General features: G+C 38.8%; 4 protein-coding genes across 4 annotated transcripts in view; 2 read left to right on the top strand and 2 right to left on the bottom strand.

Moving 5' to 3' along the window:
* Nucleotides 1-16,957: 16,957 nt before the first annotated feature.
* On the top strand, nucleotides 16,958-30,258 carry LOC135470552 (vasculin-like protein 1). Its single transcript, XM_064749566.1, has 12 exons — nucleotides 16,958-18,335; nucleotides 19,841-19,938; nucleotides 20,912-21,059; nucleotides 21,330-21,523; nucleotides 22,063-22,272; nucleotides 22,879-22,945; nucleotides 23,862-23,995; nucleotides 24,708-24,821; nucleotides 25,487-25,657; nucleotides 26,661-26,779; nucleotides 27,570-27,663; nucleotides 28,287-30,258. Exons 2-12 carry the CDS (start codon nucleotides 19,867-19,869, stop codon nucleotides 28,431-28,433), a joined length of 1,470 nt encoding a protein of 489 aa, XP_064605636.1. The 5' UTR covers nucleotides 16,958-18,335; nucleotides 19,841-19,866; the 3' UTR covers nucleotides 28,434-30,258.
* A 1,772-nt stretch (nucleotides 30,259-32,030) lies between these two features.
* On the bottom strand, nucleotides 32,031-47,037 carry LOC135470008 (zinc transporter 7-like). Its single transcript, XM_064748689.1, has 11 exons — nucleotides 46,881-47,037; nucleotides 44,232-44,333; nucleotides 42,500-42,613; nucleotides 41,963-42,050; nucleotides 41,407-41,533; nucleotides 40,557-40,604; nucleotides 39,972-40,124; nucleotides 39,348-39,483; nucleotides 38,583-38,673; nucleotides 38,081-38,230; nucleotides 32,031-34,496 (listed from the first exon to the last, which is right to left on the bottom strand). The coding sequence occupies exons 1-11, from the start codon at nucleotides 46,955-46,957 to the stop codon at nucleotides 34,449-34,451; spliced, it is 1,134 nt and encodes a 377-aa protein (XP_064604759.1). The 5' UTR covers nucleotides 46,958-47,037; the 3' UTR covers nucleotides 32,031-34,448.
* A 2,068-nt stretch (nucleotides 47,038-49,105) lies between these two features.
* On the top strand, nucleotides 49,106-58,751 carry LOC135470597 (NAD kinase 2, mitochondrial-like). The gene is made up of 8 exons (XM_064749632.1): nucleotides 49,106-49,448; nucleotides 49,940-50,028; nucleotides 51,835-52,005; nucleotides 54,155-54,244; nucleotides 54,517-54,747; nucleotides 55,481-55,632; nucleotides 56,289-56,469; nucleotides 58,310-58,751. Exons 1-8 carry the CDS (start codon nucleotides 49,203-49,205, stop codon nucleotides 58,443-58,445), a joined length of 1,296 nt encoding a protein of 431 aa, XP_064605702.1. The 5' UTR covers nucleotides 49,106-49,202; the 3' UTR covers nucleotides 58,446-58,751.
* Nucleotides 58,752-66,640: 7,889 nt separating this feature from the next.
* LOC135470464 (diphthine methyl ester synthase-like) overlaps nucleotides 66,641-72,089 on the bottom strand; it is an 8,629-nt gene continuing 3,180 nt past the window's right edge. The window contains exons 4-8 of the mRNA XM_064749428.1: nucleotides 71,960-72,068; nucleotides 68,664-68,784; nucleotides 68,198-68,237; nucleotides 67,497-67,603; nucleotides 66,641-67,100 (exon numbers count right to left, since the gene is read on the bottom strand). Coding sequence (XP_064605498.1) covers nucleotides 66,880-67,100; nucleotides 67,497-67,603; nucleotides 68,198-68,237; nucleotides 68,664-68,784; nucleotides 71,960-72,068 — 598 coding nt within the window. The 3' untranslated portion in view covers nucleotides 66,641-66,879. The remainder of the gene's footprint in view (nucleotides 67,101-67,496; nucleotides 67,604-68,197; nucleotides 68,238-68,663; nucleotides 68,785-71,959; nucleotides 72,069-72,089) is intronic.

Below are 72,089 nucleotides of genomic sequence, written 5' to 3'. Positions count from 1 at the left end.
AGTGAAACACAAGGTTTTTACACTCACATGTACCCGTCGTTTTTTATTTATTTATTTGATTGGTGTTTTACGCCGTACTCAAGAATATTTCACTTTTACGACGGCAGCCAGCATACGGTGGAAGGAACCGGGCACAGCTCGGGGGAAACCCACGACCATCCGCAGGTTGCTGCCAGACCTTCCCACGTACGGCCGGAGAGGAAGCCAGCATGAGCTGGACTTGAACTCACAGCGATTGCATTGGTGAGAGACTCCTGGGTCATTACGCCTGCGCTAGCGCGCTAACCAACTGAGCCACGGAGGCTCCGAAATCGAGATATGCATGCATAAATCCAAGATGAGAGTTTATTGTATTCGACATTTCGGTCGGCTATATATTATACATATGATAACCACCTGCAACAAATAGACTGGGGTACACCTGCGGCGGTAAAAGCTGACCATGAAGCATTAGCCAATTAAGCTCTCGTGGCTATATATTTATATACCGCTGTCGCTGCATGACACTGTGCCTTGGGCTACCATACGCTTGATATGAATTTGTGCCTATATGGACTTGGAGCATTCACGCTACCAAAGACATTCACAAATATTTTTACTCCCTCCCCTTCCCCTCTCCGGCGTCTAATGCGGGAGGAGTGGGGTCGGTCCGTTTGTCTTTCTGCTTTATCTTGTCAGCGCATCTCGTATATAATAGTTTTTCAATTGATTTTCATGAAACTCTACTAGTGGGTGATTTTTGTACCCATTCCGTGAATTATTTTGCAATTATTTTACCTTTACCTACGTATATATGCAACCGCTATAAAGCTCTCAACTGTCTTTGGTGTGACCAGCACCGATGGCTCAGTGGGTATATAGCGTCCGCTTCGGTGGCGGTAGATCCAGGGTTAATCCTGTGTCGGGTCATATCTAAGGCCTTAAAGAGGAAGTTGCACTTTCTTCGCCTGACGTTCAGCATTAAGGGGATAGTGCAACGACTGGTTGCCCCCTACCATGGCTCGGCTTAATTGCTTCGGTAAGTCGTCTCAGTGAAGCAGCACTAACAGAGCGGTGAAAATCCGCCCTGCAATAAAGAGGCACATTACACGTACATACATTCTACAGGACAAAACCACTATATGTAGAGTACATTATGACCATTTAATAGCGTCAATAGCTGGAGAATTTGTCATAAGGCCCTGAACCAATTTAAACATTATTTCAACGCAGGCTTGTCTCTTCGTCGTACGTGGGAAGGTCTACCAGCAATGAAGCTGCGGATAGTTGTGGGTTTCACTTGGGCGGCAGACAGAATCTTCATTAAAATGCATGTACATTACATACCAACAGGTAAATACTACTTATAAATATATAGTAGAATAAATCAAGTACCGATCATGCGCATTCTTATGTAGGTTTTCACGCAGAGCTTCGTGCTTTTTAGAAACGTCAAAGTTGCTTAATAAAAAGATAAATAATAACATTTGACAAGAACACGTAGAGGAGAAACCTTACTCTTGTATATAATTGTTTGAGAGTAAATTATAGAAATAATAGTAAATTTAAAAAGCGTAAGGTAAGAGTGGTTAAATGTGTAGGGGGTATACATAGCTTATATACAGAGCCAATCATATAGGGGTCATCAGACTAAAATGCACGCGTACAGCCCTCCATAACAGTATAACTTTTGCATGTGTGCGACAGCGGAATCATATATATGCAGTTTACGGCGGAAAAAAACTGCATGTCGCTCTTTGTACATTTAAAGTAGCCTTAATTTGCCATGTACCTAGTATTTAACATATGTGGGCAGATTTGACTCTGTGCAGGTTAATTCTAATAAATGACAAGTAAACATTTCTGATAATTGGATATTCGCCTCTGGGTATAATACTTGGATATACACATGATGGTGGCGCCATTATATCCGTTGGCGTGTTTATATTTGGAATAGACCCAAGCCTGCTAAATGTCCGTTACTTGGAAGCCCATCCCGTATAATGCGGATATAGGCCAAATGCCACCATTTTCGTACAGACTGTCAACATTTTTTTTCACGAATTAATCATTGATGTGAGTTTACATTTTGAACTGGTTCGTTTGTTGTTAAACAGCCTAGTATACTATATATGGGCGGTATTATCAGAGGTGGTCTGCTTACGTTATGAAAACACGCCGAAGCAATCGCACCATCTGATAAATATGGTATAAAGTAAGCGTATACTAGTATACAGTATGCTTCACTTTTTTGACATGGCAATATATATATATGTACAAGGTGTTGTTATAGGCAAATTACTGCCACATTGTATATTTCAAGCAAATATACTATTGCTTCCAATGTTATACAGGTCCCTTAAGATAAATCCAATGCAATTTAACATCAGCCGACTCGACATAGTCAATTAACGCATATATAGCTCTCCTTGTGAGAGCGTGTTCTCAAATATTTATTGGAAATTTTTGTAGACTTTCGAAAATTAAGCAGTGATTTTTTGTTTATCCATAACTGAGGTAATCACTATAAATAATAACAAAAATCCGACACACTGCCGTTCAATAGTTTGATCATCAATTTCCTGCAGTTTAGCTCGCTAATGCCTGTGGGCTAAAGTATGCCCTGACCAGTTTGAATATAAATGTTATCCGGACGACGTAAGAAGAGAGAAACCAGAAGCAATTCTTACTGTAGATAACTGTAGCTTTTTCAGTTATTCAGATTGTTCCTTCGTGCAGCTATATTCGATACAGTATATTAAAAGCAGGTTGTTAATAAGATATATATGTGTACCTTGTATATTAAAATCCGCAAGATATACATGCATCTACATAAAACAGTTTTACTAAACCTGAGGAAAATATTATCTATATATGGCCAGGCCATGCATGCATTTAAAACTGTTTTAAACATGTTTAAAAGGTGTTTGTGAGCCTCAAAGAATATAATTACTGAGACTCTTCCATAATCAAGTCGGGATGGCTTACTTGGTTTCTACTTTCAAGATGAAGAATTGAGTTATTTTGAGAACATTGAATCTCAGAAGCCATTGTTTAGAACAGCCAGACAGCGTTTAGAGACCATGGTTCATGACTTCTTCTGTTTCCTTGACATATAGGAGAAGAATATTGCAAAGAATTAAGAGTCATCCACAAAGAGTCTGGTATAACGTCTATAATATTTTCAGGAAGGTGATTAAAAACACATTCAAAAGAAGCGGCCCCAGGACAGAGCCCTGGGGAATACCTGTTTACCAGTACTTTCGACAGAAGAAGCAGGCTGGCCAACAATGAGACGTTGTTGAATGCCTTCATCAAGAGTTTTACCAAGGTTATGGTAGATATCAGTCAGCTATTTAGTCGTTGTATGGCTATGACAAAACATCCAGATTGGTACGTGTTCTTGTAAATAAGGTCACATGATCTGAGATGACTGAATATACATTTGAAAACTATATACGCTCAAATATTTTTTCTGTAAGGCTGATGAGGGCTATATTGATCTGTACCTATAGACAAATGATGTCTATTATACATTTTAAAGACGAAGAGTATATATTCGAAGTGCATTTGTTAGTGAACTGTCACTGAGAAGGAGGTTAAAAATCAGCTGGAGAAGTTCACATTTTGTAGCTGACTGGGACAATTAAAACGCTGGCTCATTGAAGCTGTCACTCTTGACCAATAACGTCCAGTGTTCGAATCCAACTCTCACTGATTCGGCTGCGGCTTTAAATCAAGCGTTTTTTCAGATAACTGGCGAAGGGCACTCCGGTTTCCTCCACCAATAAATCTCACAAGCGCCATATATAGCTGTGAAATCAAAACTCTTGAGGATGCGACGTTGAACACTATGTTCCACTCAATCAAGGCATGGTCAATCGTCAAAAGGTGTTCAGAATCGATAATAACGACGTCAATTACCAAACCAACTATAAACACAAATCTACATACATCTAAAAACAAAATACCGGTGGTTAATGTGTTAAATTGTCTTTTAATCGCCATGTAAGGCCACCCATGACGTCATTTTGCTCACAGAAAGGTTGACCCTCTGCTATAGATTCGAGTGTGGTATTGGACAGCGTGAATATTAAATTAAAATGGCAGGCTTTTATTGTTCTCAAAACCTTGGTTCCAAAAATCAGTGGATAACGCTCCCTGATGTAGCCTTACGTGAAGTTCGATGCATGTGGGTCACAATCTTTGGAATCTTTGTTAGTGGCTTGCCAAAGGTCAGTAGTTTACTCCGTGGGTTCTGTTGCAGGTAACTATTGCAAGCAGTTTTGGCATATATTCTCCAGTTATGTATACATATGTGCAAAAGAATTGTGTATTGAACAGGCATGTATATGTTCGATGCCTTTCAAATATATGTTCACAGGTATATGTCTAAAATTTCCGGCTTACCTGTATAGGCCTATACGTGTATGTGTAAACCTTTATACATACACTTTTGTATGTCAGATAAAAGTTTATTGTTGATGCAATTATTTTTAGTACATAGGATATATAAGCAAATAGGAAAACATTTCACTTATTTATTTGATTGGTGTTTTACGCCATACTCAAGACTATTTCACTTCTACGATGGCGCCCAGCATTATAGTGGAAGGAAACTGGGCAAAGCCTGGGGGAAACCCGCGATCTTCCGCAGGTTGATGGCAGATCTTCTCACATACGGCCGGAGGGGAAGCCAGCAAAATTACAGAAAATCTAAAGTAGTGCCTGTCAGGAATATACAGTGGCAGAGGAAGATCTGAAATTCGAAGTTCTTAAATTTTACTATATTCAAGTATGTTAACAATAAATGTAGACCTACCTCAGCCCTCATGTATATCTTCGGATAAACCGGCAGGGATGGTTTTGGTTGGATATGTTTTCCAGGGTTGATTCTCACAGCTGTTTAAAAAATCCGCAGCTTAATGTCTGTGTAATCTTCAGTACATTGCCCGACATGAACAGAAGTGGATTCAGTGTACTCCTCCATCCTACACTGTCCATATATAACATGTATATTCGTGAGTGGGTGTACGGCACGATCACGACCGTCTATGACAAGGAATTTGTGGACTCCCTTCGCTTTTCTGGCCGTTTACGCAATCTAACTTTCTTTGAAGACCAGTTTTCTCCCACCATTATATATGTATGCCATATGTTTATCAATATAACTTGCCAGAGGTCGGTGGTTTTACATTGGGCATTGAGGTGCCCTTCACTTATAAATCTGACCTTCCTCGTATAAATGAAAAATTCTTGAGTACATGGTAACAATGAGAAAAATAAATGTGATCAAGCCAGAGTGTTCATTCATTGCACACATTGCCTACATTATGCTCCTTATGACATATCTCTTACGGGACACTGGCGTTAAGCACTGATGGATTCTAAAGTTCTGTCCTTATCCACACTTCTGTTTGTCTGTCAGTATGTCATGCTTTGGTCAGTGCGTAACAACTGCTTTAAATATTGGACTATATCGATGAAATTGTCATTTTCGAAAATCTGCTTATTCATGCATGTAGAAGTTGCATAGTTAAATACACATATGAAAATTCCCAATCTGTAAATTAGCCGTTTTCTACATTGCTGGGAATGATTTACTGTTTGTGAATCAATAAAATGTCTATCATTTAAGACAACTGCTAAAATTGACATGTCCACCAGTCGTGCATTATCTATGAACGTCATCTGAACATGCAATATAAGACCCTATACGTCACAAGAATGTAAATTTTTCTGTATGTATGTCATTTATAATATTATTTTCCCCTACCCCCGGACCTGTGTCTTCTAGCAACAGGCTGTTCACAAAGACGACATCTTTAAATAGGACCGGCCCGGATAGCACAGTTGGTAGAGCGTCCGCTTCGGGACCGGTAGATCCAGGATCAATCCTTGGTCGAGTCACACCTAAGACTTTAAAAGAGGAAGTTGTAACTTCCTCGCTTGGCGTTCAGCATGAAGGGGATAGTGCAACGACTGGTTGACCCGTATCAGTATAATGGCTCGGGAGGGGCGGCTTACTTGCCTTCGGTAAGTCGTCTCAGTGATGCAGCACTAAATAAAAGAGCGGTGGAAATCCGTTCTGCAACAAAGAGGCACATTACACGTGCATGCACCCTAATGATTCCTTCGTCGTCATATGACTGAAAAATTGTTGAGTACGACGTTAAACCCCAAGCACTCACTCACTCACTCTTTAAATAGTGCTGTCAATGGGGTGCAATGCTTAGGACACCAGGGGCCAGTTCTATGAATCAGTCGCAAACTGCGCCCGGCGCAATTTCCCTGACAACAGACAGTGAAGAGATACGTCATCATGCAGTGTAAATGCGCTTGTAGCAACGCTGCGACAGCTTTGTAGAACGAGCCCCAGATGCAATTGTGTATAGCACCGCATGTGAACATCTTGTAAACAATTAAGAAAGAGACGTGTACAAAAGTACACACCTTGCTAAGTCCTCCACAAAAAATACACAGAAACATTATACAAATGGCGAAGGAGCCCTATAGCTATTCCATACGCGATCAGAATTTCTTCCCTTTGGCAGTTGTTTATTTTGTCAGGTTGGTCATCTGAGGATACTTTCCAATACGTCCCGTGGCTTATTCTAGTGAATAATGCATCGTATCCTTTATCACTTGTCCTATATCTTTCAAATCTCGATTTTACTTTTGCGAAAAGTATTCAATTATTGACAGCTGTATTATCCGCAGTGTTTACCTGCTGCAGCCTTTGCGGGTCGAAACATTGCATGGAGTCTTGATAATATCTGGTCTGCCCGGACAGTCTGGATTAAAGGAGAAGAAAACTTAAAAAATGACACTATAGGCTGAAAAGAGCACACTTTTTTCTAGCTGGTGGTGGTTGTGCATCATTTTGCGATTCCTCGCCACACATGTAAAACGTGAAAACGGCAAAATGGAGTCCATCGCGTCCTCCATCTTTAACACCCTGTAATTTATGCTGGGGGGGGGGGGGGGGGGGGCGTGTTGTCTCTTAGCCAGTAAGAGTCGTTAAAACTGTAGGCTTGTTCCTGTAAACTCGAAACTTACGTCCAACATTCCGGTTTCCCCATCGTCAGGCGCAAAACGAACTGTAATGTATGCTACCTTCGGGGAAGACGAGTTCTACGAGAAATGTACGAACTGCACTTGGGCGGTTTCCGACGACAATTCTCCTCCTAACGCAGAAGACTTCAGGACTAGTTCTTAGGCAAAATGGAGTCGCCCACGGCGGGTTTTGGCGCTGGCTTTGTTGATAAGTTATCAACCTGAGGTACACATTAGAATTTTATATATATATATATATATATATATATATATATATATATATATATATATATATATATATATATATATATATATATATATATATATACATATATCAGGGCGATCAGTACTTTCTCTTCACCAAACGAGGTAGTATCAAGATTGTATAGATGTTAAAGTTTAACCTAAGACTCGATTCGGGACTGAATCTCGCATGAAACGTTTAGGAGACAGACGCTCTATCCCTATATACGCCATGAAGATGTGTAGAGAAATGGCAATCAGTGACATATCCGTACGATAACCAGATATATCTAACATGGTTAACAGGCATTCACTGTATTTAGCATGGTAACGAGGGTTATGACCTGGTGACCAGAGACCCACCAGAGATATAACATGGTAACCGGAAATGCATCGTAGATATACCATATTAACTAGAGATGCATCAGGGATAAACATGGTAACTAGAGATGCATCAGAGATATAACACGGTAACCAGAGATGCATATGACATCAAACATGAAAACAAGAGACGCGCATGAGAGATATAACATGGTAATCAGAAATGCACCAGGGATACACACTACCGCTGAAGAGAACGCATGTGTATTATTAGAAACAAAGGCTGAGGCAGACTTTTTGTATTTTCTGTCATCAATTCCTGCATTATCAACGTGCTCCGAGTGACCTCGGCGTTGTTAGAGATTTCTGTACAAAGTTTACTAGTGATGGCAGTGATGTAAAGCAGATATAAAGAGCGCCGCATGCGCTGTAAGTAGTAAGCACCGTATAGCGGACGTCTTCATAAAGCGATCTTTGAAAGCAATGAGTACATATAGATCCCTGGCCCCCGGATAAGATATACACCTACTACAATATCTCTAAGATGTCTCGCCGCATTGATATGAATGCATGAAATAATAATAAGTGAAAAGCAAAATATTTTCCCAACAAGGAAAGAAATCGATTTATTATTTATATGACAGAGATTTATATGCATTCGATGATAACCATCAGTTGGTTAAAATATTCCAAGGTGACCTTGAGTTACTCTAACGAGGCCGGAGAAAAAACGTATGGGACAAACTGTACTTCAGGTTTTGATGACGGATTTACACCGTATACCAGCTCCGTTAGCTCCCTACCACTCCCACATCCCAGAGTCCTCAACACCCCAATTTCGCCCAAGAAATGCACAAAAATTTGAAATGTAGAAAACCAAGCCCCAGTAATCAAACAACTGCATCATTAAACGTGCAAGCAACTGCGAGAGCAATCAGCTGAAATATTCACTAATTAAAACATTTCCAGTTTGAATGTACATATATGTGATTTTATCAAGTGTAATTGGCCAGCAATTTGCAATTGGTCACAACTGTATACATATAGATATAAGACAAACAATAAGGTCGATACAAAGACGACGGCTATATTAACATGTATAGTTAGGCTGAAGTGCACAAAGGAAACTCCAGAGACCTTATGTAGATACCGAATAACATTTGAACTAATATATTGTGTGTGTCACAGATGGCACAAGACATATGTCTAGTAATCATTTTAAAATCAACATGCACGTATATATAATACTGGCACCAGTAACAGAACCACTATAAATCACTCTGAACACACGAATATAAAGTTACTCTCTACACATGTATTTACATATCTCCAGTCAGTTCAAAGCAATTAATAACTGCGTATATGCAGGACCTGTTTTTGAACTGCATCAAAGCACCGTTTCTAAGAAGGACAGGGGAATAACTTTTTATAGTTCCAGGTCAACAGAGAATTTGTAGACCCCATCATCCCCCTTCCGTTCACCCATCCTCCCCGTTCATGTTTAGTATTCCTGACCAGGTCGATAACGCTTACGTGGCCATTTTCAATGAATACATGCAGTATTTAAAATTTGTAACCGAGTGACACATTTGATTGACTTAATTGTTTATTTGATTGGTGTTTAATGCCGTGTGAAAAACTGTTCACTTATACAAGGGAGGAAGCTCCAGTGTCCGGAGTAAATATTCGACAACTGCAATGTATACTAAACTATAAGTTTTAGACTTGGGGTCGCAGCAACACGCACTTTCAATATAAATAAAGGGATTAAAGTTATAAGTAGACCTACAAGCAGCAAAACAATTAAAAGTTGTACATCTCCATTTAAATCACCGATACAAGACGAAGCGTTGGGGATCGCAATATAACGATTTATTTGAAGAAAGATGCTCATTTAGAAAGGATTGTGCATTAGGAGAAGCAAGAGTGCATTAGCAAAAACAAGAGTGCGTTAGGAAAAGCAGGTGTGCATTAGGAAAAACAAGAGTGCATTAGGAAAAACAAGAGTGCACTAGGAAAAGAAAGAATCCATTAGGAAATGCAAACGTGCATTAGGAAAAACAAGTGTGCATTAGGAAAAGAAAGAATCCATTAGGAAATGCAAGTGTGCATTAGGAAAAGCGAGAGTGTATTAGGAAAAGCAAGAACGTATCAGGGAAAGCTAAGGGTGCATAAGGAAAAGCAAAAGTGCATAAGGAAAAACAAGAGTGGATTAGGAAAAGCAAGTGTGCATTTAGAACAGCAAATGTGCATTAGGAAAATCAAGATTGCATCAGGAAAAGCAAGAGTTCATTAGGAAAAGCAAGTGTGCATTATGAAAAATAAGTGTGCATTAGGAAAGGCAAGAGTGCCTTAGGAGCAAGGGTGCGTTGGGAAAAGCAAGAGTGCATAAGGAAAACAAAGATTGCATTTTGAAAAGAAAGAGCGCGTTAGGGAAAGAAAGAGTGCACAAGGAAAAGCAAAAGTGCATTAGGAAAAGCAAGAGTACATTAGTCAAAGCGAGTGTTGTGAGTTTCTTAATTAATCGTATTATTAAATTTAACGCGGTAGAATGTCACTGTACGAAGCATGATTTTCCTTTAGCTCTATCATGACTACTATGATATTGTCCTATATAGTCCTAATGGTACAGGCCAGAAAATCTGTTGTCTGAGTGATGCTAGAATGTATTCTGTTATTATAACACAATATTCTGTCATATTCATACAATGCCCTGTATAATCGTTATGCTGAATTAATAGAATATGTATGTTATATTTAACACAATAATATGTTGCAATAGCAAAATACATTCTAGCATCACTCAGATAACAGATTTTCTGTTAACGTAACAAATTATGTTTTTAAGAGTGACTGAGGCAAAGGTAAACTTACAGGGGTGGGGGTTGATAAATGATAAATCACTAGCATAGACTAGACTCGTCAATACATCAATTGGTAATCTGGAACAATGGTGGATATAACAAAGCACTGGCAGACTTAAAGACATGTGATTCTTAACAGTACTGACTGGTGCACTGACCTCGTGAACAGAACGATAGTGTATGATAAATTGTGGCACATTGGTAACCTTTGAAACAATGGTGGATCCATCACGTTGTCCTGGTGGTAAGATACTATAGAGGTCGTCTAAGACGTCTAAACCGGTTGTGACTGGGTTTTTGGTTGAATTTTGGCGTAGGTCGTCCGTAGACACTGAATTTCTAAATTATTTCTTGGTTTGATGTACGGTTGTTCGGCTATAGACGTTATAGTGATTTATTTATTTGATTTGTATTTTACGCCCTCCTCAATCATAGTTCACTTATACGACGGCGGCCCGCATTACGGTGAGAGGAAACCGAGCAAAGCACAGGGGAAACAAACGACCATCCCCAGGTTGTTGGCAGACCTTTCCACGTACGGCCGGAGAGGAATTTAGCAGCATGAGCTGGACTTGAACTCACAGCACCCACATTGGTAGTAGGCTCCTGTGCTGGCGTTAACCCCTCGGCCACGGACTCACAACATAAAAAAAAATTAAAATATTCTGTGACTCGACTACTGACTGACATTTGCCTTCTGAAAAATTGTATGGCAACAATATCCTGATATTATTTAAAACTGATAAATGACTCTGCTTTTCGTGTTAACAGCTTTATACATTTTGGTGATTTTCAACACGAGTAAGGTCGTGAGATCGCACACAAATTTACCTCGCTATATTGTGTCAGTTAGCAAATGAAGATGAACGGCGGAGACAGATCACCAAGACTGATGGGATTGTGTGTCATTTGAACGGCTTTTGAACTCCAGTCATTTGGAATCTCTTGTGGCTTATTTTACCATAGGTAGTACCGTTTGTTTACTCCAACCTGACGTGATATATCCTTTAACCCTGGCTTTGCCTCCAGACAACTCTGAATTCTGTGGTACACCCGTCAGCACCTCCCACACATTTTGACTTAATAATGCAACGTCTCCCTTCCCACGCTATAAATCGGGGAGCTTTATGCACGAAGTAGGCCCATATTTGGTAGGTGTTTATGGAAAAACTTAATTTACTTGGTCCTTTCCAAACTATACCGTGAAACTAACAGTAAGCATACAATAAAACATATAGATAGTAGGTCTACAAGACACAAACCACGCAGACCTACTAGACTTTAGGCGTTAATTGTATCTAAATTGAACTTGCATATAAAAACTAAAAAGTGTGATAATTTTGATGGCCTGTTAGGCTGTATTGTTTGTGAGGATAACAACCTCTGTCGATAAACTGTATGACGCGTTTTTACAGTGTACAGCCATATTTTGGTTGGAGAGAAATCGACATCTGTCGTTAACTGATATTATCTGAAACCTCTCGGGCAAACCATGCATCAGTGTACAGCCAGGCATTGAACTCAGGCGTACAGTGCCAAGCCAGGGAATAATTTTTAATAATAGCAATAATAATGGCAAATATCCCAGCTATTGAAATTAATAAAATGGTTTGTGTTACTTACATAGCAGTTTTGTCCTGCTGCTTTTTTTTGTAGACTTGTTAGCATACACGAGGTCTTTCAGAGCAGGCTTTGTACAAACGTATGCCTGCACGTGTAAATTCAGGAATCAGTGCGATATCTTTTTATTATTCTGTTGTAGCGGTCTACGAGTGTGTTATCTCAATGTTTTTAGCCAAAGGACATTTGGAAATCTGAAAGGAAAGGAAATAGTGGAGCAAAATGTCAGGGTCGTTGGTAAATTTCAGTAACGCTGCGCCGTGTGGGTGGAATGTGTAGGCCCTGTCATAATTCCAATTATGTTCACATGTTGCACATTGTATCCTATATATTTTCTTTTTCGCGTTTCGCGTCAAATGCAGTATTTCACTTATGTCACGATTAATATGGCAAAGTATTAAAATTATGTGTAGAGTGACGACTGCACCACACCATATCCCTTCACGTCAAGCCGCTAGAGTGCCACCGGTTTGCAGGGTTTGACCACGCGGCCTCGAACCTTTGCCAAGAGCACCGTAATTACCTTTTATTAGCTAGGTTTAATGGTAAACATGTTACTCATCTAAACATTCCACAAATACATCGTACTAAGTATAGCTTTTGAGTTTCATTATTACGGTGTAAAGCCTGTAAAACCCACGTTCACCGTCTGCGAAACGGTGGCATGTGTAATGAAGGAGTAGACAACTCTGTGAAGTTTTGACGACGTTATTCCCATAACTTGCATTATCGTCCTTTATTTACACCCTTTATGGCAACAAAAGCTTCTGGACATGGAATTGGAAAGCTGTTTCAGATAAGAAGATAGTAAGTTGTACTGTCCTCAGTAGCGATTGGCTGAGAAAGAATAAGGGTTAAGCATGTCAGGAGAAGCCCTTCACTTCGTGGTTGTGCAGTTGTAATATGTTTGGCTGAATGTCACTCACATCAATGTGACAACCAGATCAACTACAATTCATTTTAAGGGCTTTGTTGTACTTCGAACAACTACATATACGTAAGCATATACTAGGGCCACCTAGTAACAATATCTCAAGTTTTTTTTTATGTATTGTACCGGTAACATTTTGTCACAAGCATACTAATCCTCACTTTGTCTTGTTATTATGATTTCTGGCTAATGTAGATGGTAATAAAGCTAAAACATACAGCTGTGGGCTGGGTACTGGTGTTAGAACTATGTTAATGCGAACGTGAAGATTATCATGAGCTACATTTACATCAATACACATGTGATTACATACATTTATGTAACATCTACAAAACATGTTTTTCTCAACAAGAGTGAGTGAGTGAGTGCTTGGCGTTTAACGTCGAACTTAACCATTTTTCAGTCACATGACGACGAAGCGATCCTTGGAGTGCATGTAATGTGCCTCCTTGTTGCAGGATGGATTTCTACAGTTCTTCTATCTAGTGCTGCTTCACTGAGACTCCTTACCAAAGGCAAGTAAGATGCCCCGCCAGAGCCATTATATTGATACGGGTCAACAAGTCATTGCACCATTCCATTCATGCTAAACACCAAGCCAGGAAGTTACAACCAGAATTCACCCTGGATCTACCACTCCCGAAGCGGACGCTCTACCCACTGTGCTATCCAGGCTGGTATCTCAACAAGAAACTCTCCTGATATGACATTTGTCAGAAAATGTGCATATCTTTATTTGACTGTGTCTGTTTTAAACGGCACAACAACCAGCCCATGAAAACAATCCTTAAAGCACAGCGTATACAGACAATATTAAGTTTATGCACAAATTAAATCTTTTCTAATTATATGGCATTATCTTGTAAGACAACGACATATGAATCACAACATGCAGAAGTATTTAAATTCTCAACTTAATGACCCAGACTATGAGACAAAACAATCCTTGTGTATCCCTCAATGGCGCTCTACCCACAATTTCGGACAAAAGCAGTGTCAAATTTATCATTCACAATTTACTGTTTACCTTAATTACATTTCTTTCCTGTTTAATGATATTTTCAAAGAAAATAGGTGGGGTAGCCCACATTAAAATATCAGGATTGGTTTGCATTATATTTTGTACCTCTATATGAGAAACAGAAAGAGAAATGCACATTTTACTCCATGCCATTGTCTTAGAAGATAATAACATTAATCTTAATTACTGATGGTTTTACATATGTTGTATGTAGTCACTCTTTGATAAGGATTATTTTGAGCTCCTTATTGGTGTTCCATCTTTAGCAAGATATAATCGAAAATAAATTTGCAGATATCTGATATCAAGAGACCCTTAAACACAAAACTACTATCACAGTCTATACATATCAATCAAATGTAATACTTATGGACAAAGCAATGTATTTCATTAGCCAAGTCATTTAATCTATGTGGTCTGGAGGACTGTTGTACAACATTCCTGATGTTTTTGCTTCTATTTTCCATTAATCCACAGGCTTCTTGCTGTCCAATAAAAACCTGCAGACAAAGGAGGTCCATAGAGAAAGCACGGCAAAAAGGGAAAGCAGAAATCGAAGGGCCTTGAACCAAGGGGGGTAACCATACATCATGGTATCGAAATATGCCAAGCCTGCTAGTCCTGTCATCACAGTGAGGGTGGCTACAGGCTCTGAACAGAGCAGCCCCGACCAGGCTATCAGTGAGGGTACAACACTGCTGGTCAGGTTCCGCCAGTCAGGCTTATTAAGGCTTTCCTCAGGGAGGGTGATACCCCAGCGTACTCCTCCAAGAAATGATAGGATCGTGGCGCCATAAACGGTTTGGGCAAAGGCCATAGCAGGTAGATAAGTCTGTGTTAAAATCATGTACGCTGGGGCACTGACGAATGGCACGAGACCTGAGATGCCCAAAACCAGCGCTGGCAGGGGAGATGACTTGATCTGGGCAAGATCGGTCCACACCGTTAACGCTCTTGTCTTCCGGTCTTCTGTGATTGGTCGTCTTGAAACATAATTTCCATAAACTGATGTTATAGTGGGAGACGTGACCACCTTTCCAGAATGAGCTTTAAAAGGTGTATTCTCATACTGGATTATCTCCCGTGAAAATGTTGAAAACATGCTGGATAAACAGGGTTTATGGACTATGCTGCTTTGTAAAAGATGTGTGTTTGAGTAATGGGAGCAGGCAGGTTTTACGGGGAATCGACCTGAGCACATGTATCTGCATGTCACATGTGTAGGACAGTTCTGGGATACCAGCATGTCTAGCACAAAGCTTTGCCATCTCCTACCGAACCTACCTAGTTGCTTCCCACAGACAAAACTGGCTGTCTGCCCAATCATACCTACAGAATCTGTTAATCCTGAAATCAGAATAAAAATAGATCACACAGTGTTCTGAGCAAACTATTTAAACATGTTTTGAGAGTATAAATGTTCAAGGATGTACTGGAAGAATGATGAAGCTGAATCATCACTACTCATCACCGATTATGATCACTGAGTCATCAATGTATTGGAAAAAATTCCTGCATCCGAAAATATCCATGACAATACCGTGCCCTTTTTGGTGCAGAGAGTTTGTTAGAGGCAAGAGAAAGCTTAATATGCATGTGAAGCAACAATGAATAGGCGCATCAGAGCCATTTCCAAAGTGATGGGGGATGCCTGTGAAAAGTGGCTGTTCTCTAGAAAAAAAACTGAAGCCCCCCGGACCACCCTCTCTTCATCACCAAGGTTCACATCCAAATTCTGATACATCTGTAATGGTTTCTCTCCTTCAGTTTGGCAGATAGGTTTAATTCAGTTAAAATTAAATGACAGCCTAGATAGTTTAAACAAATTAAAAGTTGATTGATGTGATACTTGATGATCTGATAGCTGACAAACACAATTTGGTAGAAGTTGCGAAAGTTGAAGAATAGGTGAAAACAAAATGTGATTATCGCCACCCCGCATTGAAGCATAGGGGAAAAGGCCCATGTTTGCCACTCTCGTAAACAATCAGTAAGACCTGTTTGTACAAGAAAACATCACATAAGCTCGGCACAAATACTCAAGACTATGTGGAGAGCTGAAAATTATGCAATTCCAAGGAATACGTTATTGCTGGCAGCCATTCAAAAACAGACACTTTCCTAAACTACTACATTACGAGGACATTTTCTTTCACCCACGTAGTCTGTTATTAAAAAGATCACATGGTCTCTGGCTTCCAGGCCAGCTTACACAATCAATGTACCCTAATTTAGTAGGTCTATGACCCAGTGAAATAAATTTAACAACAATGTCGTTAGGATTCATTTGCACATTTTATCTCTTCAAAATCACTGATTACATCCTTCTGCTTTGTCTCCAAGTCACCTTTCTATTAACATTAGCAAACCACAACTTTCATCACTGTACTAAATTCCATATATATATAGAGCACATGCACTACCTTGTACCATGCAAGAAACTGCAATGTTCTTCCCAGCGTCGACTTCCTCAGAGCTGATCTCGGAAGTTCGAACCCGAAGAACTGATTAAAGCTAGTGCATTTTTCTTACACCATTACACTCATTCTTCAATTTTCATTTTTGTAGCTATTAATTGTCCCACTGTACACAACCAGTAGAATCTGCGACGACGTGCTTACGTATCCGTCCTTACACTGTCTAACCGCAAACTAATGTCTTGTTTACCTCCACTGACGACAAAGTGAGCCTCTAACCTTGACCTAGTTTTATATACTCTCTAACAAACCAATCTGTACGTATCTGCTAAAATGACCATAATGTAAATTATACAATTCAGCGATTTCTCATTTTGAAGAAACTAATAGATACGAGCAACAGCCAAATGCTTGAATATGACATTAATTCCAAAAATATTTTATAACTTTTCCCACTGAGGTTGGAGGCTATTGGGATAATTATGGGATAGCAAGCCGCCATAACGGAGTGAAAAGTCAGGAAAGAGGAACAGCTTTTGATGGGAATAGAAGTGACAAACCTCGTTGGTTATGAGTAGTCTTCGAAAGATTTATATTGTGGCGTATGCAAGTCAGTTTGTATAAGGTTCTGAAGAAACAACCTGATACTTGTGCCCTTTGAAAACAACTTTCAGACCAGCGTGCATGCTGCACGCGCTGTTGTGAAATTGTCGAATTACGTGAACTTGTTGATCGTTTGAAGCTTCCTACAGAAGATTGTGACCGATGGATTCCGAATAAAACCACAGTTTCTTTAAAGTCAAGACGTGTATAACATTGCTCAAGACAACCAGCGATCCACTACGACCTCAAATTGTTATATTTTATGGTATCGAAGAAGTGTCAACAAGGGTAGCAAGCTACAGGGATCCAACCACTACTCTTCTCTCTCACATGCAGTTGTCACATGTGGACATTGCGGATTGATCATTCTTTCTTTGATATAGTTCTGCTGGCTTAGAATAGGCCATATTCATTGGATCGGTCTCCAGAGCTTGATATGACACGCAAAGGTGTTCATCAAGAAAGGATCATCAGCGAAAATAAGTGACAATTGTGCATCAGTTAAATTGTTACAGAGATGACGAGAGTATCATTTAAATGCTTTTCATGAATAAGCCTAAAAGTATTAAGTTTCTGCATCGTTTGTTTGATAAGCTTGGTTTGGACAGCAACATTGTTCAGCAGTGTGATCTGCTGTTCATAAACAAGTCTACCTTTGATCATGTTATGACCGTATCTCTTCAGACATACTTTCCCAGCCTGTAATATATTTGTATATAAATCGAAGGATTAAACCACAAGAAAGAATGAGCTCATAGTTCGATCACCGGTGTGCAGATTGTTCCAGAGACAGATATATTTTTTTATACTTACCATTTATCATCTGCAGGAATTCATGCAGTTGTTTAGAAAACCGTGATATGTGCCTTTGTGTATGCGATACCAGGATTACATTGACTCTCGTATGTTATTTCTTAGTGCAAAGTAGAAAATGGAATAGTATTTGTTGAGCTGTGGAAATGACCTGTGCGATACGGCCCTAGATACAGCTATATCTAGCGCTGTTCATAAAACAACATTGTCATGTACAGGTAGCAAAACATCCCCGAAATATTATCTAACATTTGTAGTCAGTCACCTAGGTGTGACTTTTGTACCAAAGAATACTGTGTTGGAAAGAGAGCGAGGAGGTTGGCATGTGAATTGACTGGACAACGCAGTACTATACAGCTGCAGGAGACTGTGGCGCTTGCCTTGAAACCAAATCACTGGAGTCTTGCCAGGAGGAACAGTTCCTCATCATAACTCACAGTCCTCTGATTCAGATTCTTCTGGTTCAGGTAAACAGATTCTGAAAGATTTAGTGTATTTTGTGGAATAGCAAGACATCTGCATATTTACAGGAGTTGTTGTAAAAAAATGAGTCTTGAAATTTCGTTGTACACATATATGAGTAAAGCTCGGATATCGGACAGGTGCATCTGCTCCTGTATATCTTCTGATGTATGTATCTAACTGTCGTCGCTAAAGTCACTCAGTACTGAGATGGAAGTTGACCGGACAGCTGTTAGTAAGGAGTAGATGGCGCTTGCTTGACTTCCTTTTGTTCGCTGAGACCATTTGTTTTCCAAGTACATATATCTGTACATTCACACCTGGGAATGTAAGTAACTTGTTAGGGGTTTCTGGCACCCACAAAGCTGATGATTCTTTTGAGTTTGGCAAAAGACATCAATCAAATATTTACAAAAATCAACTCAAGCTTTAGCATATTAAGCCAGAATTAAGCACTTTCACTATTCTTTAATGTATTGACATGGGATGCCGCTAACTAGCAAGGCTATCCTTCTGCTTACATAACATGCTTAGGGTACTGGCCTGACTGTACCATACTGCTCCATGAATAAATACCGATGCAATCTTTATTGTTATCCTGGTCATGAAGCGGACGCTGTTCTAAGTTTATGTGACGGGAATTAACTCTGAATCCAGAACATTGTAATGTGGCTGTGTACTTTTTACAACCATCTGTTTATACTGTTTGCGAACTTTGTTTACAGCATGGCCAACCTGTGTTTTGTGATATATAGTTGTGGTCTCCCATCTGCAGATATTGTCTAAATAACGCTGAAGTTAATACAAAACTCTGCTTCATAACAACAGTTCCAAAACTAAACTCTGTTGACATTCACAGTTTACAGATGTGCAGATTGTTCGGTACTCTTTATAAATACTCTAATTCAACCTTTTCAACCACCACTGCTGTGAATATTTTGAAATATTCTGAGCGAGCTATGGGCTGTAGAGAAATAATCTGCACAGTTTAATGAAGCTTGGATCTTTAGCGACATTGTCATAATAATTGTATGCATAAACTTTACTGAAAAAAAGGTAAGAGAAAAAAGTAAAAGATCACAAAGGTTGAAGATTTACAGTACTGTTATGTACCTTTTATGATCAGCAGTAGTGCTCGTCTGCATGCCAATGCTGCAGGAGGGTGAAGTGCCCTTAAATTTTTAGATACATAAGGGGAGGTCTTAACAACCAATTCACAGCAGAAAATACATGTGGGCACATTTTGTGATAAGGTGCATTAATATGTGAAACCTATGAATTGAGTTAGCTGTTTTTTGTTCCACTTTCGTTTTTTGTGTGTATCTCTTGACTATAGATTTCATTGCTTAATGTCATAGAGGACGTGACAGGTACACGTAGTACTGAATGACATCAATAGTCATTGGATGTTGCATGGCACACACTCTGTTATTGATGTTTAACTTATAAACTGCTCTTGAATGTGACTTTGATGTACAGAATTAACATTCCAACAATGTTTTGATTGCAGGCTGTCAGGATGGTGAAAAGTCACTGATGGCCTCCAGCAACGCACCCAAACATGATTTTGCACCAGCTTGGCTTAAGATTCCCAATCAGGAGAATCCTGTAAGTAGTTCGCTGAAAAATGTAGTTACTCAGTCAAAATGCAATTTAAAGATAGGGAAACAAAATATGATAATCATTCTCATGGTTATGTCTCCAAATAATTTCAGTGGCTTTCTGTTTATATCAGTAAACATAAAGTATATCTTGTATCGAACCAATGAACTTCACTTGTATTTATGTAAATATGGAATCCTGTGTGCTGTTAAACTATACATGCTTTTTAATACTTCTTAATGCTTTTGTGTTGCTTCAAAAATTTTCTTGACATGTTTCCTCATTTGGCATGAAACTGTGTACTTGGATGTATATGTCATGACCATAAAATGCCAAAAAAACCCCTTTTTCAACCTAGTAAAATGATTTGAAAATTTTAATTCTAGGATGGGCCTTTTCTGACTGTATTTAACCATTGACGTCACACCAGTTTTCTTTTTACCACTTAACGCTATTAGATTTCATCATGCAAGATGCATGTAGATATGGCTGGAAAATTGCCGATGTGGTATTAAACCGTAATCATTCATTCAAAGTGCATATAGATCTTTGAATACATTTGCCAAAAGAGTCTTGTAACTGTTTCAAGCCAAAAATGTGGGTGTGACGTCACTGATACTCTCTGGGTCATTACCGAAGAATTGGGGATTTATCTTGGGCAATGTTGAATGATCTTTTATTTGACATATGTACTTCATTTTAGTGTGTTTTTTGCCTTTAAGCAATAAATTATCAGAAAAATTCTTTGTGTTTGCACCATCGTGCTTTGCAACCACGACAAAATGAAGTTCCAAACAGTGAGAGCCTCTTCCAGAATACTCTTATTTGCATAAAACTACAACTACAGAGACATAAATATGTGGCCACTCCAACACAGTGAGACAAAGGAATTGTGGAATTATTTACGTTTCAGGTGTTAGACCTACTGTTAGGACTTTTTATGAAATGAGGTACCTGACCAGTTTCTGATTGTTTGCAGAAGTCATCTGGCCTGAAGAGCTCTGATCAGGCCGAGAAGGCGAGTCGCAGCCGGAAGGACGACGCTTATCATAACTCTTACAACCGCTACGGGCCCGATTACAACCGCTTACACAGACAGCATTCCTTTGACACATATTATGATGGAGGTATATATCTGTAGCTGGCATTTTTAATCCTCAACCAGGAGAAGAATATCTGTTATGTCTATTGAATTCCTTGTTTTCAAGTAAGAATTAAAAACAGCTCTACTCTTCAAATTGATTGTTTGACTTCCATGTATAGAAGACATTAAGAAGCGTTTTATGTATTCTTTAAATCAATATTTGAAGTACATGGTGGTGGTGTATATGTATATGGCAAACTGAGAGTGGTTGTAGGTAAATTTGTTCCAGTATAAAATTGGCCATTTGTTTCAGGTAAGCGACACCCTAGCAAATTCCGCCATCACTCTGTTGAAGAGGACTACTATGCTTATCAGTATGGCCCCTACCCTTATTATAATGGCTACAGTTATGACAAGTACAACATGCAATATGGCTCTCAGCCCTCTCTCTTGCGTCCTCCAACCCGAGACGGAAAATATCAACATCCAAGCTCCCGTTTCAACCAGGTGAGTGGTCATGATACCTTGTTACCTGAGACTGCCTTGTATTGTCTTCAGCTATGAATATGAAGGTGCCATCAAACACATGAAAAGGGCTGAAAACTATCTGGAACACCTAAACTTCTTCATCAATACCTTAGTACAATTGTATGGTTCAAAATGCTTTATATTTCAACCTTCAAAGTGATGGCCTTGACAAAGGTTGAGGTCATCTATTATGTTTTAAAGGTGTGAAATACGTGTGATTTCACTAAAATATTTGTAAAGCAGCATGGAAGTGGATAAAATATAACAATCATGTATGTGACTGAAATGATTTCATCATGTTTATTTTGAACTCTTGAAAACAGTTGAATGACCAAACATTTTGATCCCTGCGTTATATGCAGTTAGATACTTCTGAAAGGAAATTGAGGTAATTTTGGGTACCGATTGTGTCTGATGAGGACAGCTTTGTTTTTATTGTTATTGTTGTTTCCTTTAAGACTAAATTCAAGAGATAAAGAATAAAAAAAATGCTGTGTAACTTTAACTGTGTGTTTTAGTTGAACGGAGGCTACCCAGGTTATTATGATCTCTACCCCTATGACTATTACCATGGAGACCCGTACTACAATGGCTACCCTGGTCGTACTCCTCCAAAGCGCAGCTATCACGACAAAGAGGGTAGAGTCCTGCGTGAAGGGCGGGATGGAGACAAGGGCAAGGATAGAGACTCTGGCCCGGAGAAGCATAAGGCATTTAATGACGATTTTGTGAGTAAATCATATTCAGTCTGCGTTGTTTTTATGATTCCTCTGGTAAGGGTAATTGGGCAGAATCTAGGGTCATGTGGACTTTCGTTTGCCTTTTTTTTTTTCGAACCAGAAAATCTTTGAATGATGTGGCCTTGAATTTTGTCACTTACATGGTCATAGTTATGATAAATGTGGTGTCTTATAGGAGTTTACATGTCTTCCAACACTCCTTGGTGGCCAATAACACGCGGATGGTCGTGGGTTTTCCCCGGGCTCAGCTCAATTTCCTCCCACCATAACGCTGACCGTACGCGTAGAAGTGAAATACTTTTGAGTACGGTCTATCACTTCAATTAAATATATAAGTACCGACACATCTTGAAAAAGCATATCCTGGGATATGGTGAAATTTTTTTTATGCAATTTAGGTCAAATAAAATATTGAGACAAACATGATCATTTGTCAGTGGTAAATATGTTTTGTTTTCTTTTTTTTTTTGTTGATTGATTCTGTTTTCCCTTAGTAAACGCAGTTCCACTGGTTGTCAGTGATGTGTTTTCAGTGTGTTTTCAGTGTGTTTCAGTATAAATGAGTGTTTAACATTGATCTTTTTATGTATACAGCCATCTTTGAATGGAGAGAAGAAAGAGAGTACAACCAGTAAGGTGGTCAATGGAGGGGGAGTCTGGGGTGAGTGGTATTCGAACTTCAGAAATCTGCAACAGCAATTGTAGAACTGCTATCAGTGTCACCCATTCATGTGGTCTCCACTCCTCTGTTTCCAGTGATGACATGAGCACACTACAGCCTCTGCAATTTGTTTTTGTTTTAACAAACATGGTTGAAACAGTGGATGGCAACTTTTGCACTTGGTTTGTTTTCAAAATTTAATAATTTTAATAATTCCATATTCCAGTCTATTACCCAAAAATTTCTTGAAAATTCATTGTGAAAATTGAGAGCACACCAGTGGTGTAGTGGTTATGATTGGTATATTAAGTGGAGAGACTATGGATACTGCAAGTAATAATGAACAGCTGAGCTTCAGTAACCGATTCAATATTTATTGGCTTGCCTGTGCTTTAGTTTGTCATACCCCACCATGTGTGTCAAATAACAAGGAAAGCAAAATGAATGTATATGTTTGGAGTGGTATTTTTTGTATATGTATGGTAAGTACTGCATGTTTTAGCATGTAAAGCTTATGACACAGGGGGGGATGTTCAATCATCAGTGTGCACATTAATTGCTGTAAATTGCAAAATTCATGACTTTTATTTTTCATTTTTTTTTGATGATAAAATCAATGCTACTGTAAAAGTTTGAGTACTTTATGTATTGAGCAATAATTTTGCATTCATCTGTCTTCTACAGGTGAGCCTTTTGTAGCCTTGTAGCTTTTCATAATGTTTTTATTTGATCTGTATGAAAGATAGAAGTGCAGGAGGACAATTTAAGTATGATTTTGGTAAAGAAAACACAAACTACACTTGGCTGTCGAAAGATATCTAACATCTTGTAAGTAAACAAACTAATTAATGTCCCAGGTCTGATTCTACTTTGACATTCCCATGCAATTAATAAACTCTTGCCTTGTATCTTCCAGACAACCCTCCACTAAAGTCCTCTTCCACCAGTAAGCCAGATGAGCCGCATTCTGGAGAGGCTGTGCCCAAAGAGAGCCCAACCAAAACCAGTCAGTCTAGTGCTAATATCTACAAGGCATTAGTACCTAACAAGGTTAGTGCTATTTGTGCAACCATATGATTGTACTGTCCTGCAGTTAAATAAACTTATTCATAGGTACGCTAGTTCTCTAAATTTCCTAGTGGTTCTAAACATTTAAGCATGTGTTAAAAGAAAAGAAATCAAGTCAGATATACTGACATGAAAGCCCATTGTAAGGGCCTTAATACTGTAGAACCCATCAAGTATGAGTTGAATCAGGTCAGCTGACATCAAGCCTACACCTGGAACTGTTATAAAATTACATGTCTCTTGTTCACACAGGTAAGCAAAATGTTTAATAATGTATCGTTTTGGGAATTTACAGTGATAAAATTTGTTCAGAAGTGATATGAAGGAGTTTAATTGTCAACACAAGTTTCCCAAGTTTCTTTTTTTACCACTGAATATTACTTTCATACTCCACAGCCTTGTGTTAATTCTGATTTTGGTATAAACCGATACATCTAATTTCAGTATACGAGTAATAGTAATGCGTTTGCAGCAGGAGAAGCCGAGCAGCAATGTACTTGTATAGCATCAGGTGGAGGAATCAGTCCAAAGCCAACAAAATCTGTCAGCTGAAAAAAGCTACACTAGTTGAAATACAATATAATAATTCATCCCCACTGGCTAAGTGGTGACCTTGCATCAAGGGGTTTGTGAGGTAGCTGACAAGGTGGAGTTACCCTTGTAGATTTATGCCTTTATTCATTGTGTCCAACAGGGGAATGTTCCTCGTAAAGCCAGGGAGAGTCTTCGGTTGAATGGTGCTTATGTCAAGGAGCCTGGGGCATATACAGGCAGCAAGAGTTCTCAACAGTCCAGCACATCTAAAGAGGTAGGACACATGTTGGCTCTGGACAGAAAAACCTGTAGTTATAAAACTTAAAATAACTGTTTACAAGCTGTGTTGAATACAAAATCCCTTTTAAATTCTGAAGATTGTTTAGAGTGAGGATGTTACTCTGTCAATGTGTTTATTGTAGAATTCCCTTTGCCATTTCACAAGACATTTTAAAGGAAAAAAATAGCAGATATAAGAACTGTTTAAAACGGGGAAAACATTATAAAATGAGTTTGTCATGAAGCTAACAGCCAATAAAAATGCTTGAAAATAACTGTCAGAGAACAAGTGGCTGCTTGTGGCTGTGCAACAAGTCAGGCCTACTGAGCTGTCGTAAGCTTGCAAATGTTTCTATCATTAGAATATGGCATTTCAGAAAATGCAGTCAGTCATTTCAAATTGGGAAAATCAAGTAGATTCAAATACTGTTTTAAAACTGGCCAGTTTTTCACAATAGGTATTGATGATGATGTATTGATTTGATTTAGTAATTTTTGTGAAAAAAAAATCAGTGTTGTATGAGTAATTTGACTGTGGATTAATCTTGACGTGCATTGCAACTTAATCGTCTTTGAGTCGTAAAGTGTGGCAAGTTCCATGTGAAACTGTGGTGGCTTGTTCACTGCATGTATACCAACCACTGCTGTCTTTCGTATCAGGTATCTCGCCAGTCCCCTACACCTGCCATTGATATCCTCAGTACACGGCTTGTGACACAGCCTAAGAACCTGGGTGACAAGAAGAGCAATTTCCTACGGGCCATGCGGCGGGAAAATAGTGGCAAGGGAGAAGACGATGAGAAAGTCAAATCCAGTGACAAGAGTGATGAGGTGAGTGGTTGCAGAATTGTCCGTAGCAAAAGGTAGTCTGGGCCTGTCAAGTATATGATCATATACAAGAGTCTGTGGATACAAGCACAGACAATTTTAGACAAAATTTTGGCACAAATCTAGTTTAGACTTTTATCACAAATTGAAACTTAATTTTACCCTTTATTTTGGAACCCATGAGTTAATAGGTAAGAAAAAAAACCCTTGCAAGTGTTATACATGTATGATTTATGTAAATGTATCGTAATAGGGGCTGTTACCTATGTAAGATATTGAAAATTGAAATTTTGACTAAACTCAAAAATGTCTTCTGGAATCAGCCCCTGGTCAATGATTAAACATTAATTTAAATATGTTCAAAGACTGTTTGGACAAATCCTAAACTGAGCATTCTACCAAATTATTAGGTCTTGTGTAACTGAGAAACAAGCGGACAGGATTCCGTGTTTACTAAATATGAATATCTTCTTGACAACCTTACAGCGGTGCTTAATAAGCCTTTCATATCAGGCCTCAACATTTCTTAATTGTTATTTGACAAGCAGAATAAATGTTTTAGCAGTGTAAGAGGTGGGTATGAAAGTGAAAGTAAAACTTCAAAATCATCTTTTTTGTGGAAAATGCCGACTGTTTGGTTATTAAATTTCAAAGTTGTCTTATTTTTGAAAAATGAAGACTATGTTTGGTTATTTTTTTTTTTTTTCAAAAGATTCTTACATGATCACAAGCCTTTAAAATAATGAAACTCATACATTTTCAGTTTTATTTTTGTTTCATTTTTTGATATTTTAGTGTTGGCTTGCCTGTAAAACATAAAATAAATTTCGTGTTGCCTCAGTCTGCCTGCTGACTACAACTTACAATACATATACTACAGTGTGGCTTGAACACCCTACACATTGATCCATGTGGTTTCAGTTTTTACTCAGCTTAGATAATCTTCCATTTTTGATCATGAAGTTTCCTCAGTTTAACATAACATGTGTAATACTCTGCTACACAGACTGAGAGTGTCCAATCAGAAGTGGTGGGAGAGGAAGAGTTAACCAATGGAATGGACAGTCTCTCTGTGGAGGAGCACAGCAAGGACATTCTTTCCAGCTCTCTGGAAGCTGAACAGAGGTGAGAGGTTGCCAGGGGGAGAAACTTGGCCCAAGTCCGTTCTCCTGTTTCTGGCAAAACATATTAGAGTGTATAATTTTGTTTTAGGCATCCTCAATTTCCATTTAGACCATGTGGATTGAGCATCTGTTCATGTGCACGGGTTTTTTTTACTATGTTATCAAGGCACCACTCAGTCGGTTAGCGCGCTAGCGCAGCGTAGTGACCAAGAAGCCTCTCACCAATGCGGTCGCTGTGAGCTCAAGACCCGCTTATGCTGGCTTCCTCTCCGGCCGTACGTGGGAAGGTCTGGCAGCAACCTGCGGATGGTCGTGGGTTTCCCCCGGGCTCTGCCCGGTTTCCACCCACCATAATGCTGGCCGCCGTCGTATAAGTGAAATATTCTTGAGTACGGCGTTAAACACCAATCAGAAAAAAAAAAAAAATCAAGACACCACTCGACAAATGGCAGTTGTTACTGTGGGCAGAGCATAGACAAACACATCAAAGAAATGAAATACCATGATTAAAATGCCAAGGATGTGTGTGGGTTAGCATAGGCCTGTATAAGGGTTGCCTGATTCTGAAGTGAAGCCTGCTAGCTGTAGGTTTTCAGGCTCTTATAGTAAGGGGAGATGGGCCCCAAACTGTGCATTTTCAGGTGGTTATAAAGGGAAATGCCTGCTATAAGGCATAAGGCTATGAAAAAAGAGAAATAGGGCCCCAGGGCGTTTATAAAAGAGAAATGGGCTCTCTAATTTTCCAATATCCGGGCGTTATGAAGACAAATGGGCCCATGGTCATGTTTCAGGTTGTTGCGGGAAATGGGCTGGGATGAGGCGGACCAGGAAGAGTACGAAATCACAGAAGATGACATGAAAGAGTTCCAAAATCTCAGTAAACAGGTCAGTGTATTCCTCTACTTATGTCTCCTGCTGAAAATGTGCAAATTTATTGTGGCTTTGTCTCACAGCACCCGAGGCTTTAGACCAGGGAGAGGCCTCTAAGCTACCTGTTGAGTGTTGGTTTATGCGATGGACACAGTTTTTACCCCACCTATAAACCTGACAGCTGTCATGGAAGTAAACAATTCTTCAGTGCAGCCTTAAGATTCAGTCAAATGGCAGGGTCATACTCATAGGGCCTGTTCTGAGGTACTTAATCATTCAAGGAAAATGTTCATAACTAGGCCATACAAAACCACACAGATAAATATGTATTGATTGTCATGTTTTGGTTTTCAAGTTTTAACTAAGTTTGGGTTCGTCTTAACTGGTTTAAACATGTTTATCTATTTTTTAAAAAATGTTTGCTTTGATTATATCAAAAACCTGTCCTCACCCCAGTATGGCTGAAAAATTGCTGGTATGGCCAATCATTCTTTCAAATGAAATATTCATAAAGTAGGCCATAAAAAACCACCAAACTAATGAATATATATATTGAAAGCATGTTCCAAATGGAAAAGGGATACAGAAATCCACTTAGCATGTCTTCAGTCTGCTAACCTGCTAATAATATTTTATAGGTAAAGCAGCAGCGAAATGGCCTGGTGAGGACCTTGCCTACAACATGGAGCCCTAAGCACATCACTGCAGTGTACCAGCCCACGGCCCCAGACCTCAATGAGACCTTGTCATCGTCAGACAGCGACAGTGAGAGCGAGGACTTGTGATGGCCAGCTGCCCCAGGAGAAGGACACACATGTGCCAGGATTGCTCACCCCCGTGCACAGCAGCCTTCTGCCTCAGCCACTACACATGGACACTTTGTCACTGTTCTCTGCTACTATTTGGCCTTTGACTGCCGTGTGATATTTCCGTCATGATTGAAGAAGTTTGCGTTATTTTTTTCCCTCATAATTTTCTGTTAAGTGCTTTCAGTGAGCTGACAGGTGAGCTGTTTTGGTGACTGGCCAGATGGTTTGGCAGTGGTCTCAGTGAGGCATCCATGAACTCTGATCTAGGCTGATAATGATTTACTATGAAGATTTGCTCCTTGTGTAATTAGTAAAATGATATTTTTTGATGATGAAAGATTTAATGAACTTTAAAACTGTGGTATAAAGCCAGGGCCTGAAAAAGCCTTTATAAATAAGTATTGAAATGGTGAAAGTAAATTGTCTTAAAGAGTCTGATTATCTTTGTGTCAGTACTGAGTCCACAGTGTAGTTAAATCAGTCCTGTGAGCAACGTTTTAAGGTAACAAACATAATATTTTTATAGTGGGGTTTGGAATGTTTCCAGGTTGATGTGCAAGTCAGTCCTTGGTCTAAAAGGGCTGAAGCTAAAGGTTGCTTCTGTGGGGTTGTTAGAATGGGTTTTGTTTAGAGCCGTTTGTTTTGACACCATTGTCATGGTTACCCGCTACTGATGGCCAATCAAGGGCGTGACTTTTGGATTATGACCTGAAAACCTTCATTTGGCTTTCTCAAACATAAGCCAAGTTAAAAAGCTTGTCTGAATTTGTACTTTGTCTCGGAACTGTTTGGCATTATCATATATATATTTTTTTTCTTGTTTGAACTTAGTGCAAAATCTTACTAGGGTTTTTAACTTGTTTTCTCCTTTGAGAAGACTGGACCATGCTTGGTAATGGCTGGGAGCAGATTTCAAACCAGTCAATCTGGCCACGCCCCTTTGTCAGCCTTGAGGCTTGGCTCAGTGTTCATTGGATAACAACCACATCGATCATTACTGGTGCACACCCCTACATGGGACAACGGTTGGTGCATGTACTACTTTGTTGGGGTTCGTTGATCTCGCTTTGTTTTTTTCCTACATAGTTACACTAATCAGATTGAAGACGTCTGTAGAACTAGATGGCTGGTTATCGTAAAAGAAAAGTAAGTTATGTTATTCTATATTTGGCTCCAATCCATTTGTTAAATTTGTGTGTTTATGACCAAAAAAAAAGTAATTACAATGGTATTTTCTTCCTGGAGGTAGAGAATCCGTCACGAAAGTGCCTCTAGAAACTGTACCGAGGAGTGTATGGTGTTATTAATATTTGCAGGTTAATATTTTTTAAAGGATGATTGATAGAATTGTGGGCGATTGCTTGAGTAAACTGTTAACGATGTGGTTATGACCTCAGTGACCTGACAAAGCAGTTATTTAATGATGAACTGCAGATCTGTCCAGCATGATGTTGTCACTAATACATTTTTTTTTTTTTTTTGATGTCAACATAAAAGCAAAGGACATAAAATGATTTATTTGTGACAAATGTAAAGTGTGATTTATTCTCATGGGCATGAGACCAGGCGGGTAGTCTTCCAGCTTAGCCAAAGTCAAGGGAAGACAACTCTGACCATCGAGAAACTGTAGCAATATATTGATTGCAAGCCTGGTGGCAACGGCAAGAAGCCACAAATGTGACAGTTATATCATCAGGTCATGTTTGAGTATTAAAACGAATAATTTTGGTTCTACCACATCATTTTGCAGCAATTGTATCAAAGACAATAAAGAGTTTGCAATTTGCATTCACCTTCATAAGTCTGTCTCCTTTGTGGTTTGTCATCGCAGTGGAAAATGTTACTGTAGGGTTTGACATACGGTCTGAACAAGACATGAAAGGAGTTTGTGGAAGATTTTACCCCACGTTTTCTCCAAAAGCAAGGGAATTCAACTTTAGTGAGTTGATTTGTTGAACTGTAGATTTGTGCAATAACTCCAACAAGTGTCTCATTTTTACAAAATTGGGAGTGCAGATTCATTTTGTGGAAGGTTGAAAATCTCTACATAAGTTTTGCATATCTAATGAAATCAGCCATTCCATGATATGCTGTTTATATTATTTGAAAGAGTAGTTAGTAGAGTAGTTTAATGATCCCTGCATGTGGGTCAAAAGTTTTGGACATTTTACATTTATGTGGTGATACCTGAACTTTTTTTTTTTTTTAAAGAGTTGTTTAGAAATATTTCAAGTGGATCCCAAATAGGCTACTATACAGCGATTTAATGATTTCAGATGTGTGACTGATAATTCTGGTAATACTGGGAAGGTAGTTGCATGTTTTAACACACTGTTCAGTTTTTCACGTTCTAATGTTAGCTAGTGTTATTGGTGGAGGAAACCCAGAATTCTTCATTAGACCACCGCCCTGTATGTTGTATTGGTGGAAGCCAAACAGTCTACAGTGATCTTTATGCGAGATGACGCACGCAAACTCTGCAGACAACTGCCACATGTGCGCTAAGAACGATCAGTCGGGGAATCTTCAAAAATCTCTGCCCAAGTATGGGATTGAACCCATGTGACCTGGTGATATAAAGGCAAGAACCTCAACCATGTGGCCATGACAGGCTTCCGAATTCCCAGTTTAAGGAATCAGTTGAATATGTCTCAGAGTTAAATCTGAAAAGATTTTAAGTTTTTCAAGGGCTTTCAGGGAAATAATCTGTGCAGCTCAAGCCAAGAGCAAATGCACATCCTAACATGGTCTCCATGCCTACAAATGTTGGTCTAAATGCAATCATAACCATAGGAGATGTGTTAAGGAACGATTTCTGAATGACACACCGACAGCCAAATCACTATACCCAATCACATTATATGATAAAAATCAACTGTTCAACACTGAAGGAGTTGGAAACACACCTTCTTGTGCTCTGTTGAATCCTTCCACAGATGTTCTGCAAACTTTCAATACAGAGTGCATTAATTTTGTTTTTATGCTGATTAAGTCTGAACTACTTGCATTTATGTGGTAGGACAATAGGTACCGTACATCTCTTGAGGCAGAGTGACTCCATGCTGCCAAAAGTGCTGTTGTCACTGAAGTATCATGCCAAAGACACCAGACATGACCCCCACGCAGTCACATTATATCGACACACAGCCAACCAGTCCAGTTTCCTTGCTCCGATCCCTCAGTGCTGAGCACCAAATGATGCAGTAACATGTCCCATGTTTAAAGCCTCTGGCATGACCTGACTCAGGTTTGATCCTTCGTCTCCTGAATTTGATTTATTTATTTGATTGGTGTTTTACGACGTACTCAACATTTCATTTATTCGTGAATGTGAAATGGACTCTCTAACCTTTAGGCCACGAGAGATATGGCCAACAAACGGTCCGACCTGATCAGAGGACAATACTTTGCACAGTTTTATAAAGCTTGCATCTTTAATGACACAAACAAATAATGTTTAACATCGTTTTCATAATTATATGCCTAAATTCGAGTGAAAAAAGTGCTTTAGTGGTTGAAGATATGAAGTACACCTGGGAAGCAATTTAGGTGGAGTAAAATGCAAAACAAGTCTTCTCAAAATCAAACGTTATTTTATTCTCACGACATCATGTGACATGATTATAACATAGGACTAGCACCAGGATTATTTTTTTTGTTTCTTTGTTACCAGTACTTCCAGGTTCCTCTCCAGAGTCTCATGGTAAATATATCATTATATTCAGCAATTGTCTCATGGTAAATGTGTCATTATATTCAAGGATTATCTCCCTTGACAGTCACAACACCCATAATATGGGTGTGTCAGCTTTGGGGTTATTTGTACTGGGGAGCTCATAAAACTCGTTCCCGCCTGTATCATGACAGTCCAAAGCTGTGAACTCATTTGTTCTTTCCTTTATTACGTCACAATTGTAAATGTACGTGTGCCCATATAAAATATACATGACGTACGCACGCACAGCAACCTCACAACAGAAAACGATGCGTTCTACAGCCATTTAGACCTTCCGTGCAGCTCGTCCTTGAGTCTCCCATTGTTCCATATACTTTTTTTTTTTTAAATAAATATTTATTTCATTGCTTTTACAGGTGGAGAAAGCCCATGTACACAGAGATACATGAACAATTAAATGAAATGCTTGCATGTCCCTTATAGATACAATGACCTGAATTATTTACATGTAGAACAAGAAATTCAATTGACAAACACTTTTTGTGGACACTGGAAGCCACTTTTTACCAGAACCTGTCAAATACTGAATTGTTAACTACTCATTTGTCCTTTGGTTAAAATCACGCTCACACCAGACATAGCCTGATTACATAATTGTAGGTACATAAAAGGCTTAATGTAGAATGAATCCTGACCGGACTAACATCACTTAAGTGTTAAGTACTTTGTATAGCGAAACCTGAGCACCGGATAACTCCTACATGTTGATTTACACCATTTATCATGTAAATAGGGGAAAAGGAGCACAACAACTTTTAAGAAAATGTTGCCTTCTGTTGTCGTGATAAGGATGCTAGGAGAAAAGATTAGATATATTAATGCAATTTTGGAACATTCCTTTTGGCTCAGTTACGAACACAGTCACAAAATTATTCTGCAGATAAACTGCACTGATTTGACTTCAATATCATATGCACTCATATTCACAGTAAAAAGGACAGTAAGGAAAGTGACTTACATTCTGTGCATTTTGGGTTTGAATGCAGAATTATCAAATATGAATGTTGGGAGCCGAACGACGCATTGTTTAACCTTACTTGTTCTCATTCTTATCAATTGTGAGTGCGATGAAATGACTCCTTCACTGATGTCTTCTACCAATAGCTGAAAATGGTGTATCCAATGACATTTTAGGGAGCCAAAAAATGACAGTATTCTTTGAGTTGACAACAAAAACAGAGTGTTCCAGGGAACCCTCAATTCAATACAAAGAAGATGAGTCAGATTTGAACTCCCAACCTCACTTGTGATAGGTAACTGTGGATGTGTTTTTAACAGTAACGTGTATCTCACCCTAACATATGAACATGTCAATACAGAAATCTACAACACAATAACCCAGCCTATAGACATTTACCTGCCCATATTACACAACATAACATAATTGAGGTGGCTGTCCTTTATCATGATAATATTGCACTTTAAGCTGTAAGCAATAAAAGTCGACTAAGAAAGACGACAGTACTAAATGACTGAGAAAATATGATGAATAACTTATCACTACTGTGTATGTGTGTTATCACCAATCGCTAACATTTCATGCTGTCTATGTATAAGCCTACCAAAACAAATGAGAGAGTTCATACATCTAAAGGCTGGGAATGTACCAATTATAATGAATTTGCATGCAGTCTACCACAATATATACAAAATAAGTACCTCAAAATATACACACTAGAACAAAATGAAAAAATTCACACAAATGATTACAGATACAGAATGAGCTTATACATTGTAACAATTATAATGATACATTACGTCCCTATATGTCCAACAAATTGCTCTGAAAATTTTACCTGAAAATTCTAACGGATGTTCAACCTGCTCATTTAACAGTACACAGCAATCAGTTTATATGGAATAACACCTGTTCAGTGGTATAAAACATCCAGATAATTACTTCCTAGGTATTTATCATCATAACTGGGTTTGGCTTGTTATGTTATTCTGTTCATTCTCCACAGCAACAGAAACAAAAAGATGGGAAACAACTCACAGGATAGTATCCACCAGGAGCTGATAACTCATTTATTCTCATAAATGTGCACATATTCACTCAAGTTTACAGCCAAACACCCATCTGCTAAAAGGAACACCTGGTGGGCAGCTTTCAACAATGTAACAATAAAATGTTTAAGTTAAAAGATGACTGGAATGGTAATGACACGTTCATCAGCTTTACCACCACCAAAGTTACGATCAACATGTCATGACACAGAGATGCAGTTGTCTCCCTTTGTCTAAAAGACGACAGCCTACATAGGAGCATAGTCTATTTGAACATACAGCTGTCTAACACCAGCCTGTAGGAAGAAACAAACAGACAGATATTAATCTAAATAAATAAAAACATATCTTGCAGAAAAGATTAGGTTTAGAAGATGAGGAATGCGAGAAATATTCAGTTGATGTGATGAGTTTTACTCAAATAATAAAGTCTGTAATGAGTTGTCATACTGAAATAAGTTTTTTTTCTTTACCGCTTAAGGTGAAATTCAGGTAAAGAAAATCATACATGCAGAGGCAGAATTTTTGTCTGTAAACATCTTATCTTCTGTTCAGGTAATATTTTATGGATAAAAGTAAAGATCATCAAAACCAGAATGTCTTGTATTTGTTGATTTATATATATTTGCCTGATGTTTCATTTCAGCATTCGTCTGGAGACTTTAAGTTTGAGAGATTTGTTGTCATGTTAGGCATGTGTTAAACTGCATTCACATGATATGATTGGTGACAATGCCTCGTGAGGTTTGACCATCAAAATGAAAAACAGAGAGAATTTGACGCGTACATGCTTGTATGAGGATGTTAGAGAGTCTCAGTAATTACATACCTGTCTGATAATGCTATAATACATACCTGTGTGAAGATGTTATGAGTATGACTGATTAATGCTATAATGACTGAGTAACTACATACCTGTATGAAGATGTTATGAGTTTGACTGATTAACTACGTACCTGTATGAAGATGTTATGAGTTCGACTGGTTAACAACATACCTGTGTAAAGATGTTATGAGTTTGACTGGGTAATTACATACCTGTATGAAAATGTTATGAGTTCGACTGGTTAACAACATACCTGTGTGAAGATGTTATGAGTTTGACTGGGTAACTACATACCTGTTTAAAGATGTTATGAGTTTGACTGGGTAATTACATACCTGTATGAAAATGTTATGAATTTGACTGGGTAACTACATACCTGTGTGAAGATATTACGAATTTAACTGGATAACTACATACCCGTGTGCAGATGTTATGAATTTGACTGGGTAACTACATACCCGTGTGCAGATGTTATGAATTTGACTGGGTAACTACATACCTGTGTGAAGATGTTATGACTTTGACTGGGTAACTACGTACCTGTGTGAAGATGTTATGAGTTTGACTGGGTAACTACACACCTGTGTGAAGATGTTATGAATTTGACTGAGTAACTACGTACCTGTGTGAAGATGTTATGAGTTTGACTGGGTAACTACATACCTGTTTAAAGATGTTATGAGTTTGACTGGGTAATTACATACCTGTATGAAAATGTTATGAATTTGACTGGGTAACTACATACCTGTGTGAAGATATTACGAATTTAACTGGATAACTACATACCCGTGTGCAGATGTTATGAATTTGACTGGGTAACTACATACCTGTGTGCAGATGTTATGAATTTGACTGGGTAACTACATACCTGTGTGAAGATGTTATGAGTTTGACTGGGTAACTACATACCTGTGTGAAGATGTTATGAATTTGACTGGGTAACTACATACCTGTGTGAAGATGTTATGAGTTTGACTGGGTAACTACATACCTGTGTAAAGATGTTATGAATTTGACTGGGTAACTACATACCTGTGTGAAGATGTTATGAAATTGACTGAGTAACTACATACCTGTGTGAAGATGTTATGAATTTGACTGGGTAACTACATACCTGTGTGAAGATGTTATGAATTTGACTGATTAACTACGTACCTGTGTGAAGATGTCACGAATCTGACTGGGTAACTACATACCTGTGTGAAGATGTTATGAAATTGACTGAGTAACTACATACCTGTGTGAAGATGTTATGAATTTGACTGGGTAACTACATACCTGTGTGAAGATGTTATGAATTTGATTGAGTCACTACATACATGTGTGAAGATGTTATGAGTATGACTGATTAACTATGTACCTGTGTGAAGATGGTAAGAGTTTGACTGAGTCACTACATACCTGTGTGAAGATGTTATGAATTTGACTGAGTAACTACGTACCTGTGTGAAGATGTTATGAATTTGATTGAGTAACTACGTACATGTGTGAAGATGTTATGAGTATGACTGAGTCACTACATACCTGTGTGAAGATGTTATGAATTTGACTGATTAACTACGTACCTGTGTGAAGATGTTATGAGTTACGTACCTGTGTGAAGATGTTATGAGTTTGACTGAGTAACTACGTACCTGTGTGAAGATGTTATGAGTTTGATTGAGTAACTACGTACCTGTGTGAAGATGTTATGAGTTTGACTGAGTAACTACGTACCTGTGTGAAGATGTTATGAATTTGACTGGATAACTACATACCTGTGTGAAGATGTTATGAGTTTGACTGGGTAACTACACACCTGTATGAAGATGTTATGAATTTGACTGAGTAACTACATACCTGTGTAAAGATGTTATGAATTTGACTGGGTAACTACATACCTGTGTGAAGATGTTATGAATTAGATTGAGTAACTACATACATGTGTGAAGATGTTATGAGTATGACTGATTAACCATGTACCTGTGTGAAGATGGTAAGAGTTTGACTGAGTATCTACATATCTGTGTGAAGATGTTATGTTACGTACCTGTGTGAAGATGTTATGAATTTAACTGATTAACTACGTACCTGTGTGAAGATGTTATGAATTTGACTGATTAACTACATACCTGTGTGAAGATGTTATGAGTTTGACTGATTAACTACGTACCTGTGTGAAGATGTTATGAGTTTGACTGATTAACTACATACCTGTGTGAAGATGTTATGAGTATGACTGATTAACTACGTACCTGTGTGAAGATGTTATGACTTTGACTGGGTAACTACGTACCTGTGTGAAGATGTTATGAGTTTGACTGATTAACTACATACCTGTGTGAAGATGTTATGAGTTTGACTGATTAACTACGTACCTGTGTGAAGATGTTATGAGTTTGACTGATTAACTACATACCTGTGTGAAGATGTTATGAGTATGACTGATTAACTACGTACCTGTGTGAAGATGTTATGACTTTGACTGAGTAACTACGTACCTGTGTGAAGATGTTATGAGTATGACTGATTAACTACGTACCTGTGTGAAGATGTTATGACTTTGACTGGGTAACTACGTACCTGTGTGAAGATGTTATGAGTTTGACTGATTAACTACATACCTGTGTGAATATGTTATGAATTTGACTGGGTAACTACATATCTGTGTAAAGATGTTATGAGTTTGACTGGGTAACTACATACCTGTGTGAAGATGTTATGAGTTTGACTGATTAACTACATACCTGTGTGAAGATGTTATGAGTTTGACTGGGTAACTACGTACCTGTGTGAAGATGTTATGAGTTTGACTGATTAACTACGTACCTGTGTGAAGATGTTATGAGTTTGACTGATTAACTACGTACATGTGTGAAGATGTTATGAGTTTGACTGGGTAACTACATACCTGTGTGAAGATGTTATGAGTTTGACTGATTAACTACATACCTGTGTGAAGATGTTATGAGTTTGACTGGGTAACTACGTACCTGTGTGAAGATGTTATGAGTTTGACTGATTAACTACGTACCTGTGTGAAGATGTTATGAGTTTGACTGATTAACTACGTACCTGTGTGAAGATGTTATGAGTTTGACTGAGTAAGTAACGAGCATCAGCATTACTAGCCACCTCCAACTTGACAGTTCCTATATAGACATCACTACACAAGGTCCAGAAGTGCGGTTCGTGAAGACTGTACACACCTTCCAGCTGACTCACCTATCAACAACAACAACACCACCACATCCTCACTCATTATCGACATCAAAAAACTTTTATGGACGACAGTTTCGTGTTAATATCGTATGTGCACACTAAGATTAAAGTCTCCAAGAAGGATAGTATGGTCATATGCAAATGATGCAAGCCATAAAATAAAAACATAAGTCATAATTCATATCGCATTCATGTGAAGTCATATCATGGAAAATTTTAAATGGCTGCCCAGGACACACAATCACATGATATTTTAGTATTTTCATGCATTTGAAACATGTTGACTTCACATCATAGAAGGGTGAGTGGGGTGGGTTGGGTGTGGGCAGATGGAAGGGAGGAGAAAGGTACTCACCCTCTGGTAACATCCAGGTAACACATGCTCCAGAGATTTAGGGGTTCTCTGCATTAAAATGCCTACGGAGTCTCTCAATAAAGGAACAACACTGCAACAACAACAACAGGTGCTCAACCAGCAAAGTTTTGTAATGCTGACTGAATGCTGTACTAAAGAACTCCTTTTACATTATACAGGTAATCATCAAAACAATTACACAGAGAAGTGCCTTATCATTTCAGTCCACATATAATTCATGACCATGCTACAAAATCTTTACAAGAAGAGACTGTAGCTGTGCTTCTTTTCGACTTCCTTCTGACGTAGTCCTCAAAAGCAAATGTTTGAACTATTTTGGTTTAACGCTACATTAGCAGCATTTCAACCATATCGCGATGAGAACATGTTAAAACCAGAACACATTGTTTTCGACATGAGAATGACAACATCATCCTGAATCAGAACAAAAAAGGGGGAAAAAATCATTTTGAAAATCAGTCCAAAAGTACAGATTGAATGCAATCTCTGTATGTGTACACATTCTGAAAAATTAGTCGACAGCATCTCCAGCAATGCTGTCAAAACATGTAACACATTTGGGGGCTTGTGTCCACAACTTAATTAATGTTTAGGTATAAACAAGAAAGACTTATTCTGTTCACCACAAACACAGAACAGCTCTAGGTTAGCTACCTTTTTACGACAGGTTTGCCTATCTATAAGGCTGATTCCTATCACCCTGGGGACCACACAGAGATAGTGAAAGTGAAAGTAAAGATTTACCTGATACCAATAAGAGTGGCTATAAACATGGAGCAGATGGGATCAGCAATCATCCAGCCGAAATAATGAATTAATCCAGATGATATGATCACACCCACACTTCCTAGCGTATCGGCAAGTATATGCAAGAAGACACCTAAGAGCAGAGAAGAGGGGAGACAATTTGAAGTGGTGGTGTCATAATCAATGTTTACGGCACTGTACTGTTGTGTGCAAGCTGCAATCAACAATACATCTATTCTATTAACCTATGCATTAACTTTCAGTACATGTTTTAGCTTTATTCTATCGCAATTGGGGAAAAAAATCACCTTGTGGACCTTTTATCCTCCCTCTTTCTCAAGCAGAAGGCAATAATGCAAATATGAAAACGAGACATTAACGAAGCATCATGGTAGCTACACTAATTTCTTGATGTCATAATTCTTGCATATGAACCTTTCGTAAATTACACCTTCATATATGCTCATGTTCTTCCATTTTTTCATTCTTCCAAATTTTCAAAAACTGTCAATGAATGAAAAACTTCTAAGTTATGCAATATTGTCTCAATGCCACATCTGTAAGTAACCTGAGGAAGACATGCCACATCTCACAAATATCCTACAGGACAGTAGTTCTTACCTTGCATGATCTGTGTTTGTGCAGCTGTTGACCCTCCCCCTTCATGGCTGTGCCCATGGCCCTCATGACCGTGACTATCACCATGGCTATGGCCATGACCTCCATGACTATGGCCATGGTTGTCTTTCTTCTCATGGTGGTTGTCTGTTAACCCTGAAACAACAAACAAGCAAAATGGAAGAAGACTAGAGGAAAGAGGACAATCACAGAGAAATACAGAACACAACAGAAGACAACCAATGAGAAAAACTTTTTTAGAACAGAAGAGAAGACAACCAAAGAGAAAAACAAAACACAAGAGAAGGTAAAGAGACAAACAGAACACAACAGACGAGGAGATAACCAAAGAGAAAAAACAGAACAACAGAAGAGAACACAAAAGAACAGAAGAGAGCACAAAAGAAAAGAAGAGACAAATAAACAGCAGAGACAAAAGAATAGAAGAGAGCACAACACAAGAGAAGAGACCACAACATAAGAGAACAGAAAAGAAGAGAACACAACAAAACAGAAGAGTAGAGAACACATATTTCAAATTATCAAACGTCTTGATTCGAATTTACCTAACCTAACAGACAGACTTACCTAACCCATGTGAGTGACCATGGCTTGACCCATGAGAATGACCGTGACCTGAAGACAGAGGCATGGACATCACATTGATTAACTGGTGTTTAATTATTATAACATCAAGAATTTTTTTTATTTATATGAAGGCAGTCGGGTTTATTGGTGGTAGAAACCTGAGTGCCCAAAGGAAACCTAAGTGCCCAAAGGAAACCTGAGTGCCCAAAGGAAATCTGGGTGCCCAAAGGAAACCACCACGCACCTGACAAACCTCTTGACTTAAAGTTGCAACCCAATCAGCAGGAGTTGGGTGCAAACCCTAAATCTCATTGGTCAAGGACCTGATAATCCTTGTCATGTAGAGGCACAAATTAGAGGGATAGGTGCTCACCTTATTCACAGTTTTTTTTAACAGTGTACTTGTGGTCATATTTATTTCACTTGTATGACAACGGTAAGGCTTATGGGTGGTTGAGACAAATGCACATCACCAGGTACCCAACAAACCTCCTGACTTAAAGGATAAGTGATACATGAGACTTTCTTAATACAGAGTTTACAAAGTAGCCTAACATACCAAAAGTACAGCAATGTTTATCTGCTTAATGGTCATAAACTACAGGTTTCTTCAGGCCCCAGTGGTCAGTCTGAAGATGAAGTAGCCCGCTGTCGGAACATGAACATTACCTTTTCATGTATGCTTTAAATCCACGAACAAAACCACCTAGAACTAGATTTGAGCATGCAACCTCCATTTTCAAGCGCTGGTGGGCTTCAGGCTAAGCAAATGTTTAGAACCCGCACTTTATCTGAATTATTCAGGAATTCTGACTGGATAACAATGGACATGATAAAACAATGGGCATACCATCCCCTCCATGAGAGTGGCCATGGCCGTGTTGGAAGGCAAATATCCCCACCAAGTTCACAACAAACCCCATCACAGATACCACGAATAACCTCTCGTGCTTAACCTCAGGTGGTTCGACAGCTCTCTGCAACAACAGAGTTTGTCAATAATAACAATGCAATAAGCTAAGGAAGCCAAACTATTCAGAAATTATTTATTTATTTATTTTATTTAATTGGTGTTTTATGCCATATTCAAGAATATTTCACCTATATGACGATGGCCAGCATTATGGTGGGCAGAAACCGGGGCAAATCTATAACCATCTGTAGGTTGCTGTAAGACCTTCCCATGTACGGTCGGAGAAGAAGCCAGCATGAACCGGACTTGAACTCACAGTGACCGCATTGGTGAGAGGTTCCTGGGTCATTGCACTGTGCTGGCGTGCTAACCCCTTGGACCACAGAGGCCCCTGTAAATTAATCTAAATTGCAAAATGATGCTTTATCGTATTTCAAAATATAAATATTTTGTCATCGCTATTCAAACAGAGTATGTTTTCTTGCAAACTTACCTCAACTGCTTCAGAGAAAATGAAAAATGCAATAAAGACTAGAAACAGGCCGTTTACAAAACCAGCTATAATTTCAGCTCGTACAAATCTGAAAACAAGATAAATAAAGAAATGTAGACAACACATACCTTTATAAAGGAATGGTACAAGTACTAACCACGCATATCAGGCCTGGGCTCAGGTCACATCATACATGCCACAGTGTTCAACAGCGGAAATTTAATGATAACATCTTTTAGAAGGTTGAACTCATTTTATAGTGGTGCTTCACTAAAATGCCATGCCAAAGCCACCCAACACTGTGGAGCTCTTTAATACTGAAACTTGTTAATTTCCTAGAGCATGAGCACACAAAACTCACCCACAAGCACAATATTCTCTATGTTTAAACTATTACAGATCATCAAGGTAAAAAGCACAACATACGAGTGAATCTCTAACCCTAAGTTATAACTTCACTATGAGAGTACTACTCATTGTGACTTGATATTTTCAAACCTTATTTGATGTCATTTACAGTTATGGTGCACAGCTTACCCATAAGAGTAATGTTCAGTCGATCGCCAGCGAGAAATGACAGAAGCTGCCAGGCCTGCTAGGAGAGCCGTGCAGTCAAAAAACATGTGAAATGAGTCAGAAATTAGACCCAGGCTGAAACATAGGAAAACACGAACAGGGTGAAAATCACATACCATACACAGGTACAGAGTGAGACCCAAAAGAATCAACAGGTGCCCACATGTACAGGGTGAAACCTAGAAGGATCAACAGGTGCCCACATGTACAGGGTGAAACCCACAACAATCAACAGGTGCCCACATGTATAGGACAAACCCCACAAGAATCAACAGGTGTCCACATAAAACACACAAGTACAGAGTGAAACCCACAAGAATCAACAGGTGCCCACATAGCACACATATGTACAGGATGAAACCCAGAAGAATCAACAGATGCCCACAAGTACAAGATGAAACCGAGAAGAATCAACAGGTGCCCACATGTAGAAGGTGAAATCCACAAGAATCAACAGGTGCCCGCATAACACAAACATATACAGGATGAAACCCACAAGAATCAACACATGCCCGCACATGTTTAGAGTCAAATCCACATAAATCAACATAAAAATTAGTCTGGAGACAGTATTTCACCTGAAGGTTAGAATTTTTCACCAGTGACACATTTTGCTTGATTCTGACTGATTCATCCACCTTAAAGGCTCACTTAAAGATCTATTTGGTTGTGAAGTTTGGATTTATTTCTTGAGCAATGACATCACAGGTATTATTTTAAGGCCATTACATGCTCCTGATGGAGCATTTATCACAAACTTTATGTGAAATGCAAATGGTAAATCAAGTGTTATGAGAGGAATTCTATAACTGATAAAGCCTAGCGCACACAGACAAGGTTTGATGTCGGAAATCAAATTTTCAGATTTTGCTGTCAAATGATCTGGAATGTCAGTTACCCACACACAAGCAACATTTGTTGTCCATTTTGTAGGATTCCAGGAGCCCTGATACAGTCAAGGCTGTGACACAAAAGTTGTGTCACAGCTTCCATTTTGTACGTACTCACAAGCCCGCCTATTGGATGATGCTGACAACAACGATCTCACAAGATCCAGATTGCCTGCAGACGAGCGCAATCTTTGCACTGCTCATTTGTTTCTGGATTTTTTGTTGCCCAAAATTAAACAAACTGAATCTTTGGATCACATGTTCCAGACTGTTGTTAAATTTCAAGGTTTTTTTTTGTTGTCTGGATCAAGAAATCTTGTTTTCGACAACAAATGTTGTCCGTGTGCGCTGGAGGTGCTGTAGTCGAACTTCCACATATAGATACACAAATACTCAAATTATCAGGAAATAAAATATAACCCAAATTTACAAAATGAACTTGTTATCCAAAACACACTTTAATTTTGGCCTGAAAACATCACCATGAAAACACTGAGTATGACGCAGCTGCGCCAATGACAAATGGAGAGTCCATAAATTGGTTAATTTCTCCAACAGGCAAGACAAACCTTTCCCAGTGGAAGGGAGTTTTGTATTTTAAAGAAATATAAATATATTTTAAAGGTTTTAAAAGAATATTTATCAGCTATAACAAAAAGAGTTTTTTTGCAAAAGATCATGACATCATGAAAAAACATTTTATTTTTTCAATAATAGAAACAACAATCTATATGTTATCTTTTTTGGGGGTTTAAAAAGATTACTATATTTCGACTTCAATGAAAATCAACATGTATATTCACCTGTTGGTCCATACACCATACAACAACTCCACAAATGCGAAGGAGAGATTCAGTAACAGAAACAGAAACAAGTTCCTGGAAGTTTTATCTGCAAAAATTAACCTGAAAAAGAAAATAGGCTTGAGGTGATATACAGTCAATAAACATAATCAGTTTCACCTGACATCACCAATATTCATGTATTTCATCTAGACTTGATGAGTGCTTCATAACACACTCACAAGCACTGGTGTTTGAATTATCCAATATGACTTGTATGACAATGGACAAGTGACAGATAAATGGGTGGTTTTCCAAGAGGAGCATTCAGGAAGTCACTGTTTCTCACACATAGCCAGACTAACGTCCTGACATAACTGAACACACTGGAACTGGATTTGAGCCCTGGATCTCACTGTTTCTGTAAGGAGGACACTAGCAAAAGTCAAAGCGGTGCAGGCCAAAGGAAACCAGTGTAGGTCAAAGGAAACCAGTCTAGGCCAAAGGAAATGTGTACAGAGGCCAGAGGAAACCTGTACAAAGAGTCCAATGGAAACCTGCACAAACAGGCCAAAAGAAACCTACACAAACAGGCCAAAGGAAACCTGCACAAAGAGGTCAAAGGAAACCTGCACAAACATGCCAAAGGAAACCTGCACAAACAGGCCAAAGGAAACCTGCACAAACAGGCCAAAGGAAACCTGCACAAAGAGGTCAAAGGAAACTCCCAAACTCTACCCTGTAATTGATAAATCTCTCGATATAAGGTTGTCAAAACACTGGAAAACATTGGTGAACAGAAGAGCTAGTGATCTGAATGGAGCCTTCTCCTTATACAAACACAATCCTTCAGACTGTCCATAGTAGAGCATACAGGATTTGTATTAGAGGGGTTGGTCTCACGTGTGTGGTTGTGCAAATTATAAGATGCAGTGTGTGCATATACCCGCAGTTATCCATGACAAACTTTCTGTGTAACAGCATTTTTTAAGCATACGTATAACTGAATGAGCCAATAGTGTCAGATTTCTCTGACATTTCAAGAAGTTCTTCATTTTCGATACATTCTTGCATCGAAATGACTTTTTTCCTTGCTCAGTGGTTAGTGTACAGTTTTATAAAATTTGAACAACAGGGATATGAAGCAGATTCATTCATGAAAAACTGGAACTAGAGAGCTTTGTAAATGAGTGCTCAAGACATGAGAGCCCTAAACACTGCACATTCTAAATTATTGCTCATTATCCAGTTGTAAAGTGCAATATGGTCACAACTCACTCTCAGGCAGGTCGAATCACACCCTCAATTCTAATTAGCATAATCAAGTAGATGAATATTTACTGACGCTAGGTACATGGTCACACATGCACCACAAAGACAAAGAGGTTTACATCTGATAACTGGTAGGGGTCTTACTATTATTTAGACATCATAACAAGTCTACATACACATATAGCTTTTGTCATTGTCTTACTTCATCATTCGTGCTGATACAGGAGTTCAATCAATTTAAACGCTGAGGTGTGTTGTTCATAATTTTGGATCATAGATAGCAGCTAGTCTGAGACTGCTCTGACATTAGGTTGAGCAATATTTTGTTCAGCTATACATGGCCCCAATCCCAATTTACTGAACATAGCAGGGAGACAACAGACCCTTTCATTTAGATTTTGATAACATATTTTCGTAAAAAATCCGACCGCTAAGGAAAAATAATGCAAACTGTATCCTCTATCATTTTTTTTGTGTGTATATACAATGGCAATGGCAAAAGTCACTCATAGTTTCATCTGTCAATTAATCATAAGCGCAACATTGATCTGTTCTTTCATAGGCCTCATGGGCCCTTCACCAGACAATTGCAGGCAAATGCATCAGGTTTTTAAATGGAACGCACACTGATGTTGGTTTGGGGGGAGAACAAAATTTTGCCAAACCTAATGTGAGAGCAATCTTGGGCTGGATAGCAGCTAAGTACTGTTGTAATGATGACAGACCTCCACAATTAATTTAATTCCACTAGCAACTACAGCACTGTAAACTAGTCCTTTATGTCTTAATTAATACCACCAGAATTTGCGATAATTTGTGATGGATAACATCAGAAAATATTATCACACAATCAACAATATAAAGTTTTAACAACCACTGACATGGAAAGAGATGGACTGAGAAAACGCATGGAGACTCTATTCCATTTGGGTCTCTGGTTTGGGCATTTAAAAACGAAAACAGTTAAATAGACTACAGATCATTGTGAAAGTTACCGACTTTATTTCTTTTGGTGTTCAACAGAATTCAAAACTTCTAGAAGGGTCAATTTATGAACATCTGGTATCAAAGCAATACAAATGTGCACTTCAACGAACCTAGACGTTAAAACTTCTCGCACACGTCATTGTAAACATCGATCAATTGTTTACTTTGCTCAATGGATTATCTACAGTGTGATTATCAGACTGATTAACGGGGATAATGTCGCTGCCCTGTGAGATATAACGAAGTTATGTTTTAGTATTTTAAAAGAACGATTTATTCTGTTGGCAAACAACTGTTCTACGTCTTCACTCCCCAGTATACAGTCTTCATCTCGCATAACAGTGTGCCACGTACACGCGACTAAAACCGGTAACTTTGAATGGGATAGCTCCGAGACATATGTCTGCTTACCGCATCCATCCCGATATCTTCTCTGTGATTTTCCAACCAGGCCTGTACTCCTTATCGTGGACATGCTGGGGTAACATCTTAACACAGATCTACCGAACTTTCCGTGAGAGAGGAGTTGTTTAAAACACAGTCTGTCTTTACCGTCAACATGCCATGCCTCGTTTGACGGCCGCCTTCGTGGTCAATTGCATTCTCCCTGATTCAAGAATTCTCGAAGCCTGTTTATGTGGTGCGCATCATACCGAATATTGCCGAATGCAGGAGAGAAAATATCTATAAAACACAACAAAACTTCAGACGATTTTGTGACTACCCATAGGGCAACATTTGGTCGATATATGAGCGTATGTGTCGATGCAGGCCCACTACTTGCGTTATCTGTTTCTTTCAGGAGATTACGAACGTATACATTTAGGCCTAACCTGTAATCCCCATTTAGTTTCTGCATTATAAGCAGTTAACAATATACACATACATAAATTAAGAAGTCAACGGCACTATAGTAGCCTATAGATCACAGTTTCTTTACGGATAACAACTCTTGACTTATTTTTATCCACATGACTTTGTCAACTTATCTATATGCTATAGAACTATAGTATACATGAAAATCACAACGTTTTGTGTATTGCCCAAAGGATTTACTGTTACATTCCTGATGCACATAGATATTGAAAAACAAAGATTTATAAAGAACAGAAATTGTTTTTTTCTTTTTATTTATTTATTTATTTATTCACTTCATACCAGCAGGCTTAGTACAATCCATGGATTGCACCGTCACATACAAAAAGTATACACCATGTATAGGCCTATATGGCAATGAAAGGCATACCATATAAAAGGCAAAGAAAACACTGACTTGAGGTACGCCTCATATGAAACACCATAGAACACTGTCCACACAAAAGTTGTTTGATTTTTTTATTTCGAATATTTTTACGTAGTAAAATGCATATGACACTGTGGATTCTACGACGGCCTGTCGTGACCATATTTTGGACCAGTGACGTCACTTCGCGTTTTTGTCACGTAACACACACGGACTTTTATATTTCATCATTCGAAATGCTTACAGATCTATGAATGCATTCACCGAAAAGACATTGAAACGAACTGTTCCAGATAAAAAGTATGGTGTGATGTCTCACACCCTGTGGGCCACTAGACACCACCATAGGGTCTAATGTTTTAATATCATTTTACTTGGTTGAAAACATTTTAAAACTGTAAATAAAACATTTTTCTTTGGCAGTGCACAATGGTCTTTCGTTTAACACAGACGTCGTTTTAGTGTTTTCTTTGCCTTTAACATTGATATAAAACTATGTGGAACTTTGTCTGAATTATGTGGTAAGCATAAGCAAATTAATCAGTTTAACTGACATTTTACTCTGGCTATATACATATGTAGGCGATTTGTGCATCTAGGCCTAAAACTTGTTTGCAACAAACAGTTTCAAATCCATGCGCTTAAGTTGTCTACGCCGATTATTATGAAATTTAGTAGGGAAGTGTTTGGCTATTAACAAGATTTTTCTTTAATTTATTTCATGCCCGGAGTAGGCCCTATAACTAAAGTACGATGAGATATACTAATTTACCAAGCAAAGTAGATTTAGGGTCAGTAGAACAAATGTACCCAGTATACAAACTCTTTTTATGCATGTATTGTGCATTCTTTTAAATCGAACCGGTACATTTTCGAACTCAAGAAAACTTGCATGTTCCTGCTACCGTCTTCAGCTTTTGTAATGGCTGGATGTGGAATGGTCATTCTACTGTATTCTAGTTCATGCTATACTAAAATGGTAGTTTTAAGCTGGAACAAATATAAAAGATATATTGTTATATTTGTCCCAGTTTTCAGTAAGAACTGGACTATTCTATTCGGCATAAAGTCCTACACATAACGGGGGCCCTGTGAGATGTAATGAACTACTACATACTATTTCGATTGAGCTTTTAAGTATGAACAGTGCTATATATTATACTATATAAATCCAAGAAACTCTAAGAAATAAAGTGTCCGAGTTTGACGGATTTTAATCGATCAGTTGAAGACAAGGAACGTCACATCTGTCTGCGATTTCATGATCCGCGTGTCAGCAAATGGAGGCCCACACCGCGGAGCAGTTTGCGGCGATGGTTAGCCCTTGTCACACAAGTGAAAGTAGTATACAAAGATGGCCGCATGTGGAAGGCAGCTGAGGGTATCGCGTGGGTGTCCAAGAGTTTAGACTGACAGATCAGCAATTAAATATATGTTTGACATGCTGATTGGCGAGGACCCCAAAGCCTGTGATTTGTTCTGGTCGTCTGATGAACTTGTGGCCGATAGCTATGTGTTTTAGACGTGTCCTTCACCAATGTGTTTGCCCCCTTCCGAAACGACCGGGCAGCCGGCTGTCTGCTTACCTAAACAGTCGCCATGCGGCTACTGGTCATTTTGTGGATGACCAACCCGGCTTCTCGCCGAAGAGGGCAGTGCTTCTAACAAAAATGACCCGTTACGAGTACGAAAAGAAAGTTTGCGGCGCAAAGACAGACAACGAGTTAAAAAAATATGTAGGTACCGGTACCTCAACAAGTTTAAAAAGAGGTGCACACTCGCGCACACATCGATTGGACTGTAAAAAAGATTTATATATGTATGTATATATGAAGTTAATTTATTTACTTAGTTTTTGATTCCATGCTGCAGTAAATATTGTATTTGCATCTACAGAGTGACGGAATTATGTCTGAGGCTCATATTTGTGTCAAAATTAATATTTCCGTTTTTTACTCAAGAAGCGCATACTATGACCCCAGAGGTCATTTGTTCAAACCCAACAGAGGTTACTTTTTCATATGTACACTTTCTCTCTGGTAGTACATGGGAAGGTCTGTGAACACCCTCAGATGGTAGTGGGTTTCTTCAGGCACTGTCCGGTTTCCTCCCACCATATTGCTGGCTGCCTCTGTAAAAGTGAAATATTTTCAAGTACATCATAAAACGCCCATAAAGTAAATAAATCTGTCACATTTATACTTTATCAAAGTGATTTCTTTTTCAGTTGGACAGCAAACGGTCAGATTTCCAAGGGCTCTTAGAACGGCATCGTTCACATCACAACTGTGTGGAAAATATCAAGAAATGTCTGTTGTAAGTCCTTTATCATCACAGTGAAGAAAATGTCTGTTGTAAGTCTTGTGTCATCACAGTGAAGAAAATGTCATTTGTAAGTCTTGTGTCATCATATTGAAGAAAATGTCTGTTGAAAATCCTGTGTCATCACAGTGAACAAAATGTTGGTTGTAAGTCCTGTGTCATCACAGTGAAGAAAATGTCTGTTGTAAATCCTGTGTCATCACAGTGAACAAAATGTTGGTTGTAAGTCTTGTGTCATCACAGTGAAGAAAATGTCAATTGTAAGTCTTGTGTCATCACATTGAAGAAAATGTCGGTTGTAAGTCTTGTGTCATTACATTGAAGGAAATGCTGGTTGAAAATCCTGTGTCATCACAGTGAACAAAATGTTGGTTGTAAGTCTTGTGTCATCACAGTGAAGAAAATGTCAATTGTAAGTCTTGTGTCATTACATTGAAGGAAATGCTGGTTGAAAATCCTGTGTCATCAAAGTGAACAAAATGTTGGTTGTAAGACCTGTGTCATCACAGCGAAGAAAATGTCAATTGTAAGTCTTGTGTCATCACATTGAAGGAAATGTTGGTGGAAAATCTTGTGTCATCATAGTGAAGACATATGTCTGATTACATTGACACCTGGCTTATTTGGCTCAAGTAAGTGGCCTTCCTGCAGCTGATCAGCCTCTCTGACAAATAAGATTGCCAGCTTAAATGCAGCATTCGTTGGTTCAGTGGCCTGGTTACATTTGAAAGTTTGTCAGGTACCTGGTAGAAGATGGTAGTTTACACATGCCAATCCGCTTTCATCCAGCCATGCACTGCCATGTTTTACTGCCGTCACATAATCAGGCCCATAACCAGCATTGGTATGGGTGGGTGTGGGTTGTGGGAGATGGTGTCATACACATTAAGGTGTGCGGAATGACTGTCCTAGCCCCTCATAGGCAAAGGCCCTCTGTGGCTGAGTGGTTAGCCTTTTAGCTCAGTGCAATAACTCAAAAGCCTATTATCAATGTGGTGACTGTGAGTTTAAGTCCAGCTCATGTAGGCTTCATATCAGGTAGTACATGGGAAGGTCTGGCAGCAACCAGTGGATGGTCATAGTTTTCTCCCGTGCTCTGTGCTGTTTCCTCATACCACAATAAGAGCTGTTGCCATAAAATTAAAAATATTCTTGAGTATGCCTCAAGCACCATTCAGATAAATAAAATTATCCAACATCAAACAAAATACTCAGGAGCCTCTCACCAATGTAGTCGCTGTGAGTTCAAGTCCAGCTCATGCTGACTTCCTCTCTGGCCGTAAGTGGGAAGGTCTGTCAGCAACCTGCAGATGGTGGGTTTCCCCTGGGCTCTGCCCGGTTTCCTCCTACCATAATATGCTGGCCACCGTCATATAAATGAAATATTCTTGAGTATGGCGTAAAACACCAATCATATAAATAAGTCATATCAAAATACTCAGGTTTTCATTGGGCAGCGGTGGTTGCATGGGGTACATATGTAATGCCATATCCTGCGGCCAAAGCCATATGTGTCTGTTGACGAGATTATGTTCCTTTGTTCGGGTGTGGAAACAGTAAGGTTGCTGAAGTGATTCGCTGGTGCATCAGTCTTCAGCGCTGAATTCATGGGTCTTTTACAGGATATTATAAGGGTTACTGACACCATAGATTAATGTGTCCTCTCACTGAGTAAATGTGAAACCGATAATGTAGTAGTTAAAATTGTTGGGTAGATACAACTTATGTAAGTCTTTTGATTTGCCATTATGATTTATTTAAGATATCTTTCACTCAGAGACATTGCTGTTTTTGTTCTAGGTCTCAAGATATTGAAACGAAAGTTGTGGAAAGATTTCATGCTAGTCCCGAGGTGCTGGAGTGGGCAGATGTGGTGTTTACTGCGGGTGGGGACGGAACGTTCCTGCTGGGTGCTAGTAAAGTGAACAGCCGTGACAAACCAGTGATTGGGATCAATACTGACCCTGACAAGTATGACCAGACTTCCTTTCCGCTTGACAGAGGTCGCAGATGTTCCCAGACAGTGCATGTACTACTCTTTACGCTCAACTTACCTCCTTTCCAGCACTAGCTATGGTAGACTCTGCAATGTCGATTAGGTTCAGCTTTGCCATAATGTTTATTTCCACTAAAAGATTACCATTCAAATTATTTTAAATTAGCATTAACTATTTTTTCAATTTTTTTCAACCCAGTAAAAGTTTAGTGAAATTTCATCTTGACACAGCTTCAGTACATCTCCATTGTCGAGAGGAAGGTGACGTCACGTTTACTCTAGCTGTGTATAAACATCGAAAGTATTTTCCTTATAATAGTCTAAGCTGTAGCCTATTACAGATGCAAGTTGTGGACTTCAGAGATGAAGGCCCAGGCGATAAATATGCATGTAGTTTTCTCTCAAATTTGACATACAGGAGGAATATTTCTTCCACTGCTTGAACTGTTGAACAGTAGGCATACTATATCATTTACAAGGAACTCCATCAACCCGGTTTAAATAGCTCAGCTGCAGATGCATGGCCGGGGTATTCCTGGTTAAGATAGTTGCGTCTGGAGCGGTTGTGCTGGTGATTTTGACCCCAATTAAATGTTTACAAAATTACAACAGGATTGCTGTACAACTAGATTCATGCTAAATTCTGAAAAAAAAAAAAAAAATGGAAATAAATATAAGCACCACTGAGGCTGATCTAGGCTTTTGACTGTCGCTGGATTTTATGCTTCAGTTTTGTAGTGGTGGCTTCTAAGATGAAAACAGTGCTGACTTTTGTTATCGCAGACATCAGAAGCTTGGCTTGAACACTTTTTTTCAATAATAAATTTTAGTGTATATTTTTAAAGAAAACAGAAAAAAAAACATCCGTTGTAGGAGAGAAAGACGAAGGAGCAAAATTCTTCAGTTGTAATAAATTTAGAGAAAAAAAATTGTATTATTATATGTATTATATATAAGATTAATATCATATATATTATCTGTGTATATATACATGTATATATTAAATAATATATTTTTGATTATTTTTATTTTAACTTTAATCATTGCCCATGAGGTGCTTGTTCTCCTTGCCATAAACCTTCAGCATCCTTAATGAAATTAATCAATTTTGCAATGACTCTGATATTTTTCATTAGGAACTGCTGACTAAACACCAAAATGAACGACAAAAATGTAAATCTTTTGTAAATCAACTGATTTTATGTCTGTGGTGATCCGTAAATGATACAGACTTGTCCCAGAACACTGTGTGAAATGGCTCTTTGGCTACACGTAACTAAATCATTGTAAACAATCTCAACGTTATGCAGTAGTTCTGTGTTATCATATGTCACTTCATGGAGTGAATGGGTAAGGACTACATCACAGCTTAGGCCGTTCAACCTGATAGCAACGCGTTTGATTGGATAAAATTCTAAAGATGGCTGCCTTGACATACAACAGCCATTTGTGCAGTATTGTCATTTTGTTCTGCCTGTTATTCGGTGAAGTCTCATTAAAATATAAAAGTATGATACTTTTCAGAAAGCTTGAGTATACTGCAAATGTTTTTGCCAGGTGCTGCCTTGTCCTTTAGTGAAAATACCTGAACTGTTATTTGGAATTGTCTTGTGCATACTGTAGATGTAAGAGAACATTTTTTGTATATATCAAATGTGAATAGAAACAAAGTTTGGGACAGAGTTTCTGACATCACCTCATTTGTCATCACCCTGACCCCTTTGACCTTGCCATTGTTTAGGTTTTCTGTACAAAATCCACTAATGGTGTCAAAGATCTTAAACTATATGTCGTTTTGTGTTCTTACCTTTGACCTGAAGAGTTGATGTTGGCCCTCACTGGCTTAAAATGTTGGTCTTCAACAAACTAGGACCCAGGCTAGTGATGCCACAGGGTCAAATCCAGCTCCTGCTATTTTTGCTGTGACTGTATGTTATGTACCCGAAGAAAACAGGTATTTTACTCTGTTTTATCCCATTATTAAGTTTAAAAAGACTTATGTCTACATGTTACGTGTACATTGCATAAAAATAGAGCCAGTGAGGCTCTGTAAATAATGTTATTATTAGTTATGCTTGTCGTTTTACATACGAATGTCAAAACAAAAATTCTGATTCTTCCTAGGTCAGAGGGACACTTGTGTTTACCCAAGGGAGACTACTCTGCGATGAAGTTCACAGCAGCTCTGGACAGATTGTTGAAAGGGGATTTCAGGTAAAACACAGAGTTTAAGGTTACGTAAATTTAGATTACCCTGTGTGACCGATTATTTCTCTTAAAACTAAATTATTTTGATAGTTTACAATTTTGGTAAAAAAACAATTCAGTTGCACTTATCGTTTATGATTAAACAAAAATTTCGGTGGGTGAAAATTGATAGATGTACAGAAATATTTTGGAAACTTTAGTATTGTTCATTTCTAGTAACAGTGTTTGATAGAGCACTTTTAGCCTGTTGTAATAGCAGTGTAATTATTCGACACCAGGTGGCGCTGGCGTCAACGAATCCGGATAACAGTATCCGGTCAGCACGCCAACGATGATCCGATTGAGCTTCATGACCAACAGTTACAGTTCCCGGAACATCGGTTTTCCGAGGAAGTGAAAGAGTTGGAGACATTCCAGCCTCGCCGGGATTACCTGACAGTTCAACCACCACGTGTGTTACCTGTTAGAGCGCTGAATGAGGTGTTTATTGGAGAGTCTCTCTCCTCCAGGTAAGGCTTGTGAAGACTACTTGACTGTTCAGCCATGTGTGTTTCCTGTCAGAGCGCTTAATGAGGTGTTTATGGGAGAGTATCTCTTGTCCAGGTAAGGCTTGCAAAGACTACCTGACAGTTCAGCCACCAGGTGTATTACCTGTCAGAGCACTTAATGAGGTGTTTATTGGAGAGCCTCTGTTGTCCAGGTGAGGCTTGTGAAGACTACCTGACAGTTCAGCCACCATGTGTATTGTCTTTCACATTGCTTAACGATAAATTTATTGGAATCTGCTCCAAGTAGGGCTTGTGAAAATTACCTGACAGTTCAGCAACCATGAGTTGACTCTGGGATCTGTTATGTGTAGCCTGGTTGAGTTCAGATTGATGTATCTCATTTCAACCAATGAATTACCAGAACAGGGAACTGTTGTGACCAATCAGAGTATGTCACAAGCTCATGTAGTGTCAATTTAAGTGACAATTAAATAACGTCCATTTAACTTATAACGAGGTTATACAGAGAGACATTTCATTAATGGCACAAGAAGTGAATGCTAACCTTTAATTTGGTTTAAGTAGTTGTAATATTAGACACAGATACGGGATCACTTGTAGCGAAGTGAAAAAGAACCGTGGACATTGTACAGGTGACTCAGCTGTGTTGATAGTGCATGTTATTGCTTTTCTGTTGCCTTCGACACCACATGCAGATCTTCTGTAGTGACATGATAATGGTTTATCTATCTAGGGTATCGTACTACGAGTTGACTGTTGACGAGGGGAGTGGTCAGAAGCAGAAGAGCTCCGGCATTACCGTGTGTACGGGGACAGGATCTACATCCTGGTCCTTCCACATCAACCACCTGTCTATGGAGGCCGTCCGTCAGCTGCTCGATATAGGTGAGAAACTGGTTATATCAACCTCCCGAAACTGGGTTTGAACAATGTCAGTTTGTACTACCTTAATTCCTCAACCTTTTCGCATATGAAAGATCAATTTTCAGTTCAGTTTATGCACATTTTTAATTTGATTTTGGAGACAAAAATACTTTGCTTGAATTGGCCAGTTAAAGGGCTTCACAAAATGCATAATTTTGTCAATCAACACAAAATAATGCCTTTAGAATATGCTTGAATAAACACCTTGCAAACATGACGCTGTTAATATGATGGCAGATTCCAAAATAAACTCAATTCTCTAGCAACTTTTGTCATGTGACTTGAATTAGACATAAATTGTAATGTGATATGAGAATTAGCCATTCAGATCTGCTGATGAAAGTGGGTTTCCCACCATAATAATGACCATTGTCGTATAAGTGAAATATTCTTCAGTATGACATAAAAAACATTAAAATAAGTGAGCAAATGAACAAAACCACTTTAGTAAAGGGGTGTTGGTCTGAAGTGAGGACCTCTCAGATAGTGTAAAGCTAAACAATCATTTCTTTGTGATGTTTTTGACTAGATATGTCTGATGGTGGTAGCCGTTTTAAGATACCTGTTTGTGCTAATAAATACAAGTAATACCCATGCCTTTTGGCTTTGTATTTCAGTTCGAGATACATCTAAGGAGGCGTTGCCAATGATCAATGACACGACCCTGGAGGAAGTCGTAACGCGTTTTAACAACTCGCTCATGTATGACCCTAGCGACTTGAAGATGGCGTTCACAATTCGGGACCCCCTGATCAATGGTGTATTCCAAGTGTCCACCCCCAGAGGGTTTGCCAAGAAGTAAGCAGTGCACTGGAATGTTTACTGAATTACTGAAAATGACTTTAATTCCAAAAAAGTGCATTTTTAGAGGAAAATAAATGTCTCAGAATGTTATTTTTGGTGCTGAAACTTACAATTTCCAACAGAAAATCATCCAGTGTTCCATGTGAACCTCCAAACAGCTGTCTAAAATCAATAGAATTTTTTCTGATTCTGAGAGTTACATTAATCGTAAAAAGTGTTATGAAGTTTAAAAGAAAGGAACTCATTTATACCACCTTTACTTTAAATGAAACAGCTATACTTAACGATAAATAAAATACAGCCTACACCTTAAAGTATTTGAGTATTTAATAGTTAGACATCAAAGGCTCAGAAGTCTCCTTTATGCCAGCATTTGAACAGATTAGATACATCATTGTTCTTAGCTTTGCCCAGTGACTCTTCAGGTCATGGCATTCCAGACAGATTTTTGGCAGACTAGAGCCACAAATGGAGGCGTGATGTGGTTTTTTAGGACATCCCAAACTCTTTCTTTTATAGAGTTGGCTTTTACAGACCTTAAAATCCACGATTATCATGATATACGTACGTACTTAACTGAAACTGGAAATGCACAGTAACCATATTGTAAGAGTAAACCCTTAAGCACCCTGACGTCACAATGAATATTCAAGAGGAAGAAAGGAGGCTTTTCATTGGACAAGTCTAAAACATGACGGAAATTTCAATGTGCCTCGAATCAGTGGATTTTGTAGAAAGTGATGATGTTTAAACTGTTTTTCTCTGTTACAAAAACTTTAAAAAATCTAAAAAAATAGGATTCCACACAGTTTGTATAGCTCTTTCATTTAAATTATAGTTTGTGTAAATGTGTTGTGAAAGTTTTGTAGCATACCGAATATTCCATCAGTGAGAAGTGTGCAACTAGTAGATGATGGACATGTGGTTAAGCATGTACATATTAACTTTGACTTATTGACTTTGGGCTTTAGTTTAAAGTTGGGTGTCTTCAACATAGTGTTCCAGTGAGGCAGCATTTCGATTGTGGACACATTTGGAGTGTCTTACTTTCAGGGAAGACGCTGGCAGTTTTGGTGGGAAATTAAAGTTCATTTGAAATACATGAAATTTATTTCGACGAATGAAGTTGCAGAATGAAAAACCTATTGTGACCAACAAGGATGTCCCATTGTAAGAGTGAAGGTCAGATTTCTGGTCACATGATCAGGCAACATTACTAGTTTAAAAACAGCAAGTGATAAAAATGTATATATATATATGTGTTGAGAGATTTCATTGGATGACCCAGGTAAGACTAACCTGTAACTGGTTCGAGCTTGTGTGTTTCACCTTAAGTTGTGTATGTAAAAATGAAAATCCAGAAGCAGATAGAGGCGTTAAAATGATACAGTTTATGCCTACCTTCAGGTTTTTCGGGTGAAAAATTAATCAAATTTCACAGAAAGCTCAGTAAATGGCCCCTGTAAAGGTGAAGGAATCATCAATCAGAATCAAACAAAATGTGTCATTTGCAAAATGCTGAACATTAGGTGAAAGTAGTTGTTGTATTGAACACAGTCAAGGTATCAAAGTCAATTTAACTACATTGATTCTTTGCCTGTTATGGCCCAAGGATGATAACTGATTGGCAGAAAGGCTTCAGATTTCTGTTTTCATTTCTGAAAAGTTTTATCCCATTCATTCCAGTTGTTATGTGCATTTTGCCTATACCTTTTTTTTTGTACAGTAAATGTTTTGCTTGAACTACAGTCATAACAATTTTTCTCTATTTTCAAAAAAGTGTTCAACAGTGTGATGACATTTGAAGACGTATCCGGTGTTTTTCTGTTTTCAGAATTCAGGTTCGATCACGTATGTGGGATGCCTGTTTAGTGGTTGATGGGGGATCTTCGTTCAAGTTTAACGATGGTGCCATAGCTACAATGGAAATGCTTGAGGAAGATGCACTTAGAACTGTAACTTTCGACTGAGAAGAGTTCATAAGCTGTTGTGTGCCATATTTAATCAGACTTGTGTGTGGGAAGACTGGAACTCGGATATGAGGGTGGCAAGGGATGATCCAGTGAGACTTTTACCTTGCCAAGAGTAGGTCATGTTTTTTCTAGTCTCATATAATTTTGGACTGTCTCACATTACCTGGTGTCAAGCAGATGCTCTGGCAGAGAAACTGTTAGAATGTTCGAAGTAAAATTACATGCAGAGTGATGGTGTCATTAAATTCTGATTAGCTTATTGCCACACGATTGGTTAACTATTGTCTTTTCTACTGTATCAAAAAATTCTGCTGTGTAAACAAATTCATGTGCAAATACTGATAAACCTATGAGAAGTTCTTGTCCAATCCTAGGTAATGTGAGGCAGTCTGATGTTCTGAGAGACTATAATGTTCTTTCTGTAGTAGAACTCGAATGAGACTTGAATGAGACTTGAATGACCAAGCAAGGCGGGATATCGTGCAGATCCATTGTTGGAGTTCCTTCTATGTCTGATACAGAAGTTTCAGAGAAACAAGCCATAGGTGTATGTAAAATTACATATTAGGACTTAACTAGTATTTTGAAGACATAATACGTGGAAATGGCCTTAAAGAGTTCTAAAATAAGAAGGCCTAGATGTAAGAGAAAAGGTGATTAGAAAAACAACAAGATTCCAAGCTTGTGGAAGTTTTTTTTTTGTTATTGTTAAATGTTTTGGTTATATTGTTTTAGTTTTATGCATGCAAAGCTGTAAAAGGACCAAAAGACTTAGGTTTTAAAGCAGACCCGCAAAGGATCACAAGATGGCAATTTTTAGAGTTGACAAAGTTAAATTTTACTTTGAATTACAGCTGAAGACTAGCAAGCATTAAAATCTACCTGCTTTTTGGGATGATCCATGCTTTGAAACATACACTGTCATGTTCACAGACAAGAAAATTGAAAGTAATTATTTTCTTTGTTACTGAACTAATCACAGCATAACCAGTTCTCCTCTTGCAGAAAGTAGATAAACTGATTGAGGTGTTGTCTTACGTTTGTATACGCTGGTAATATGGGTCTTTTTTTTTTATGGCTAAATGTTGTCTGGCTGTCTGTTCATCTTCTGTGAACTCTGACTTTTGGCCTTACCACTGTGATACCCAACTATAGAGGCTTCGCTGTAGTCAGAAAAAAACTTTTATTTAATGACACTGAGCACTGCTTACAACATGTCTGCCTGCATTCCCTGCGATGCTACTCTCGAACCACTTTACGGCATACGATGATATATACATTAGCAGTTGTTCATATGTCGTAATCAAAGGTAAATGCTATAACCACTATATCTGCAGACCCACTTGACTTAAAGTGTTATCAGAGTTGGCTGATTCCACAAAGCCCTTTCTGACTTAAGTCAAAATTTGAAAACTTTGTGAAATGCTTAGTTTTTGGTACTGCAAGTTAAAATTTACACACATTTGACTTTAGATGATATTGATGAGGGGTACAGAATTTTAATTTCTAAAACCCCAAAATAAGCTTTGGGATCATATTTCAAATTTTTAAGTAAGTCAGAAATGTTTTTTTTTGGAATCAGCCCCAGGAGTTTGTCTAGAGCTATCACCGAAGTAGAAAATGAGTCTTAACGCTTTGAGCGGTAGGGAATTATTCTACTTTTTGTGATTTTTTTTATCTTTTCACGTCATCACTGAAATGACTGAAGATCCTGCATGTTATATTGATCTTCACTAAGCCTGGAGCATTGTCACTCTGCTATAACATGCTTATCTTTAGTTCCTAAACTCTTCTTATGTAAAGAGATGCAAAATCAACGCTGACTGGCTGGCAGTAGAGATTGGACTTCCTGGGTTAAATTTTGCAGCCTTGGTTTATTTATTTTATTTATTTTATTTATTTGATTGGTGTTTTACGTACTCAAGAATATTTTGAATATTTTGGGGAAACCCACGACCATCCGCAGGTTGTTGGCTGACCTTCCCACTTACGGCCAGAGAGAAAGCCAGCATGAGCTGGACTTGAACTCACAGCGACCGCATTGGTTAGAGGCTCCTAGGTCATCACGCTGCACTAGCGTGCTAACCAACTGAGCCACGGTGGCCCCTTGCAGCCTTGGTCACACCTGAATAAATGTACCACACCTAAAATTCAGCTTAGGCAAGGCATAGTCTGGACTTGCCATTCTCTCACGCCAAACAATCAGAGTCGATTTTGTATCCCTTTAAACCTCGATGCCAACGGATAAACTTTATACGATTAAAAGAATACATGAAAAGAAACTTTAAAACAAAATAATGGTTTTAAGTGAAATGAAAGTTATGCTGACTTACGTTACTTAAGTTCTGAACTGAACAATGGGGCCTTACGAAAACTAGATGGAAGCCATTTTTATGCCCCCAAAAGAAAAACAAGAAGCTCTTTTGTCACATCATATGTTAGGACACATGTAGTATTCAGTGTATCAGGGTACACGTACAAGCCTTAAGCCACATTTTAAGTCTGTGAAAGTTTTAGTTCTACATCAGTGGAAATGTGCCCCACTTGCAGTATTAAGCAAAATTATACTTTTTGTGAAACCCTGAAATCGGCCAGACAAACCAATGTAGTTTTGTCTCAATTCAAATGTAAAACTTGCATAAATTGTACTGAAAGTGGCTCTTTCATGTGCGAGAAGGTTGAGGAATTAGGGTAATTTGTCTGACAGTCCAGGATCTGGAGCAATTCCACATTCAACAAATTAGGAAAAATGACAGTTTCAGAAGATGCCTTACAGTTGTGTGTACTACTTAATTTTCTTATTTATTTCGCAAAATAAGACAAGAATGGAGAAATTATAGACTTGCAGGCTCACTGGCGGTCATGTTTGAGTTTGTATTTTAACCCTAGACTTCCTGATTAACCATTGCCTTGGTGAGTACTTGATTGTCTGGTAAAAAATTCTCATTTACGTGTACATATGGTAATTGATACTTAACTAGTTGTCAAACTTGCGTTGTGTTTTGTGGAATGGCTCATTGTGAAAACCCACATGTAATTGTTTGATCACTGGTAAAATGACCTGTTGGTAAGCAAGTCTTATTTTTGAAATGATTCATGTCTTTTTTTACATTTGTGATGACTAAGATTACTGACAAAAATCTGTTTACTGTTGATAAACTTGCGCAGTTGGTACTTATTTGATAAAAGCATGATAAGAAAACATAGGGCAGCAACCATAGTGTTGAAGGGAATCAGCCACAGAGTGCTCACTGCTGAACGTAATCTGAATTCAAAGTCTCCACTAATTTTATTTCTCCACATCTTTCATGCATTCTCCATTTTGTGTTTGTAAGTGCCCTATCATTGGGTACCACCCATCATTCATGGCTGATATTAGTTAATGGTTGCTCCCAGAGTAAAACTAAATGTTCTCAGGAAGATATGTTCGATTTGTCTCTTTGTACGATTCAGTTTTCAACAAAGAATCCTTCTTCATTTCCCAGATATTTATTATGTTGCATCCAGGACACAAACTGGTGTGAAAATGAGCTACGGATGACATTACAGACTTAAATTTAGAAAATGCAAATAACCGTACATAAACTTTGTTCCCATGGAAAATCACGACAAATTTAACTCGTTTAGATCAATTTTCACTGCAACCTATCCATGCACTTAAAGTTTTCACATATCGGTAAAGATTTGCACCTTGGTAACCATTAACTAAAATGGTTTGTAACAGTCCTTAAAGTTGTATTTAATGAGAATATGGTTTAGTTGATAGAAGTTACTTGTCATCTGTTGGTGCTACCCATATCCTCAATTACTATATGCTGAAAGTATTAAAGACTTGATAAACAGTAACAAAATGTGAAATCGCTTTTTCCCAGAGTGCCATTTGATTCCACCAAGTTCCCAGTGGACTATGCCCTTTGGTGAAATTCAAACTGAGCTGCAATGAAGTTTTCATACAGAAGCAGAATAAGCTGCGTGAAAGTTCTGTCCCTGAAAGTGATTTTTCCACGTAAAGATTACAGAGGTCACATATTTGTATGAGAATGTAATGTTCTATGTATGTTTTCTTTTTTTTTTGGGGGGGGGGTGGGGTGGGGGGAGTTGTTATAGTATGGATATGGTATATGACTATGACTACAATGTATTTAAGGCAACAGTGGTTTGCATGTACTGAGCCTGTTCCCACTCAAGCTGGTTTCCTCTTCAGCTTATATGTGGAAAGGTCTGCCAAAAACCTACAGGTGGCCCCAGGATTCCCCAGGGGTCTGTCTTGTGTCCTACCAGCATAATGCTGGCTGCCGCTGTAAACTCTATAAGTGAAATATTCTTGGGCACAGTAGAAAACACCAATCAAATAAATAAAATAAACTTAGTCAAGTTATGTATATGCCATCAGTGCCAATGAAATAGCTACAGTATTGCCAAAGTGATAAGCCATTATCATTCGTTTAGTATCACTAGATAGACAGAGATCCTGGGCCAGATACCATAATACACTTTGAAACAACAACCCTCAGGATGTCTTTGACGTTTCACTGTGTTGTTGGGTCTATTGTTCAAAAGCATATTGACCAAGTACTGTATTTCACCTCAAGTTTGCTATGTCAAAATGAAGCATATAAAGGTTTTTGAATAAAATGACCTTTGTTTATTTTGTTCATGCAACACTGTTTATGCTACATTTAAGTTTTTGTGGTAAGAAAAAAATTAATCAAACTTCACAAAAAACTCTTAAGTGGCCATATAAAATGCTGATGAATCGGTCAGAATCAAGCAAAATGACTGTCAGTTGAAATATGCTAAACTTTAGTTGAAATACGCTAAACTTTAGGTGAAATATGATAAACTTTAGGTGAAATTGGGTACATTGCATTAACCTTAATCTTTATCCAAGTTCTGTTTGTTGTGCTAACTGATATTTTAAGTTTGGCAATAACAGCCAACTGTTATTCAGGAGATGCTTGTTCCAAACTGTATTAAGAGTTCATCCAGGTTGTTAATTCAGTGTTGCTATGCATTAGAATAAGACGTGTTGAAATTGAAATCGGGCTAAGCTTTCAATATGCCTTCAAACACTGGCCTTCAAAAGTCTATTAGAGTTAAGCCATTCATTAATGTTAAGTTCTTTCTTTTTCTCATGAAGAAAAGACTGCATAGTTTTGAAATTTAAGTCTGGTTTGGCTTGTCATGCACTTTTAAACAGTGGACTATTTTATGGGCTAGGTGTTTAAAAGTGTATGAGAATTTAGGTCAGCTATTAACTTTAGGCTGGTTGTTAAACTTAATTGGCTTTTCAGCCTTTAGCTTAATACAATTTGAGACAGTTTGAGTAGTATTCAACTGTGTCTTTAGATCACAATTATATGTTAATGAAGACCCAGAGACAGCATCAGGTTGACTGTGAGTTCTATCAATTTATGATACCAGTGCTGCTCTTGTACTTCTTCCATCATGCATGGTTGTAGCCTTCAAGATGTAATGTACATGCAGAAACTAAATAAACTGGTTGCTTTCAGAAACTATTTTTGACTGTTATTCTCTACAGTGTGTACATTCATGTACTAATACAGTACCGCCCTGGCCCAAAAGCAAATTGTTTGTGTGATTTGACGTACCCTGGGCATTCTCTTCACATACTCGTCGCTTACTCTAGGCGTACAGCTCCTCAAGAGTGGCGGCCTGCCGGTCGGCCTGATCACATCAACGCATTACTGGAGATACAGAATACGCCCTCCAGTGGCTGTCAGTTGTGTTTACCTTTGGTGTGGTGGCGAATGAGTGCCGATGATGTCAACGAATTTAGTCAAGGAAAACTTGCGACAGTGTAGTACCATGAAATATGTTGTCTACTTATCAATATTGTAAAAACGGATTTACAAACATACTAAAAATGAAAATGTATTCAGAAGTGATCGATTCACTGTGAGAGCAGGTCGCAATCAGATCAAAATCTCTGCCACATGAAAAAGTCAAGATCTATGCTGAATCAAAATTTTGATCTTATCTATTTGCTTTTATTTCATGCCAGCGCCATGTTTCTTCTTGTCGGCCGCAAACAGTGATGACTAAGCTCAAAATAAGGCTAAAGCTAGGGAAGAGTGCCTGAACGACTGATTGTTACAGTCCAGTTTCCTGCAGCTATTGCTGGTTGGTTAATCCTGTCCAGTTTCTTGCAGTTATGGCTGGTTGGTTTGTCACGGTCCAATTTCCTCCAGTTATTGTTGACGCTGTCCAGTTTCCTCCAGTTACCTCTGGTTGGTTTGACACGGTCCAGTTTCCTGCAGCCATGGCTGGTTGGTTGATGCTGTCCAGTTTCCTCCAGTTATGGCTGACTGGTTTGACACGGTCCAGTTTCCTGCAGCTATGGCTGGTTGGTTGACGCTGTCCAGTTTCCTCCAGTTATGGCTGGTTGGTTGATGTTGTCCAGTTTTTTCCAGTTATGGCTGGTTGGTTTAACACAGGCCAGTTTCCTGCTGCTATGGCTGGTTGGTTGACGCTATCCAGTTTCCTTCATTTATGGCTGGTTGGTTAACACTGTCCAGTTCCTTGTAGATATGGCTAGTTGGTTTATCATGGTCCAGTTTCCTCCAGTTATGGCTGGTTGGTTCCCTGCAGCTATCGTTGGTTGATGCTATCCAGTTTCCTGCAGCTATGGCTCGTTGGTTTGACATGGTCCAGTTTCTTGCAGCTATGGCTTGTTGGTTAATGCTGTCCAGTTTCCTCCAGTTATGGCTGGTTGGTTTGACACGGTCCAGTTTCCTGCAGCTATGGCTGGTTGGTTAACGCTGTACAGTTTCCTCCAGTTATGGCTGGTTGGTTTGACATGGTCCAGTTTCCTGCAGCTATGGCTGGTTGATTAACGCTGTCCAGTTCCCTGCAGTTATGGCTGGTTGGTTGACACTGTCCAGTTTCCTCCAGTTATGGTCAGTTGGTTGACACTGTCCAGTTTCCTGCAGTTATGGTCAGTTGGTTGACACTGTCCAGTTTCCTGCAGTTATGGTCAGTTGGTTGACACTGTTCAGTTTCCTCAAGTTATGGTCAGTTGGTTGACACTGTCCAGGTTTCCTAAAGTTATGGCTGGTTGGTTGACACTGTCCAGTTTCCTCAAGTTATGGCCAGTTGGTTGACACTGTCCAGTTTTCTCCATTTATGGTCAGTTTCCTCCAGTTATGGCCAGTTGGTTGACGCTGTTCAGTTTCCTCAAGTTATGGTCAGTTGGTTGACACTGTCCAGTTTCCTAAAGTTATGGCTGGTTGGTTGACACTGTCCAGTTTCCTCAAGTTATGGCCAGTTGGTTGACACTGTCCAGTTTCCTCCATTTATGGTCAGTTTCCTCCAGTTATGGCCAGTTGGTTGACGCTGTCCAGTTTCCTGCAGTTATGGTCAGTTGGTTGACGCTGTCCAGTTTCCTCCAGCCATGGCTGGTTGGTTCATGACGTCCAGTTTCCTGAGGCTACACATACATGTGGTTGGTCTGACAATGTAGTGTCAGTTATTTCTGCTTTGGTCGGACTTTTCTTCTTTATTTGGTATTGTCTAATTTACTACACCTGGAATCATTTCACACTTCCCTTTTCTACATTTTATTTCTCCCTAATGCTGCTTTATTCTGAATTACTACTTTGTAATGAGCTGTCTGTGCCTTTTGGTGCCTGGTGGCTGTCAGAGTTCCCTCAGGTTCCTCCAGACATCACTCAACTGTTGTGTTCCACTCACGTTACTCCATGTACAATTACGAAACCACACATTTTCATACCTGGAAGGACATCTTAACTACGCTGAATGACGCTGCTTAGATCAATCAGCCTTAATTGTCAGACAGATTTATTTATTTATTTCATTTGTGTTTTTACGCTGTGCTCAAGAATATTTCACTTATAGGATGGCGTCCAGCTTTACGGCTTGAGGAAACCTAGCAGAGCTGAAGGGAAACCCACGACCATCAGCAGGTTGCTGGCAGACCTTCCCATGTACTGCTGAAGAGGAAGCCAGCATAAGCTGGACTCACAGCGACTGCATTGGCGAGAGGCTTCTAGGTCATTATGCCGCGCTAGTGCGCTAACCAACTGAGCCACGGAGGCCCCTCACAGAGACTTAAGAACAGAGACAATCATTCTCCTCACCGAACACATGTATATAGCAAATGGCAAATAAAAAGATAAAATGAATTCTTAAGGGCCCATACTAGTAAATGTCATTAAATGTTACCTTTGGTGCTGAAACTTCTATCATCTTACCTCCCAAATAAACCTCAAAACACTTTCATTAGATCAAGAGAACTCTCAAAATCAGGCAAAATGTTTGGGACATTTATTGTAATCAATGTTAGACTATGGTCCTGTTAAATCAAGATCTGCTTTCCATACAAACTGTATTAAACGAGTCACCATTGTTCTGTCGCATGATTCCGTCGCATGACTTGAGTGTTCAGACATCAGCTACCGTCTGATGACAACACTGGTAACAAACTCTCATCATCACAAAACTGCTTCAGCATGTCCATTTCCAACGGGTGCATGTGACCTGGAATGACCAATGAATGCAGCGGCCCTCCAAGGTGAGCAGAGGTCATACCATGCAAAGTCCGTACCACAATTTGCTGTGTTTCTGCTCCTACCCTGGCTAGTCCTACACACACGGTATCCTTAGCAAGGGCTACAAAATATAGCAGTTCAAGGAAATTATCTGTCAATAATTTATTTAAGTCATTTGTTTTATTTTTTTTTCACTGTATTCTGGTTAAATTAATTTACTATAAACCCCTCACAATGTACAAAACAACCTGTGGAACATATGTTGAAAAAGAAAAAAGACATGCACACTGACCAGTTTACTGGAAAAGAAAACCTGTTCCATCTGCAAGTCACAGAAAAAATACCTGTTGGGACTTTTACAAGCATTCTGGAAGCATTGCATTAGTAGCTCATGCACCTAACCAGTTTCAATCAATTTTCAATTTCAACTGATCAATTTCACACGATCATGACTGTTTACATATTTACACAACAAAATTGGTGTTTTCCATTAGTTTTTTCTTTCTCCATATCTTACCCAGATCAGTGATGCCTTCCTTGGTTTTTCTCTCTACAATTTCTAGTAACTGCTCAGCTGCCTGGTTCACAGTCATAAACCTCGGTGGCTCGTAGACTTTCTTACGTCTGGAATGCAATCATTATTGTGGTTTAATGCCACACTTGTGACATTTCAGCAATATCACTGTAATTAAACACAAGACAGAGAGTATGCAACATTCAAAGGATAATGCACCTGGTGGGAAAGATTCATAAAGTAAATTCCAGGTGACAGCACACATTATATACCTATCAACTCTCCCGTTCTCAATGTAAGTCTCAGGTTTTCTAATAAAAAATAAACATTCTCACAGGCAGTGTCTTAAATCTCACATTCTTTTTTTTTCTTGGCCCAAAAATATTTCATAATAATGGTGGTGTTTTCATCTAGCATAATGATGAAATAACGATGTGCAACCTTGCCAGCAAGAACATCCAAAGTACAGTTAAAATCACACAAAAAGGCTGCAGTTACAATAATCCTTCTAATCTCCCTTGATCCTGTCTGGGTAATGACAGTTCTGAAATTATTTCAGGTAAAAGAACATTAAATAGAAATTTTCACCATGTTTACTGCATAACAGTTCTAAAATAACAGTTCTTCGTGAATTTTTAACCAAAAAAAGAAAAGAAAAAAAATAAGGAAAAATAAAAAAAAAATAATCAATAATGACAACTTACTTCATTAAATTTTCTATACTCTGTTCTTTAACTTTAATATCTGAAATCACAGAACATGAATCAAAATGAAAATGACAACTATTTTAAGTTGCTGATTGGTAGCTTCTAGATAAAGTTATTTATGTATATAGGAAAACTATAAATACAGTGAAAATCCAGGTTGAAAGTATTTTCAACACAGTTCTCCCTGCCACAAGAAGACAAAGTATATGTACACACAGCTAATGACTCCTCGTCATATGACCGAAAAATTAAACCCCAAGCATTCATTCATTTAATGATGGAATTGTGCAAAATGAACTTAGTCATGAGTGAAAGTTTAAGACACTCACTGTATATCCATAATGCAATAAGCTATTTTAAAATAGTGGTCTCAATTTCAAGCATTTTTCAAGATGTGGAAATTGCTTTTCAAGGTTTTCACAACCCCATAAAAACGTTTCACAAACCCATATGTAGTCCTTACCCAAGAGACAGAGTGTGTGCAAGCCCTGGCGCCTGTTACTGGCAATTTTGTGATAGAAGCTGTCTGGTCTCCAGCTTTCGGTCCAGAACACAATGGATACCGTCTCACCGTAGTTATACAACTGTTAACATAACAGACAAACACACATGTAGCTATAGGAAGACTGACACTTTCTTACTTATATTTATTTATTTACTTATTGATTTGATCGGTGTTTTACGCCATATTCAAGAATATTTCACTTACACAATGGCAGCCTGCATTATGGAGGGAGGAAACTGGGCAGAGCCCTGGGGGAAACCCACGACCATTCGCAGGTTCCTGGAGACCTTTCCACGTATAGCTGCAGGGGAATCTTACTTTCATAATTCCCCTACATAAAAGTTTAGTTTTTCAGTAATTTTTAAAATTGCTATATGTGTTTTTTTTAAAGCTCTACCATGATATAAATTATAAATTCTATACAACATCCATGCAGTGATCAAATGTTAGGTGTACAGTATTAAAGCACTGATTTACACTAACAAAGGACTACATGTAAAGTCCAGCAACAAAAACCTTTTTTGTGTCAACACCAATTTTATTTTGGTCATATTAATTGACTATTCCTGTACATTTATTCCATTATTCTTTAAAAAGGAATAAATGAATTTTTTTATGCAAAGAGAGTGAGTGAGTGCTTGAGGTCCTATGCGAAGAGATAACGCATCCTTGGTCACCGTTTCTGCCTCACAGACTGGCTGAGAACGGAGAAAGAACATTTTTGGTTATTGTGTCTGCCTCATGGAGTGAACACAGACTGGCTGAGAACGGAGAGAGGACATATTTGGTTATTGTGTCTGCCTCATAGAAGGATCACAGACAGGCTGAGAACGGAGAGAGGACATTTTTGGTTATTGTGTCTGCCTCATAGAGTGAACACAGACTGGCTGAGAATGGAGAGAGGACATTTTTGGTTATTGTGTCTGCCTCATAGAGTGATCGCAGACAGGCTGAGAACGGAGAGAGGACATTTTTGGTTATTGTGTCTGCCTCATAGAGTGAACACAGACTGGCTGAGAATGGAGAGAGGACATTTTTGGTTATTGTGTCTGCCTCATAGAGTGATCGCAGACAGGCTGAGAACGGAGAGAGGGCATTTTCGGTTATTGTGTCTGCCTCATAGAGTGATCGCAGACAGGCTGAGAATGGAGAGAGGACATTTTTGGTTATTGTGTCTGCCTCATAGAGTGATCGCAGACAGGCTGAGAACGGAGAGAGGACATTTTTGGTTATCGTGTCTGCCTCATAGAGTGAACACAGACTGGCTGAGAATGGAGAGAGGACATTTTTGGTTATCGTGTCTGCCTCATGGAGTGAACGCAGACTGGCTGAGAACGGAGAGAGGGCATTTTTGGTTATTGTGTCTGCTTCATGGAGTGATCGCAGACAGGCTGAGAACGGAGAGAGGGCATTTTTGGTTATTGTGTCTGCCTCATGGAGTGATCGCAGACAGGCTGAGAACGGAGAGAGGGCATTTTTGGTTATTGTGTCTGCCTCATAGAGTGATCGCAGACTGGCTGAGAACGGAGAGAGGACACTTTTGGTTATTGTGTCTGCCTCATAGAGTGATCGCAGACAGGCTGAGAACGGAGAGAGGACACTTTTGGTTATTGTGTCTGCCTCATAGAGTGAACACAGACTGGCTGAGAACGGAGAGAGGGCATTTTTGGTTATTGTGTCTGCCTCATAGAGTGAACACAGACTGGCTGAGAATGGAAACAGGATATTCTTGGTTATTGTTTCTGCCACATAGAGTGATCGCAGACAGGCTGAGAACGGAGAGAGGGCATTTTTGGTTATTGTGTCTGCCTCATAGAGTGAACACAGACTGGCTGAGAATGGAGAGAGGACATTTTTGGTTATTGTGTCTGCCTCATAGAGTGAACACAGACTGGCTGAGAATGGAAACAGGATATTCTTGGTTATTGTTTCTGCCACACAAAGCAAACAGAGATTACATGCAGAAATAGAAAATTCTGCATGATCGCTTTAGCCTCATGAAGTGAACACAGATTGGGAAAGAATAGAAACAGGAGATTCTTGGTCATTGTTTCTGCTTCACAGAAAGAACATAGATTAGGTGAGAATAGGAATAGGAGATTCTCAGAAAGTGAACGTAGATTGGCAGAGAATAGAGACAGGAGATTCTTTGTCATTGTTTCTGCAAACATAGAGTGGCAGAGAACAGAGACAAGAGATTCTTGGTCATTGTTCCTATCGCAGAAAGTGAACACAGACTGGCAAAGAATAGAAATAAGAGATTCTTGGTCAATGTTTCTACTTCAGAAAGTGAAAAAAGATTGGCTAAAAATGGAGATAAGAGATTGTTGGTTATATCTGCTGTCTTACAAGATCACGGTGAGACAAAACCACCACATCTTAACCAGGCAACATTCAAGCCTTCTGACTTAAGGCCTCAACGAAACCAGAGAGTTGGATTGAACCCGTAGCCTCAATGCCCTTGAGCCATCCATATCTAAACTGATGTCAGGTGCTGGATATGTCCTGAAATAGTTTTATGGGGTTTTATTTTTTACAGAGATCCACTGTATTTTTGTGTGCTTAATGGTCTACAGTGCACATGTCTGTGCATGGGCCTCCATTTTGTTGCTTGCCATTAAATTGGCTAGGCATTACTTCGGATTTAGTCTTGTTCAGGTTTTTTTTTTCTTTGATGAAAATTGGTGTGGCCATGTCCGTAAAGTCCATACTGCTTCCGACGCCAGGGGAGGTAACCTGGACCACAAGACCTAATCCAAACAGACTAAAGCACTTGTCAGTGTATTACTCTGCATATGTTTTCACATGAATCCATCTCTGACACAGGGGGCCTCTGTGGCTCAGTCGGTTAGCGCGCTCAGTCGCAGCGTAATGGCCCAGAAACCTCTCACCAATGCGGTCGCTGTGAGTTCAAGTCCAGTTCATGCTGGCTTCCTCTCCGGCCGTAAGTGGGAAGGTCTGTCAGCAACCTGCGGATGGTTGTGGGTTTCCCCCGGGCTCTGCCCGGTTTCCTCCCACCATAATGCTGGCTGCCATCGTATAAGTGAAATATTCTTGAGTACGGCGTAAAAAACACCAATCAAATAAATAAAGCAAAAGTTCATCAGTAAAATGCCAAAATTCAGTGGTTTATTATACCAGACACTCTGGTTTCTTCCACCATTAAATCTCATTGCCATAGTTACAGTATAAGTAGGAAATTCTGGAGTATGGCATTAAACAGCAATCAAATAAATAAATCACACCTGACATACCTGTAGTCCGCAGCACCCCACAGCATTCAGGATGGAGGCATTATGAATAACTCGGAACTGTATGCCCTTCTCTCTGGCTCTCAGTGTTAGGTCTGTATGAGTCGTTGCTCTGCAAACAATTTAGACTCAC

This window comes from Liolophura sinensis, chromosome 7, assembly GCF_032854445.1.
Source record: "Liolophura sinensis isolate JHLJ2023 chromosome 7, CUHK_Ljap_v2, whole genome shotgun sequence".
Classification (NCBI taxonomy): Eukaryota; Metazoa; Mollusca; class Polyplacophora; order Chitonida; family Chitonidae; genus Liolophura; species Liolophura sinensis.
The sequence above is the reverse complement of the archived record's forward strand: the minus strand, read 5'-3'. Positions and strand labels throughout refer to the sequence as shown.

Bases quoted from the DNA above. Each gene is read 5' to 3' on its own strand.
- LOC135470552 (XM_064749566.1), top strand. From the start codon at position 19,867: ATGGCCTCCAGCAACGCACCCAAACATGATTTTGCACCAGCTTGGCTT. The intron at 22,946-23,861 runs GTGAGTGGTATT...TGTATCTTCCAG, and splicing joins CAATGGAGGGGGAGTCTGGG to ACAACCCTCCACTAAAGTCC. The intron at 24,822-25,486 runs GTAGGACACATG...CTTTCGTATCAG, and splicing joins AGTCCAGCACATCTAAAGAG to GTATCTCGCCAGTCCCCTAC.
- LOC135470008 (XM_064748689.1), bottom strand. From the start codon at position 46,957: ATGTTACCCCAGCATGTCCACGATAAGGAGTACAGGCCTGGTTGGAAA. The intron at 40,605-41,406 runs GTATGCCCATTG...CTCTGTCTTCAG, and splicing joins CCACTCTCATGGAGGGGATG to GTCACGGTCATTCTCATGGG. The intron at 39,484-39,971 runs GTAAGAACTACT...CTCTGCTCTTAG, and splicing joins ACAAACACAGATCATGCAAG to GTGTCTTCTTGCATATACTT.
- LOC135470597 (XM_064749632.1), top strand. From the start codon at position 49,203: ATGAACTTGTGGCCGATAGCTATGTGTTTTAGACGTGTCCTTCACCAA. The intron at 49,449-49,939 runs GTAGGTACCGGT...TTTCTTTTTCAG, and splicing joins ACAACGAGTTAAAAAAATAT to TTGGACAGCAAACGGTCAGA. The intron at 54,748-55,480 runs GTAAGGCTTGTG...TTATCTATCTAG, and splicing joins GGAGAGTCTCTCTCCTCCAG to GGTATCGTACTACGAGTTGA.